The 72,089-nt window shown below is 34.4% G+C and overlaps 1 protein-coding gene, 1 non-coding gene and 2 pseudogenes across 2 annotated transcripts; 2 read left to right on the plus strand and 2 right to left on the minus strand.

Annotated features, from left to right (window-relative positions):
- The first annotated feature begins 1,412 nt into the window (after positions 1-1,412).
- On the plus strand, positions 1,413-2,228 carry LOC120170199. The gene has a single exon (XM_039178181.1). It carries the CDS (start codon positions 1,413-1,415, stop codon positions 2,226-2,228), a length of 816 nt encoding a protein of 271 aa, XP_039034112.1.
- Positions 2,229-3,644: 1,416 nt separating this feature from the next.
- Positions 3,645-16,695, minus strand: LOC120170200 (annotated as a pseudogene).
- A 12,281-nt stretch (positions 16,696-28,976) lies between these two features.
- Positions 28,977-31,856, plus strand: LOC120170235 (annotated as a pseudogene).
- A 284-nt stretch (positions 31,857-32,140) lies between these two features.
- Positions 32,141-32,358, minus strand: LOC120170259. Its single transcript, XR_005520753.1, has one exon. It is a non-coding gene; the product is annotated as a small nucleolar RNA U3 (small nucleolar RNA).
- Between the last annotated feature and the right edge of the window lie 39,731 nt (positions 32,359-72,089).

Here is a 72,089-nt window from a genome sequence, read left to right on the forward strand (position 1 = left end):
TTTCAAAAACTATATACTATATATATAGTTTCAAAATGTTTTCAAAAATTATATACTATATATATGTTTTCAAAATGTTTTCAAAAACTCTATACTATATATATGTTTTTAAAATATTTTCAAAAATTATATATTAAATAATTTTCAAAAAAAAAATTATGTACATTATTAAATAAAATTCCGGGCGAAAATGAGTGACTACACATTGCATTACTTATCTTCATAGTGAATCGTCTATTATGGTCGTTGAATTGGAGCTTTTCATTTCATTGTGAGATTTCAAAAGGAATATGGGATTCATATGTGTAAAGAATTTTTTTTAATCTAACTAGCATTGAAATCTTAGTAGAACATCTCAGTTTTGATACCTCTGAGAGAGTCTCCAATCGAGTTTGAGTTTCTTCTTTCATCAGTTTTTTTTTCTTTGTGAATGCCTCTGAACATTGTTGAGCATCTGAATTTTGTTTACATGGTTGAGAAACCCTCGTTTCTATATAAAAATCTTTCTATATTGGGATCTGATAAATCCAAAAAGAGTTATTTATATCTGGGTCCGAATATAAATTTTAATTTGACAAAAATTCATATTCATATTTAAATTTAATATTTTATGATTTTGTACAACATATTCTATACTTCTAGTATATATACTTACCGGAAAAATGAGATTTATATTTAATATTTTTATTTATGGAAGATAAACTGTTAAGTTTGTACCTTCTTTCTCATGTGCCTTATTTTTTTTACTGCCATACATTCAGCATATATGATAATAAGCTAACTCTTCTTCATGTTTGTATAAAAATTTGTTGGATGTAGAGCAAAGAATCGTGGTGGTCCTCGAGACATGAACCACATAATTATTTTATTTATCCAATTTGTTAGATGTAGATCGAATTCTTTTGCACACCCCATTTCTTATATATAAGTTGGGATTTGCATTCAATCAGTAATTCCTAACAAAGAGTTTACCAGCCGATGTAATTAAGGATCCTGTAGATATCCGTTTTTATCCGGATCTACAAAAATATTATATTATATTATTATTATTATTATTCATTTATATATTATAATTTTGCAGGCCCCATTTCCGTTGACATTTTCTCACGAACAAACTAACCACTCTACACACACCAGAACCATTAATATAACCAACATTAATGTAATTTTTAGCACAACAGCCTCGATTTCTCCATCCAAACACCTGCAAATTTAACTCATACCAGGGGTTCTTTTTGGATTACAGACCTGAAAGATAGCATTTGGGCATATAAATAGATCCGTGGCCGACAAACAAATCTCCGGCCAAGCATATTTACACCAGAAACCCACTTTTAAAGTTGTCGACCCAAATAATTGCTCCACGCTCCAGCACCTGTTATTAAACACCGTCTCATTCCGGCAGATCCAAAATGACCAATCATTCTGGGAGACATGCCCTCTTCCATGAACCAGAAACTCAAGCTTTAGTTTTTATTTTTTGTAATAGTTTTTTTGAAGAAGGTTTCGACTTTCTTTTTGGCTGGGGAAAAGCTTCAAAGTGTAAAAAGCTTATCAAACGTGTTCAGTGTCACTGGAAGCTGCTGAAGAACAAGAGGTTGACGATCGTGAAACAGCTGCGGGAGGATCTTGCTCAGCTCATCAAACTTGGCTATGAAAAAACTGCTTTTAATCGGGCTGAGCAGCTTGTTAAAGATGAGAATATAATGGCGGTCTATGATCTGTTGGATCACTTCTGTGAATTTATTTACGTTGAATTATCATATATTCGCAGACACAAGGACTGTCCTAATGATATCAATGAAGCAGTTTCGAGCCTTATATTCGCTTCTGCAAGATGTGCAGAACTTCCCGAGCTTCCGGTGATTCGGAAGCTCTTCGGGGAGCGTTACAATCATCGGTTTGCCAAGGCGGCATTTGAATTACTTCTTGGGAATCTGGTGAACCGTGGGATACAAGAGAAGCTGTCCGTAAAATCAGTTTTGTATGATGTGAAGAACAGATCGATCGATGAAATAGTCCGAGATTACTGCCTACAGCCTGAAATTTTGGCACTCGCATACTTCCCCGAATTGCAACGCCGGATAACAGATGTTATGTCAGCTTATGATCCATCTTATCGCGCCTTGCATATACCAAGTGAAAATGGAGCAGTTGAAGATGATGACGATGAAAAGCCTGATGCTGAACTAGGTTCTGCTAGCAAGAAAAGAAGAGTACTAAATTAAACACCAAAACCCAAACCAAGGAATCGGAGGTATTTGCTTCGTGTTCCTTCTCCAGCCTTGGCCTCCACTCCACTCTTTCTGACCAGCTACGAGAAAGAAACGGGTTCTGGAAAAACAATAGCATATTTGGCTCCTATAGTTCATCACTTACAGGGTTACAGTCCCCGAATTGAGCGCTCTCACGGTACTTTTGGTATGTTTTATGCTTTTAATGGGAATTAGTCTATTATTTTTTAGAATGAATAATTTAAAATATTTCCGTTCTGTTTGTTTAAGCATGAATAAAATAAATTTTGATATGTTTGTGACAGCGTTGGTCCTTGTACCAACGAGAGAGTTATTTAATATTTTTTTATTTTGTTTTATTTTATTTATTTTTTATTTTTTCTCTTTGATTTATTTAACATTTATTTATTATTTATTATCTAACATTTTCGATTTTTTAAAATAAATTTCAACCAATCAAAGATAAGTAATTTGAATAGAATTTTTTAAGATTTAAATTTTAATTTTCGCTATTAAGACAACCGACAAATTAATTGATACCGAAAGGGTAGTATAAGGGTGCTAATCATTCCTTGACTATAGTTGACTCTCGAATCCGACATATTTCTGGTAAAACGCAGATCATGTAAGATGGTGTCCGATTAACTAATTTTTTTTTATAAAATAAATGATCGATGACGGCTCCAACCTATTTATTCACATCGAAGCCCAATTTGAGACCCACCTGAAAGACAGTTCCGACAGATCCAAACGAATTGATCGAGATAAAATCAAGAGAGCTATCTCCATTTTAATTTCTTATTTGATGAACTCAATGAATCATTTATATTAAGTTCTTGAATGTTATTGAACATATATGAAATTTAGATCTATTTACTAATGCAATTACTCTTTCTATTCGGTAACAAATCTTCGATTTTATGTGCTTGAGTTTATTGCCTTCTAAATATTGAGATATATTGGAAATAGTAACTATGGTATCAAGAAGGTTGTGGGTGCATCGTTAAGGGTTACCCGCAAGATTGCAACGAGAGTTGAGAGTTCATTATAAGAGATCGAGTGCTTATAGATCTAGAACCTCTTACGTCAGATATAGAGGCGGAACACAAGCTGTATTAGTGGGGCCATGACCCCAAATTTTTAAAAATTCATATTAAACTTTAAAATTCTTTAATATTATTAGTTAAACTCCTCTTATAATATTTAAATTTTTTCATTAAGTATCATCATTTTTTAAAAAATAATTAGACCCTAATTATTTTGGAAAAAATGCAAACTAAACCCTTCAAAATTTTTGAAAATTTTAATTTAAAACTCTTAATTTTTTAATGTTGATCAGATAGTAGAAATTATACAGAGATATTAATACTTCAAGTTATCTAACAAATGTACTTACACAGAACACCCAAACCAATGTGGAAAGACTATTGAATGCATTAAACTTTTGTGTGCAGGATGTAATTCCTAGCTCGAGCCGAACAAAACAGACCCACAACACTGAAATACAAACTAACAAATGTACTTACACAGAACACCCAAACCAATATCGGTCCTTCTACTTCTTCAAATGTGTTTCCAGCCACTACAGGGGGACTTTCTCTTTCACATCCTTCAGCAGATACTCCATACACAAGTCTGGGTTTCGGCAAATGCTCCCGGGAATCTCCGGTATCCCTGGTTACCAGGAACTGATCCTGAAAAATCATTATATGACAAATTCAAGAGTTTCAAGTCTTTCAGGGTTGAGTTGTTTCCAGGGATTTGGCCAGATAAGGAATTATGTGACAAATCCAAGGCCCTTAAGTTTCACATTTTCTCCAAACTTGGAAGTTCTCCGTCGAGATAGTTATGAGATAAGTTTAGATATTCCAGTCCTACTTCAAAGAGAACATCTGGAATCTCACCCCGTAACAAAATATCTGACAAGTCAATTCCAAACGTTGAGGACACTTTGAAGTTGAAGCTTAATACATTAGTCTCGGTGACCATGGCGGAAACTTTAATCTCGACATTTCTGATTGAAGTAAACGGCTCATTAGGTCCTCTGTCGCTGTTTCCATTGTTATTGTGGAAGCTAATATTAAAGTTACCATCTGGTATGAAACCAGAGAATTTGTTCCTGGAGAAATCAATCATCTGGATTGCTTCAAATGTGAATAGCCAGCTGGGTAGATTCCCACTGAATTTGTTATGAGCTAGGGAAAGATACTTCAGGTTCAACTATTTGGTTATCGCATCATTCAACGTTCCGGAGAAGTTGTTGGAGCTCAAATCGACGATCTCTAGTGATTTTAACCCTGCCAAGGTCAGTGGGATTTCACCAGAAATCTTGTTGTGGCTTACATCCAATATCTTCAAGCTATCCAGTGCATCGAGCTCGGGTTGAATTTCACCAGAAAGATTGTTGTTGTTCAGTATCAATGCAAGTAACTGAAAGCACCCAACAATATCTAATGGAATCAAACTCGACAAGGAGTTGTGCAACAAATCAATCACTTGGAGATGTGTCAAATTTCCAATCCTAGCGGGAATTTCCCCCGTGAGGAGATTATGAGAAAGAAACAATGCTTGCAAGCTCTTCAGCTCAGTGATCTTCAATGGGATCCTACCGGAAAACTTGCTGTGAGAGAGGTCCAGAAGAAGAAGGCCTGATTTTTCTGTTGCCGCTGCAATTTTCCCCGGTAGAGGGCCTGACAAATCATTGAAACTCAAATCCAATACAAGCAACTTTTCAGTAAACACAAGTCTCGGAGATAAACCATAACTCAGGTGATTAAACGAGAGATTAAGATGTGCCAATGCTTCCAGTGAGCCAATACAAGTAGGTATCCCTCCAACAAGAGAATTATTAGCCATTGACAGAACAGTAAGACTCTTTGTAGCAGCAGAAAAACAAGGCAAAGTACCAAAGAACTTATTCGAAGCAAGACTAAGATACTCCAACGATTGAAAAAACTCATGAACATTGCCTGATAAATTATTGTCTCCGAGATCCAAATGCCTCAAAGACTTCAAATGAAATAACCGGTCAGGTACCTTCCCATGAAACGAATTTGAACTCAAATCAAGTTTCTCCAAATTGCTCGAGAAGTTACCAATCCACCGTGGCAAAACGCCACGGAGTCCTCGGTTTCCACTCAACACAAGTTCCCTCAATTGCCCAAGTCTCATGATATCATCAGGTACAACTCCACCAAAGCTATTGCCACTAAGATCAAGAATCTTAAGACTACCCAATGAACCAAAACATGTCGGGATTGTGCCATTGAAATTATTATCAGACAATTTCAAATACTCAAGAAATGACAGTTCACACAAACTAGGGTGCAATCTACCAGACAAGTTCATATTAGTCAGGTTCACAGAAACAACATGACCAGTCCGCTTTTCGCAAGAAATACCGGTCCAACCAGTGCAGTTTGACCCAAACCAGGTGGCTAAGCTCTGTTCAGGGTTTGAACCGATGACCTAAACAATAACAGTGTGAGGCTTTGTCGTCAGGGTCAAGATCAAAACACTGAGATGGGTTAAAGGAACAGAGAGAGAAATATTAGCAAAAGCAAGAGTGGCAGTGCAGGTAATTTCGAGGATGCCCGGGGTTGAAAATCAGGGAAATCCGGTTCGAGTTCCATGAGTGAATCAAACTCAAAACAGAGACTAAAATGGCGAAATATGTACAGATTGAAGCCAAAATACAAAACCCATTTCTTATTATGCCTAAATGTTTGAAGCCATAAACAAAAAACTCAAAAGAGTAATGAACAGCACAGTAAATAGGGACGAAATCTTGAACCCTAGCTGTTTGTTTCTCGGGAAATTTAAGAAGCCAGAAACTGGTGAGAAAGAATGAGAGATGAATGAGAGATGAATGAGAGATACTTACTAGAGAAAGTGGAGAACTTTAGCAGATAAGCGGAGTGAGCACAGAGAGAAGCGAGAGAGGAATAATTTAGTAATTAGGCAAACATTCTCTTGCTTTATTCTTTTTAAAGCAAAGTCCACTTCTCATTATTACATCTTTATTCTTTTTGAGTAAACTACATGTTTAGTAATGTAACTATCACTTTATTTTTGTTTTGGTCATCAAAATATTTTTTTTTAAACTTATACCTAACGTTTAGTTTTGGTTTTATTTTTGTCACATACTCTTAAAAATTAACGATTTTTCTGATGTATCACCATAAGGTAATACCACGTCATCATTGAAAAAAAAAAACATCACTCTAGTAGTTCTGTTAATTTCGTAAAGGTAGATAACCAAAATGATATCAAAACCTAACGTTAGGTATGATTTTGAGAAAAAATAATTAGTGACCAAAGTGAAATAAAAGCGATAGTTAAAATACTAAACTTACAATTTACCCTTCCTTTTAAGTAAAGTCCACTTCTTTATTTCTTGTTATTACATTTCTGATAAATTTCTTATTATTACATCTTTATTCTTTTACAGGAATCCAGTGCATTTATGGACTCAATTTTGGCTAATAAACTAGAATCCAATTACATTTAAATATATGGAAAATTTTGCAGCAGCACAATAAAATATACTATTAAGGCGATACACTCAAATATATCAGTAAATAACTTATTATTATTAAGTAAATATTAAAAAGTATAATAATTTATCACAAACAGTATTTAAAAAATTATTATTATTTGTAGAAGTTTCAGGTTCGAACATTAGAAATTGTAGGATAATTAAACGTTTATTGCCAAATAACTAAGAGTCTTTAGAACATATATTATCACTTGTAAACACCCTCAATTAATGAAAAAAAAAGTATAATAGTTTATCTAAAATGAATCATTTTTTAAAATTTAATTTTAATTCTAATATAATTATAATTAAATTATGATTTTTTTAAAAAATAATAATTAATTTAAGAAGTTTAATTGGTTTATAATTAAATTTTTTAACTTATATAAGTTTAGGGTTCATGACATATTAACCCATCAAACACCATCATCGGTTGTCGATGCCACTGTGTCTCGGCGAAAATAGTTTTCTACAATATTCACTGTTGCTGGGGAGTTATATCAAGAGGAAAATCGGTCTTGTTCATCACCAAACGTCACCAAGATCGTCGTAACCTAGCAATCGACCGTCGCGAACAAAAATCGTTATCGTTTGTGTCGCCTGTCTCAACCATACCGACCACGATAATCAGTTCTCGTTCGTCCCCAGTCTCCGTGTGTAAGTCCATCGTCATTTATCTCTCCAATCGTCTTTTACCGATTTTTCTGTTTTAATTTTTAGTTAGGGAGATTAAGTCATCTGTTGTTCTTATAAAAGTATGAGATGAAGTAGGATCAAGTCTTTGAAATAGACATTTATTTCCAGTCATGTGATCAGAAGTTTCAAAATCATTTACCTTTACATGTTGGTTGAAGAGGGTTTGGATACACTAGTGGCTTTCAAAGGTCCAAACATCTTGGGAAGATCTTCTATATATTGTTTTGTGAAATTGCTTGTCTCTACAGTAGTGACTAGGTGGGATTATGATATGTGATTTATTTAGTTATTATTTCGACTTTAAATTGCTCCTTAATTGTTAGTTTTTGTGGTTGATTTGTTCGTTTTAATTCATTTTTGGTGCATGACAATAGATTCTGAAAATTGCACTAAAAGGACAGAATTATGCAATTTTTTATTTTCGAAATCAAGGCTGGATTAGTGGGCATGACTCCGGGCATGACGCATCTGACAAGGTGATGAGTCAACACCTTCTACAAAGTACAGTCAGCGCTTCTAGAAGGACGAATGGATCAGCCGCATGATTCTGCAATTCGAATTTGAGTTAAACTCATGTTTTTAGGATATTAGTTTAAATATTATATTATGTTATATTTTATCTTATCTTTGTTTTTAGTAATTTAGTTTAAATAGTTTTAAGTATTTTTCATTAGGATTTATCTCTTTATTTTAAGAATTATATTTTCCTTATTTTAGGATTTTAAAGGCTATAAATACCATATCAGGGTAAGCCTAGAAACACATTCATAAATCATTATTCTTCTTTCTATAGTTTTTAATAAAAGGTATTCTTTTTTTCAAAGTTCTTTGTTTTATTTTTATTTTCAAAAATGCTAAGTATGACTTTGGTCATGCTTAGCTAATTTTCTTTTAAGCCGAAGGCTAAAGCGATAGCTCAATTCCAAATGTGAGAATTGTAAGGTACTTAAATCGCTTCAGATTTCTCTTTCAGTTTTCTGGGCTTATTTTCAAATCAAAACAATTTTCAAAACCAAAATGTCAACGTTGGTCTGGATGTTGTTATGGTTAATGTGGGAGGAAGGATTAGCTTATTGAAGCACATTCGACTTTCTGGGAACACACTTAGCAAAATTGTTTGCTAAGAGGAAACTGAGATCGAAACCAGTTATTATTGAAACAACATAATCTGAGTCGACAACTTTTCGAGCCTCAATGTTTTTATATCTACAACGTTGTTGTTGCTTAGATCAATTCACAAACCGATATTAAAGATTGCACTTGGGTATTCGGTATACAAAACATAGTCACCAGGATTTGTCATTGTAGACAAGTGACTAGCATGAATCCTGAAGTATAGATCTATTTCGAGGATCCGAGGAAACTGAGTCAAAGTTGAAAGCATGAGGCTACCTTTTACAATAAGTTTTCTTTTCAAAACTCCAATTATTATTTTTTTCTACTTTGTCTTTATCTTATCTTCAAACAGTTTTAATCAACTCAAAACCCCTTATTTATATTATTATTATATCATCTTTTATTTTTATGTTTTATATTTTTAACCTTAAATTTCATCCATATCCAAACTCTACTGTTCAAAAACAAGAAGATAACTGAATCAGAAACTGTAGAGTCTCTGTGGGATCGACCCTTACTTTCCACTTGCTATATTTTCTTTATATTTCTTTTTGGATTAAGGAATTATTTTGACACGAAAACGACTCGTGTTAAATTGATGTCGTTACCAGGGACTAGCGGCAAGTACTGATTTATTTTTTCTTCATTTTTGATATATGACCAGAAGAAACCTGGGAGAATTAGTAGATCTTGACCCGAAGATCGAAGCACGAGTTCAAAGTATCCATGTACAAACGCTTTGAGAAAAAAGAAAAAGACAAGAAGAACAATAGTAGATTTCAAAAACGAAATCAAATCCCTAGACAGACTCTGAAACAGACGCATATAACGAAGATCAAATCCTGATGGTAGTAGAAGAAGAACAAATGATATGAGAGCTAGCCACAGCTCTTGTCACTCAGACGCCATTATGCATCACTTTTCCTAAAGTCGGGACTCCATTTCAGTTACGAGGCTTATTCATCTTCTTCCCACTTTCCACGGTCTTCCCAATGAAAATTTGCACAAACACTTATTGGAATTCCACATGGTTTGCACTAGCATGAAACCACAGGGAGTTACCGAAGATGAAATTAAATTAAGAGATTTCCCTTTCTCTTTAGTCGGCTTGGCTAAAGATTGGTTATTTTATTTACCTCCAAATTCAGTTAATTCATAAGCTGGCATGAGTCGAATTTTTCTTGACAGGTTATTCCCAGTGGTTAAAGCAATCAAGTTACAAAGGATCATTCTCTCCACTCAGCAAAAGAGCGAAAAAACTCTTTATGACTATTGGGAACGATTTAAAAAGCTTTACGTAAGTTGTTCGCACACGATTAAGTGAGCAAACGTTACTTCAATACTTTTATGAAGTCTTTTACCTATGGAAATGAAAATGGTAGATTCCGCTAGCGGAGAGCATTAGTCAACATTACCCCTTTTCTTGACAGGTTATTCCCAGTGGTTAAAGCAATCAAGTTACAAAGGATCATTCTCTCCACTCAGCAAAAGAGCGAAAAAACTCTTTATGACTATTGGGAACGATTTAAAAAGCTTTACGTAAGTTGTTCGCAACACGGATTAAGTGAGCAAACGTTACTTCAATACTTTTATGAAGGTCTTTTACCTATGGAAATGAAAATGGTAGATTCCGCTAGCGGAGGAGCATTAGTCAACATTACCCCAACAACATCGATAGAGTTGATTTCAACCATGGCCGCCAACTCTCAACAGTTTTCAAGTGAACCCAGCCGATGGGTTCAAGAGATAAGTGCCTTTTTCCATTGAAAATAAATTAGATAAATTAACAAAAGTAGTTAATTCACTTATTGCATGAAAATTGGGGTAACAATAGCATGTGGGATATGCACGAAGCTGGGCCATCCGAAAGACTGTTACCCAATGATACAAGAAGGAGGCAATATAGAAATCAATGTCGTAGGAAACTTTCCAGGTCCTCCACAGAGACCATACAACCCATATAGTAATACTTATAATACGGGATAGCGAGACCACCCAAATTTCAGCTATGCGCTGAATCAAAGGCCAGCTTATCAACCAAGACCTCCTCATCAACAAAAAACACAAAAGCCATCATTGGAGGAAATCATAGAAAATTTAGCAATTTCACAAGAAAAGCTGGTTACATCCCAGGAAAAGCTGGTTGCATCTGAGCAAAAATTCCAAAGCTGAACTGAAACACATTTTCAAGAGTTGGATAAACAAGTGAGCTGAGTGGCTCAAACTGTGGGGAAATTGGAACACAAGGAAGACTACCTTCTCAAACAAAGTTAAATCTGAGAGAGAATGTTAGTGCCATCACACTCCGAAGTGGAACAGTCATCTCACCCGAAGTTCCAGAAGAAAAAGTCACACATTTTGAAGAAAAAGAAGAAACACCACCTCCATGAATATAAAGTACATCTGTATCACTTCCTCCTTCTTCTTCTCATGAAATCGCACCACCCTTCCCATCAAGATTGATAAATCGTGATAAAAGAGCTTAAGAAAGGGAGATCTTAAAGGTGTTCCAAAAAATTCAAGTTAACATATCTCTTATTGAAGTAATTCGACAAGTACCGAGGTATGCTTGATTTTTAAAGGAGCTTTGCACTACAAAGTGGAAATTAATGGGGCACCAAAAGGTAAATTTGGGAGAACATGTTTCCGTAATTTTTCAACAAAAGTTCCCACCAAAGACGAAGGACCAAGGTATGTTTGACATACCTTGTAAAATAGGTAATTTTAAAATTAAACGGGAAAATATGTGACTTAGGAGCTTCAATCAACATTATGTCATTTTTCTATTTATAAAATGATTACTAACGAGCCTTTGAAGGAAACGGGAGTAACCATACAATTGGTTGATCGATCCATGATCTATCCTGTGGGAGTGATGGAAAATGTCTTAGTGAAGGTCAATGTATTATTTTTTCCTGCAGATTTCTATGTCATTGATATGGAACATGATAGGTCGGATACTTATTCCGAAGTACTTTTAGGTCGACCCTTCCTAAGCACTGCACATACAAAGATCGATATTAGAAGTGATATACTAACAATGGAATTTGATGGTGAGATCGTTGAATTTGATGTTTACAAAGCAATGAAATACCCGGATCGAGTTGAAAGAATTAATTTTGTTGATATTTTAGACCCTTTAATTGATGAATATATTGAATATAATCTTTCCATGAATCTTGAACTATGCCACAATGAGGAAAAAACGAGTTTGAAAATATTTTTTAATCAATTCTGATTTTTTTACCTTCCTCTAAAACTAAAATTTTACCTTCTGTTTTGCAGGCACCTGAGGTAGAATTAAAGCAGTGACTGGAACACTTGAAATATTCCTTTTTATGCGAAAAATGGAACCTTACCAGTGATCATCTCAAATAAATTATCTGAAGAAGAAGAGGAAACTTTGGTAACGATGTTGCGTACGCACAAAAAAGCCATAGGATGTACCATTGCCGACATTGAAGGATTAAGTCCCTCAACTTGTATGCACAAGATCAAAATTGAAGAAGAAGCAAAGCCATCACGAGAAAGACAACGCCGATTAAATCCACCAATGATGGAAGTAGTAAAGAAGGAAATTTAAAAGTTCCTCCATGCTGACGTAATCTATCTGATATCGGATAGTAATTGGGTAAGTCTGATTCATGTGGTTCCCAAGAAATGGGAGTCACAGTGGTCGAAAATCAAGAAGGGGAATTAGTGCCAATAAGAGTTAAAAATGGATGTCGAGTCTGCATTGATTATAGGAGGTTGAACTCTCTTACTCGAAAAGATCATTTTTCTCTTCCCTTTATAGACCAAATGATTGAAAGATTAGATTGAAAAACTCATTACTTTTTCCTTGATGGTTTTTCAGGTTTTTTCCAAATCTCAGTAGCGCTAGAAGATCAGTAAAAAATGACTTTTACTTGTCCCTTCGGTATATTTGCATATACACGAATTCCCTTTGGTCTTTGTAATGTATCGACCACTTTCCAAATATGCATGTTGAGTATATTTTCCGACTATGTGGAGAATGGCATCGAAGTCTTTATGGATGACTTCATAGTTTATGGTAATTCTTTTAGTGAAAGTCTTGATAATTTAAATAATGTACTTAAAAGATGCTTAGAATATAACCTTGTTTTAAACTATGAAAAATACCATTTTATGGTTGATAAAGGGTTAATTTTAGGTCATATTGTTTCCTCAAAAGAGATTGCGGTTGATAAAACTAAAACATATATTATACACTCAGTTCCTTACCTCACAACTGCAAGGGATAATCATTATTTTCTTGGCCATGTAGGATTTTTCTATAAGTTTATTAAAGACTTTTCAAAGATAGCACAACCTTTATGAAATCTTCTCTAAAAGGATCAAGACTTTGATTTTGACTCAAAATATAGGGAGTCTTTCGATTCATTAAATGAAAAGCTTATTTCATCCCCAATTGTTCAGCCACCATATTGGAGTTACCCCTTTGAACTTATGTGTGACACATTGGATACTAGCGTTGGAGTCGTTCTCAGCCAAAAAATACCCAAAAAGCCACATGTCCTTGTCTATGCATCCAGAACTTTAGACTCGGCTCAGAGAAATTATTCCACAACGGAAAAGAATTATTTACTATAATTTTTTCTTTAAAAAGTTTAGACCATATTTGGTTGGCACTAAAATTATTGTTTATTCTGATCTTGCAACTTTAAGATATTTGATGAGCAAAAAAGAGGCAAAATTGAGACTTATCCGATTGATCCTGTTTTTTACAAGAGTTTAACTTAGAAATCAAGGAAAAGAATGGGTGAGAAATTCTGGTAGCGGATCAGTTGAGTCGAATTCCCCTTTCCATAACTGATCCACAACTTCGAGAAGAATTTCCTGAAGAAAATCTAATGGTGGCACAAAGCATAACTCCATGGTTCACGAATATGGTTAATTATTTGGCCACAGGTAAGTTAACATTAGATTTGTCGAGAACTGAAATCAATAGAATTAAATGAGAATCCCGATATTATATTTGGGATAATACTTATTTATTGAAGCACTGCTCGGGTTAGGTAATTCGACGATGTGTTGCCGAAAATGAGGTACATTCAATTTTACAATTTTGTCACTCTTACTCTTGTGGTGGTCATTTTGGGCCAAAATGTACAACTCATAAAATTCTTGAATGTGGTTTCTTTTGGCCTAACATCTTTTGAGAGTCTTATCTATTTTGTAAAACTTGTGAAAGATGTCAATGTACAAGTAATTTAAGCCGTAGAAATGAGATGTCGCTTAATCCGATACAAATTTATGAGATTTTTTTATGTTTGGGGAATCGATTACATAGGTCCTTTTGTTTCTTCATATGGAAATACTTATATAATTTTGGTTGTTGATTATGTTTCCAAATGGGTGGAAGCTAAAGCTACCCATAATAATGATGCTAAAGCTACAATTACTTTTTTTTTGAAAAAAATCTATTTTTTCCAGGTTTGGCATGCCACTGGCTATAATAAGCGATAGAGGAACTTACTTCATTAACCCAATAATTGAATAGTTGATGAAGAAAATTTGGAATAACTCAAAGAATTACTACCACTTACTATCCACAAACAAATGGAAAGCCAGAAGTATCGAATCGAGAAATAAAAACAATTCTTAAAAAAATTGTTAAAACATACCGTAAGGATTGAAGTCTAAAATTAACCAATGCACTGTGGGTATACCGAACCACTTATAAAGGTCCCATTGGTATCTCTCCATACCAACTAGTTTTCGGTAAGCTGTGTCACTTGTTGGTTGAATTGGAGTACAATGCATATTAGGTAGTTAAACAGTGTAATATAGATATGGACGCGATTGGTGAGACTCATAAATTACATGTTCAATAACTTGAGGAAATCTGGAGAAACGCCTTTGATAGTACTCGGATATTTAAAGAAAAACAAAAGAATTCAACGATAGTAGAATTTCTTTTAAAACTTTTTCTATCGGTCAAAAGGTTTTACTATTAAACTTTAAATTTAAACTTTTTATAGGAAAACTCATATCAAAATGGTTCAGACCATTTATAAGTGACGTAAGTATTCCCTCATGGTTCTGTTGAAGTTGAAGCTAACTCAGGAGTTCGATTTAAAGTTAATGGTCAATGGTTGAAGCTGTATTATGAAAATGCTTTGGTTGGTCTAATTAAAGAAATCGAGTTAAAGGAACCCAAATACTGAAAAAAGGGTCATCGAACTAACGTCGTTAAACAAAGGTGCTTGATAGGAGGCAACCCATTTTATTTCATTTTCATTTTATTATTTTTTAAAATACTTTATTTCATTCCATTTTATTTTATTTTATCAGATGCTTAATTTTATTTTATTTTTCTTTGAACATATTTAAAATTCAATCGAATACACAACCTTGGAGCAATGTTTAACGTGTGGAGGCAGCACCATAATTCAATAATAAGCGGTGCAGGTTAGCAAAACCCCCCACATAGCGCACGATAGAAACTCCCACAACCAATTTTATTCTATTCTGCCCCAACTTAAAATTTTGGGGCCTATTTTTTTGGTGGGTCCCGCCTTACACCAATCTTATTCCTTTTAAACTTCCCATGGACCCATCTATCACTCATTTTCAAATACATTTCCCCCTTTTTGTTCTTTACTCACGTGAATCAACAAAAAGCCAAACCCCCATACATTTTTTACCCAGGCGCACAACACCACCTCTTTCTTGCCATATAATTTCTTTTTGCTTAATCGGCCGATTCACTCTAACCCATCACCACACCGCCGAACGCCGCTTTCCTTACGTAGGTTATTATCACTCGTTCACGTTTTCCTTGCACCACCAATAAACCAGGGTAGTAATTTTGTTCCCTCTCTTGTGCTTTAATATTCATATTGGGACAATATGTTTTAAGTGAGGGGGTAGAATTTGCTATCAAATTATTTACTTGCTTATTTGATTGTTTGGAATTGAGTAGTTCTGATATTGATGTGTTGGAATCTTTAGTTGTCATTCTTGAAATTTACTTTATACTCTTGTTTCTTTTTAGATTGTGACCATGTTTTGATTTAATTTAATTTGCATGATGGTGATTTGTATGCTGGTGATTTTCAACTAAATATTGATATTTCATGCATTTGTTCATGGAGATGAACTTGACTCATTACATATAAGCCTTTTCTTGTGAGATTCAAGCCTATCGAGCATACATTTTCTTTCTTGCTCATTGTTTGACTTGAGTGTACCAGACTAGTTATGATATTCTAGAACTTGTAATCTCAATGAATATCGAGACTACATGATGGGCATAATGTTTTAATGTGATAGGGACACATAAGATTAAACCCATTTTTTCCAAAAAGCCTACCCATTTATATCCACTGGTGAACCACTTTTTGAGTCTTTATCATTTTCTTTGTTTTACACCTCATAATTAAACCCGAATCCTTTATTTTAATTTCTCATCTCTTTTCACACCCTTGTCGAGACTTGAGATTTTGTATCATTCTTGTCCCATGAAAAAAAAGAGAAAAATATGAAAGGAAATGAAGAAAAAAAACAATTTTGTAAAAAAAATGTACATTGTTCAGTGTTTCGAATAGAAAAAAAAACAAAAGAAAAAATACTTTGTTCGAGTGAAAAGAAAAATAAGAAGGAAAAATCGATTGTTTCAAATAACCAAATAAAAACATTCAAGTACCAAGTACCAAATAAAGCATCAAAGGTCCAAACAACATAAATATATCAAATTCTTATGTATGAAATGATATGGACTATTTATGATGATAAAGAAGGAGGGAAAGAAAATCTGTCAAGCTGATGTTAAATCGCTAAAACCTCCTTTATCATACGAGCCTCTATAGCATCCTGACAAGTCACAAGCTCATCAAAACATGCATCAACGTGTTCTCGGAGAGATCCAACAGGATGAAGCATCATCTCCTCAAAATCTGGAAAGAAAGTCACAGGAGGTGTTGGGTCTACATGAGCTTCTCTCTCGTGCTCATGTTCATTATCATTATCATGAGCATCATCCATATCATCTCCATCATGATCATCGTCATCCTCATGCTCTTCATGGAAATTACGAATCCAACGTATGCATCCCTTGAGCTTGTCAATGTAGTCGATCTTTGCCATAGTGCCGATGCCAATGGTCCTCTCATCGAAAGGGAAAGTGTCGGGCTCATAAGAAGTGTTAACATCAAGAAGCTCAAATAAATGGCTAAGGTGGATCACATATAAAAGGTTCGGTCAAGCCTTGAATTTGATCACGCTCACGATGTCTTGAAAGATCATGCTAGCGAGGTGGAGCTTGTGACCTTGTTTAATGCAACACATCCACCAATAGTTGCTATCTCGTACGATAAATAACTTCATACCATGAGCATAAATGCAATGGGTGACAATAATATGAAGCAAACGATAATAAAGGGAGAAAAAATGGCTCTATTATTTCGAAGACACATATTTGGTTGGAAAGGGCCTTTTTTATTATCATCATCGGTAAGAGGAAGATCAAAAGATTAGGCGATAAAGTCGGGGGTGATTGTGATGGTTTAACCCATAAGGTGAGAAACAATGGTCTAATAAAAGGTGTCATCATGAGAAGCGGATGACACACAAGCGTTTGAATAAAAAGCTCGAACCAAAGAGGGATATATTGGACCATGAAAGTTTAGAAAATAAAAAAGTTTCATTTCCTTCAATTTTTGCTCACAAGGAAATCTCAAATTGTTTAAAATTGAAAATCAATTTTTCGAGTTTCTTTAATCAGCTGATATGAAAAAAATAAGTCATATCGTTCACGGGCTTTTGGAATTTTTGAAACACTGACCAATCCAAGAAGCAACTTGAGGGTTGCTTGAGGATTGTCCTTTTGGTGCCATGGTTTTTCGTTTTGCCATTTTGAAAGATTTTTTTTAAGAAAAATGAGTTTAGACCAAAGTGGATATTTGAAGGATGCTAAAAGATATTTTTTGAAAGAATTAAAAAACAAATTTGAGGATAAAAATAAGGTATGGTCGAATGGTATTGGGAGGAGGTTTTTGATTGGAGAATTTTATCAAACACCTTGTGGGTGAAAGATAAAAGTTTGGGTTTTTGAAAATTTTTGATAATGAATAATGCTCCCTGCAACAAAACAACAATATTTTCAATGAAAATTAATTCTCTAACCACCTAATTCAACCCAATTTTTTTTTGAATTTAAAAAATTGAAAATGATAGGGTTTTGAAAAATTCTTACTCAAATATGATGATTCTTCAAAAAATAAAGAATGATGCGTTGAAAGGACATATGAGGGAAGAATCATGCACAAAACTTGGTTGAAATCAATTCAATTTGAAGGATTTTGATGAAAAATTGATTTGAGAGTGTTTTGGAAGATTTGGTTCGAAATATTATATAAAAAGGTTGATATGCGCCTAAATAGAGGCCTAAAGTGATCAATCCAAAGCAAAAATAGATCGATCCTTTTTGCAAAGGGATCAATCCTTTTTTTGAAGTATGCAAGGGATCGATCCTTTACACAAAGGGATCGATCATTTTTTTGGAAAATTGTGCTTTTACTCCAAGGACCAAATTGGATGACACTTGACTCAAATATGATGCAACCTAAGTCATATTATTGATTAAAAATTAATTCTAATGACTATTAAGATACTAAATGTGCATGAAAGTTAACTATAAATATCAAATTATGCAAAAATTTTATTATTGATCAATTTAGATCATAATTTGTACAAATAAGGTCCAAATCAAGTCACAAAATCATACAATGGCTCTAAAGATCCTAAAAATGCATATTTTCAATTTTTCTACATTTAAACATCATATTCTCAAAAAGCAACACATATGATCATTATAAAGCATGGAGAACATGATTTCACAACAAAAGTCAAATATTGCAAATTTAAGGCCAAAAATATCAACATAAGAATATTAGGCCATAAACGTGCAATTCGTGCAATAATAAATCCCCTTAACTAATTGCAATTAAGCATTATAGTGGGGACACTCAATCATGTATATTAACATATAAAATCACATAGAAGCACAAAATTGCATGAAATTGAAATATTTTACCACTCGAATCAAATTTTATTTGTTAAGTCTCCCATTCTTCAAGTGTATTTCCTTAGTGTGTCTAAAGCCTCCAAATAGCTTGATATTGTTCACCATTGCTCCAACACACCTACAAGAGATACTTACTTGCCCCAAATTACTTTGGGTCTATGATTGTTAGTTTCAATGCTTCTAGTTCCCTTGGGAACCCATACTTGTCTTATTTTATAGGATTTTCTTTTCTTTATAGGATAAGTATTTGAATTATGACCATGATATTGACAATGTGAACATTTTTCTGTTATTGACTTTGATGAATTGTTTAAAATGACTTATTTTTCTTAATTAAGCTTTCAAGCTTAATTTTTAAATCAAAGTTTTCATTTTCAAAATATTCAATTTTGGTTTTTGAAAACTCCAAATCTTTTCTTATATTTTTTATTTTCAAAATTCAATTTTTCTTTTAAAAGAAAATCATTTTCATTTTTGAATTTAGAAATTAATTTCTTATATTTGGAATTCATGGTCTCAAATTCCAAATACAATTCATCATAAGCAAATTGTAACTCATTAAAAGAATAAGAATTTAATTCACTAGAGTGAGAAGTTACCCTTGAATCTTCTTGAATGGCCATGAGGCAAAGGTTGACTACTTCATCATCAGTGATGTCCTCATCACTCCAAGTAGCAACAAAAGCCTTCTTCTTTGGCTTGCTTGATCACTTTTTCTTCAAATGGGGACAATCATATTTCATATGCCCGATCTTTAGCAATTGTATCATATGATGAGATCTTTTTTTTTCTTTTTGAAGACATAAATTTCTTGAATTTCATGAAAAGCTTGGTTATCTCTTCATCTTCATCCAACTCTTCACTAGAGTTTTCTTCATCTTCATTGGTGGACTTAAAAACAATGCCTACCTCCTCATTCTTGTTCTTCTTTCCTTCATATTCTTCTTCTTGTTCTTCCTCCTTTACCATCAACTCATGAGTGAGAAGAGAACCAATAAGCTCATCAAGAGTGAGAGACTTTAGGTTCTTAGCTTCGATAATCGTCGTCTTCTTCGATTGCCAAGAATTTGGAAGAGTGTAAATCATCTTCATTACAAGTTTCTCATTAGGGGATGGATTCTCCAAATCCCTTGAGATCGTTAACAATAATGAAAAATGTATTCGTCATAGCTTTGATGTCTTTATTCGGTTTCATCTTGAAATTCTCATAGTTATGGTTGAGAAGACCAATTTTGGTTTCCCTCACTTCATCAGTTCCTTCATAAGTGACTTGGAGCTTGTCCCATATCTCCTTGGAATTTAAACAAGAGGAGACTCTTCTATATTCATCCGGGCCTAATAGAGTTCCAAGCTCCTAGATCGTTGGCTGAATAAAGAGCATCATCCTATTCTTCAAATAGACATAATTTACACCATTGAAATAAGGTGGCTTATTAACCGGTTGAGGGTCTTCAATATAGTAGGAGTCAGAGGTTGAATCCATATTTTAAGGTTGATGTAAAAATTGCAAGAACTTTTCAAGGATCGTCTCAAGAGGTTGTTAGACCTTTGAATGAGTCAAGCTCTGATACCAATTGTTAACTTTATCGATCAACCAAAATACACCAAGACGAGGGTGAATTGGCTTGGTGGAAGCAATCGAAAAAAAAAATTACACAACGATTTAGAGTGGTTCGACTTCTCAACCAAGTCTATATTCACTACCTTAGCTTCCTCACTAAATATTTCTTAAATCCACTAAATTTGCTTTCCTTTAAGGAAAATGTGTAACCTTACAAACACTTTAAGGTGTATACCCCAAAACCTTAAATATACACTCTCCTAAAGAGTTGTTACAAATCTAGCAAACAAAAAAAAACCTCACAAGACAAATATGTTCGCAAATAATAAGCTCTCACCCAAATCAGACTTGAGCAAAATTAAACAATAAAGCTGACAAGTGTGTTATAATGAAAAGATTAAGAATCTAAGCAAAAAGGACTTCTTTGATGTTGGTATATTTGTTCAATATGATTTTGGTTGACCTTGGGATGCTTTGACCTTCAATTTATACAATCTCGATCAATTATAGTCATTTGGAGCCGTTGGAGATCTGATAGGTATGAATCATAAATATACCTCGTTAAAATTCTTGTGTTCTTTCGTTATCTTTGCCCGATTCATCAACAATTGGTATCAGATGTCAGGAACAAAATTCGAAGTTGCGAAATTCGATGGTCAGAGTAACTTCGGATTATGGCAAACGAGGGTGAAGGATCTGTTGGCGCAGCAGGGGATCCTGAAGGCTTTGCGACCTACAAAGCCGGCGTCGATGGAGGAGGATGATTGGGAAGAATTACAACAGCGAGCGGTAGGAACCATGCGATTATACTTGGCGAACGAGGTTATATATCACGTCATGCATCTTTCGTCTCCAGACGAAATTTGGAGGAAGTTGGAAAGTCAGTTTATATCCAAATCCTTAACGACAAAATTGTATCTAAATCAGCGGCTGTATGGGCTGAAGATGCAGAACGATCATGATTTGGTGCAACACATGAATGTCTTCAATCAAATCGTTTCTGATTTGGCTCGGCTTGATGTGAAAATTGAGGATGAAGACAGAGCGATGATTCTGTTGTGTTCGTTGCCTCCCTCTTGCGAACACATGGTGACTACTCTTACATATGGGAAAGAGACTATCAATGTTGAGGAGATTACTGCAGCCTTGTTGGCTCACAACCAGCGGAAGAAAAATGCAGGGGAAAACTCTCAAGCCGATAGCTTATACGTCAAGGGTAATCGAGAATGTGGACGGAAGCCAGAAAAGGCAGGGTCTGGAAAGAGGAATTCCAGATCCAAATCTAGGGATAAGAAGGCAATTCACTGTTACAAGTGCAAGGAGGCGGGACATATGAAGCGAGACTGTTCGAAGCTGAAAAAGCAAACTGATGAGAAGCGTGATGTTTCATCCAAGTCTGTGAACATGGTCGAGGATGAAAATTCTGATTGCAGTGAGGGTGATATGCTTTCTATTTCAACGACTCAATTGACGGATGCGTGGATTCTTGATTCTGGATGTTCTTATCACATCATGCCAAATAGGGAATGGTTTTCGACATACAGGTCGGTTAATTCTGGTTCTGTTTATTTTGGTGATGATCGATGTTACAATATTGTTGGTATTGGTGATGTCAGAATTAAGATGTATGACGGCTCTGTTCAGACGTTGAGTGCTGTTCGGCATATCCCAGATTTAAAGAAGAATTTGATTTCTTTGGGCACTTTGCACAAGAATGGTTTTATCCCTAAGACTGATGAGGATAGGGAGACCATTCGGATTGTTAAAGGAGCTTTGACAGTGATGAAAGGAAAGATGACGACAGAGAATATTTACAGGTTGTTAGGGAGTACCGTTATATGTGGAGTTCATTCTGTTGAGTCCTGTGATTATACTTCAAAACTGTGGCATATGCATCTTGCTCATCTTAGTGAACGTGGTATGGCAGAATTACACAAAAGAAATTTGTTCCATGGTGTCAAAAGTTGTAAACGTGATTTTTGCAAGTATTGTGTTCTTGGTAAACAGACTAAAGTCTGTTTCAAGACTGCGAAGCACACAACTCAAGGGATTCTTGATTATGTGCACTCTGATGTATAGGGGCCTTCCACGACATCGTCTCTGGGTGGATCTAGGTATTATGTTACTTTTATTGACGATTTTTCATGGAAAGTTTGGGTGTATTTTTTGAAACAGAATTCATACGTTTTTGAGAAGTTCAAGTTGTGGAAAGGTGAGGTAGAAAACCAAGCAGGATGAAAAATCAAGTGTTTGCAGTCTGACAATGGTACGGAGTACACTGATTCATAGTGCTTACACTTCTGTAAGGAGCACGGGATTAAGAGACATTTTACAATACGCAAGACACCACAACAGAATGGTGTTACGGAATAGATGAACAGGTCATTGAATGAAAGAGCCAAATGTTTGCGGTTGAATGCGGGTCTTCCCAAACACTTCTGGGACGAGGCTGTAAACATGGTGTGTTATCTTATCAACATATCGCCAAGGGCATAATTGGCTGGGAAAGTTGCAGAAGAGGTATGGATTGGTCATAATGTTAGTTTTGATAACTTATGGATTTTTGGTTGTCCTGCTTATGTGCATGTACCTGCTGATGAGAGATCCAAACTTGATGCAAAATCGAAGGAGTGCATTTTTCTGGGTTACAAGAAAGGTGTCAAAGGATTCAAGTTATGGGATCCAGTTGCGAAGAAAATTGTGATCAGTAGAGATGTTGTTTTTGATGAACAATCCATGTTGTAGCAGAAGAAAGACATGACAGTGGTAGATTTCGAGCAGTTTACAGTTGAGAAAACAAATATTTCTCAACCGACTTCTGGTGGTTCTGCTACGGATGATTTGCAGGATTATAGTCTCGCTAGAGACAGGGTGAGACAGACGAATATAAAGCCCCCGAGCAGATTGGGTTTTGAAGACTTGGTCTCTTTTGCACTTACTGTTAGCAGTGATGATCCGGTTACTTTTCATGATGCCGTTACTAGTCAGGAAAACGAAAAGTGGATGGCTTCCATTGTTGAGGAGATGAAGTCTTTGAATCACAATCGTACATGGGAGTTAGTTCCCCTTCCTGAGGGTAAGAAGTCGATTGGTTGTAAATGGGTGTATAAGAAGAAACCAGCAGTAACAGAAAAAGAGGGGGAGAAGTTCAAGGCTCGCTTGGTAGCAAAGGGTTTTTCACAGAAGAAAGGAGTTGATTATGATGAAATATTTTCTCCTGTGGTTAGGCACACTTCAATCCGAGCAATACTTGCATTGGTGGCTAGTTGGGATTTTCATTTAGAGCAGATGGATATTAAAACTGGTTTTTTGCTTGGTGATTTAGAGGAGCAGATCTACATGCGACAGCCTGAAGGTTTCACTCAACTTGGAAACGAGCATTTAGTTTACAGATTGAAGAAATCTTTGTACGGGTTGAAACAGTCTCCGAGACAGTGGTATAAACGGTTTGACTCCTATATAATCAAGATTGGCTATAACTGATGTGAGTATGATTGTTGTGTCTATGTTAAGAGCCTTGATGATGGTCTTTTTATTTTTCTATTATTGTATGTTGATGATATGTTGATTACTGCGAAGAACATGGATGATGTTATTAGTTTGAAAACCTTATTGAGTCAGGAATTTGATTTGAAAGATTTAGGTGCTGCAAAGAAAATTCTTGGAATGGAAATTTGCAGGGACAGAGACTCAAGGAAACTGTGGCTATCTCAACGGGGTTATGTTGAGAAAATGCTAGAAAGGTTTGCGATGAGCAGTGCAAAACCAGTTAGCACTCCATTGGTGAATCACTTTAAGCTCTCATCAGAACAGTGTCCGAAGACAGATAAGGAAGCTGAAGATACGACAAAGGTTCCATATTCTAATGTTGTTGGTTGTTTTATGTATGCAATGGTATGTACTCGTCCTGATTTAGCTCATGATGTTAGTCAAGTTTGTAAGTACATGTCTAAACCTGGTAAGCAACATTAGAAAGCAGTCAAGTGGATTTTTCGGTACTTAAAGGGTATTGTGGGACATGGAATTGTTTTTTGTAGTCAGCGGGATAATCCTTTGGTTGTAGGATATATGGATTCAGACTATGCAGGTGACTTGGTTAATAGAAGATCCACGATAGGGTATGTGTTTACTCTTAGTGGAGGGCCTATTTGTTGGAAGTCTTCTGTTCAATCTGTTGTGGCACTATCTACAACTGAAGCTGAATACATGGCAGCGACTGAAGCTGCAAAAGAAGCTTTATGGCTTACTGGTTTAGTGAAGGAGTTGGGTGTGTTAAACAAAGTGGAGTTCAGTTGCTTTGTGATAATCAAAGTGCTATTCACATGGCTAAGAATCAGGTGTATCGTGCTAGAACTAAACATATTGATGTAAGGTTCCACAAGATCAGAGAGTTGGTTGCATCTGGAGAGGTTTTGTTTCAGAAGGTACATACTGATGAGAATGCCGCTGATATGTTCACCAAGCCAGTTACGACAGACAAGTTAAAGCATTTCTTGGACTTGTTGAATGTTTCGAGTTGTTAAAGAAGTAAGGTAACCCAACCCACATTGAAGTTTCCAAGGGGCAGGATATTCGCCAAGGTAGAGATTTGATAGGTATGGCTTATAAATATACCAGTAAAGAGGACAGGGGATGGAGCGGAGTGAGCGAAGCGAACGCAGCGAACATCAACTGTCCTTACAAAGTTAATTATGTAATTATGTACCAGGTTTTTTATTATAAATAGAGATGTAACCTAAACCTATGAGATATTGAATAAAACTTCTAGCGCCGCTTAGGCACCGAGGACGTAAGCACATTGCCAAACCTCGTTAAAATTCTTGTGTTCTTTCGTTATATTTGCCTGATTCTTCAACAAGATCATTATAGTCGTTACCTACAACAAAAAGTAACATTTAATGCACAAGGGATCAATCCTTTTGTGAAAGGGATCGATCACTTTTCAAATAATTCGACCTTTGCAAGAAAGGGATCGATCCTTTTACAAGGGGATCGATCCTTTGAGCCAAAAAAGCTTGAAAACACAATTTTAAAGCTCGAGAATGATCAAGTATATTTTTGAAAAGGTTCAACTAAGTTGGAAAACATTTAAAACATATTTTTCAAGTTAATTTGGACTTTTGAATTATTTTTGATAAATTTTTGACAAATTCAATTAAGCCTAAAATCAATTTTACAATTTAATGTTATATCAAAATACAGGGAACATCACATATCTTCTGCTTTCTTCTCTTTTTAACAATGGAAAACATTTCCCTTAGGGCTAGAATGGGTTTAATACTTAGAATCATATCTTTAACCTATTCTAAATCTCGATCGAGTCCAAATAAGAACTGAAGCACCCTTATTTGTTGTGTATTCTTATTGTGAAGAGCAACATCAGTCACACATTATCAATTACTTTCTTGAAACAGATCTACCTACTACTAGTACTTTAATAAAGTATATGATAGTGAATGACAACCATATCTTCTTGTTCAAGAGTATTTATCTTACTTTCAATTACAAACAACTTAGTAGTATTATCAGCATTGAAAAAAGTTTTTTTAACTACTTTTTAGATCTCCATAAGTGCGAAATATAGAAGAAAATTCTCACCAATCTTAGGAAGCATGGAGTTAATTAGTCATGAGATAATTATATGGTTTTCACTTAACCATGTTCTATAGTGTGCATCCTTTGGGTCAGGGATAACCTTCTCTTTATTGAGATAATCTTCCTTGCTCTTTCCAGTGATGTAGTGCTTGACAGATTCAGATCATTGAACACAATTGTTTCCATTCAATTTCCAGTTTGTTATTGATATGAGAGAGACATTAACAAAGTTAAGAAGTGAGGAAGAGGAAGAACTAGCCTGTGATATTAGTTGGTTTGTGTCAAAGGTATTTACAAATGTGGTGTCGATCATTGTTTGAGAAGAATTGCGATAATGACTGTAGAAAAAGGGCATTAGATCGAAGAAAAACCTAATCTGATACCATATGATTGATAATTCTATTAAGTTTTATTGCTTGAATCAAATTTGAATACAATAAATCTTTTAAAGACTTGGTACAAGGTATTTAGTTTAAATAAGGACTCCTACATATGTACAAACTCTTATCTGCTAAGAGGATATAGTTTTAGCTTAATCTAATTTACTAGCATATCTATACAAGAGTTATATTAGGATTAAACTACTCATTTACACGTGAATAGCTTACACTTGCACACTTGCACAACACTTTACACACGCAACATCAGACCTTATGCATCTTTTATATAAAAATGTTAAAATTCACAAACAAGTGGACAGATTGACGAAGTGGTTGAGATGCGACCAAGTTCCCCCCGACCCAAGTTTAATCCCCCAACTGCCAAACTTTTTTTCATTTGTTTTCCACACCAATTAGGTGGTGACATGAATGGAAAATTTATAATATTAAAATAAGAAAATACCCTCCAATTAAATTATGACATGTTTTACCATTTGTTTTGACATTAAATTTATTAAATTAAATTAAAATTATGATTAAATTAATAAAATATGTAAATATTGAGAGATAAATTTTTTTAATTATCACGTCAACTCTTCCGTTAAATGTTAACGATTGATGGCTTGATTGATATCACTTAAATAATTAAATGATTTGATTAGAAAAATATAGGGAAAAAATAAAGATCTTCACATGGCGTTCATTGACCTTGAGAAGACGTATGATAGCGTTTCCCGCGATACGATCTGGAAGACCTTGGAAACGAGACGGATCCCAACTGCTTATATCTGAGCGATTCGTGATATGTATTGTAGATCTACTACATACGTCAGGACTACAGTTGGCGACACCGAGGCATTCCCGGTGGAAATCGGACTCCACTAGGGGTCGGCTCTTAGCCCTTACATCTTCACCTTGATTATGGATGACATCTATTGTGCGACACCAGATGGTGTTCCATGGTGTATGCTTTTCGCTAACGACATTGTCCTAGTTGCTGAAACAAGAACTGAGCTAAATAGTAGACTGGCTACCTGAAGACTGCTTTGGAAGAAAAAGGTCTAAGGATCAATATTGCAATGAAAGAGTATTTATGTTCAAACTTCAGTGGGAACCAAACGATGAAGATGTAGAGGTATGCGTAGAAAGACACGTCCTCCCCTCAAAGGATTGTTTCAAGTACCTAGGGTCTATGATACATAAAGATGGGGTGTGGATGATGACGTTACACGCCCTATAAAGGAGGGATGGCTAAAGTGGAGGGTTGTTACCGGAGTTTTTGTGTGACAAGAAGGTTCCTCTAAAACTTAAGGGAAAATTTTATAGAATGGCAATAAGACCAGCGCTGCTGTATGGATAAAAATGTTGGGTAATCAAGAAGGATCACGTAAGGAGGATGGAGGCCGCATAAATGAGAATGCTTCGATGGGCATGTGATAGGACTCTGTGGGACATGACACCAAACTCTGCTATTAGGATGTCCTTGGGGGTGGTGCCTGTATCCAAAAAATTGAGGGAGGAAAGACTACAGTGGTTTGGGCATGTCCTTAGCAGTCAGGAGGGTAGAGTCGATTACAGTCGACGGTGCCAGAAGGAGAGGACGACAAAGGCGGAAGTGGGAACACTGCTTGAGATCTTATTTGAAGGATTTAGCCCTTGCCGAGGACATGACCTCTGATAGGAAAGTATGGAGACTTAAGACCAGGGTAGCCGAGTAGTGCGGGTCACATCCATAGGGTGTATCATCTCTGTCTTCTTTTAATGCCTTTGTAGAAATTTCCATGACTTCTACTTTTTATACATTTCTGTCATTGAAATTTATGAAGGCTTAGAACTAGGGTAGCGGAGAAGTGTTGCCTTAGTTTAGGTTTTAACCCATTTGACTTTATTCCTTCTCGTTGCTTGCTATCATTGACTTCCGTGTATCATTCTCTTCATGTTTCCTCTTTTTAATTTTAGTCGGGTCTTACGTTTCTGTCTATATGCAGAGCTTTTTACGCAGGGATTTATTTATAGGGATTACTTCCCATTACAGACGCACATATGTAGACTGCATATGAAGATTGTTCAACTATGTATTTATTTATTTATACATGCATTGCATTTTATCTTTATTTTTAATTTTCTGACTGCCAGAGGTCTTCCACGGAAGCTGCTCTCAACCTAGCGTTGAGGGCAGCCTACTACCCTACCTCCCCTTACCCCATTGCATATAGGAATGGGGTTTTGTTGTTGTTGATGATTAGAAAAATTAAAATATCCGTCCATAGTCAAGTGTACTTCACCCTAAAATTAACTTGGTTTAAAAAAATGTTTTAGTTTTGTCAAACTTGCAACATCCCAAAAGCCCCACCTGGCTTGGCCACCCCACCACCTTCCCGGCTCTCTCAAATAATTAACATATTTTTTTATGTCCTTGTCTCAATCTCATCCACCATGTTAAAATCCATGTCAAATTTTGTTTCAATTATTTCGACTCTTTCCTTATTCCTCTATGGCACCAAATCTTTACTTCCTTCTGATCCTTTATACATTACCCATTGCCAGCGGCATTCACCTCCGTTCCCTTTTATGATTCTACCTCCTCACTTTCCTTTTTTCACCGAATAAAACCCAGATTTTCTTTAATATCTAAGTCGAATATAAGAAGAAAATCTGTGGCAATAAAAGGAAAACCCTTTTTGACAGCTTTTATCTTGTAAATGGAACTTCTACAGATTTTATAGAAAACCCATTATCTTCTAGTGAACAGTTGCCTTTTGTTGTTGTTGTAATATTCTGTTTGGTTGATCAGAGGATTGAAGGAATGGCATCTGTGTTTGTGTACTATGTGGTGGGTGATCTGACGGTGGGGAAGCCAGAATTGATTGAATTCTGTGAAACAGAGCGGTGGAATCAGTAATAAGGGCAATAGAAGAGTCAACTTAGTGTGGGATACCAGTTTGGAGAAGAAGATCTAACGTGGGAATGATGGAGAACAATGAGATGAGACAACAAAGATTTTTTTGGTATTTTAACTTCACTTGATATTGTCTCCTTTTTAGCTAAATCTCAGTGCTTGGAAGATCAGGAAAAAGCTATGAAAACTAAAGTTTCCGATGTTGTTGTCCCTAATAATGCTCTCTTAAAAGTTATTGATCCTGCCACCAGGTAACTTCATTGCTTTATTACTTATTTTGGTTCCAACTTAGACGGACGCAAGAATTTATGTCATGGGCGCGAATTCAGAAATTATATTAAAAATTTAGGTGTACGAGGTGCAAAATTAAATAATCGATAAAACATACAAATAAAATACATAAAATATAAGAAAATTTAAAATTTTTAAAGGATACGACCGCAGCCCAAGTACCTTCTCGGTCCATCCCTAGTTCCAACCTTTTAACTTTAGAAACTTTAGAAGCAGCCATGCAACTTGTTCTAGGAACATTTCATTTTAGACATTCTACTCTTATAACTTATATTTTTTTGGTCATTACTATAAAGGCCAATATTGAATAGATGATTGCAGATTGCAGTAGCATGCCTTGTTTACCATATGTATTTACTGTGTTTTCTATGTCAAATTTTCGGTTCTATTGGTCCTTATTATTAAAGCCAATATTGTCGCTAGTAAATTGATGAGTATTTGGTTGGTTCATTAGGAAAATCAGATTTTATTCCTGTTTATAGTAGGCTATTCGATTGTGTGCGAGTGAATTAGGGTATAAATCAACATAGCGTTCGATGAATTATTCGTGAACCGTTTGTATAACATTCGTTTAGTAAGCCAAATAAATGAGTATGAACAAAATTTGTATACTCATTTACAGTGGCAGATCCAGAGATATTTCTTAGGGTGGGCACACATATGTTAATAACACAATTTTTGAATGAGGTGAGAACAATTAAAATTTTAGGGTGGGCACCATTAATAAAATAGGTAAATAATAGAAGAAAATTTGGATTTCAGGGCAGACAAGTGCCCACCCTTAGATACATGTGGATTCACCATTAATAAAATTTTTACTGTTCATTTAGTAAATGAAGAACACTAACATAGGTGTGTTTGGTTCGTTTATGTTCACGAATAATCTTGTTTATTGACTCGTTTATCAATTCATTTATAAGTTCATTTATCTACTTGTTTATAATCTTGTTTACTCTGGGTTCTTTTCCTTTTATTTTTTACATTTTAAATATTGGTGAAGATAGATAATAAATTAAACATAATGTGAACTTTGGAGTTTAAACTGTGAACCCTAAGAAAGTTAAGGACTATTGGTATAATTTCACCATTTTTTGCCTTGCAAATAAAGGGTAAAAAGAGAGTATTAGTTGTCAAACATTAAACGAATGTTAAATGAACATACATACGAACGCTAAATGAATATGTTTGTGAACGTTAAACGAACGAACATGAACACCTACAAAAATAAATTAATGAGCACAATACTAAAAATTTAAACACAACACAACACAAACCGAACATGAACATCTTCAAAAATAAATAAATGAACATGAATCATAGCGTTGATTGTTCAAGCTCGGTTCATTTACACCCTAGAGTGAACATCCTTGTTATGCTTGTTGTTACAGGTGTTCACAAGAAATGTTCATAGTAACGATATATTAGCAACAGTTTCTGGAAACAGAAACTCCAAATTGTTTCCCCACTAAGAATAGAATATATAGTGATTCTAGTTGTCTTAAAAAAGTCATTATATATGTTCATTTATCTTGGTTACATCCCACTGCTCTTATTATTCTGTGAAGGCATTGTTAATTCTTTGTTGGACTAGGTTGATAGATGCACTGGAGATGATGAAGCAGGGTGTGAGGCGACTTCTTGTTCCGATGAGCAAGGTTTGGAGAGGCGTGAGCGAGAGATTCTCAATTCTTTATAACGGGAAGTGGCTCTAGAACATTGAAAATGGTAGCAGCAAGAGCCTCATTGTCAATGCCAACACCCGCTCTTCGTCCACCTTGACCTCCGCCTACATGCGTGACAAGTTTTGCTGTCTGTCAAGAGAAGACATGATCCGTTTCCTAATCGGTTGCCTTGGTGCTCTAGCTCCGCTCCCCCTCGCCTCTATTTCTTCACTCGGAGCCATTAACCTAAACTACAGCTTTATTGAAGTCTCCCACCCAGTATGTCCCTAACATCTTGGTGATGATCCTATTGCAGTTGATGTTGTTGAGATTACACCAGATGGTCAACATAGAATATTAGGAGAAATATCGGTTTCAGAACTATGGAAATGTGATTACTTAGCTTCAGGATGGGCTTTAGCCAACCTCTCGGCCAGACGATTCGTTATGGGGATTGAGGATAATGTAAGTTCACCGTTGTTTCCTGACATTTTTGTTGATTCACCAGCCCAAGTTGGATCGGTGAAGCCAATGAAGTTAAGTAGTAGAAGCATTGAGTTGAACCCAGTGAGCTCAGGTTTCAGTGTTGGGAGGAGCATTTATAGGGGCAGAAATGCACCTTTGACACGTAATGCCACGAGCTCGTTTGCTGCCGTGATGGCTCAAATGTTATCTCACAGGGCAACACGTGTGGGTGACCGAAGACGAAAATGAGGATGTTTTAGTTGGGGTGGTCGGTTATGCAGATATTTTGGTTGCAGTTACCAAACAGCCGGCGACATTATTTCCGACAACTCGATCAGTCAAGGAGCTTGGCTCGGAAATTCGAAGCTGAATCCCCATCTTGCCGACCTTTTTACCATTGCCTATATCACTTGTGTGCATTTGCCCGTATTTATACATGATTGTTGCATGGTGCAATCCACTTTTCATGGAAAGATATCACTCATAGCAGTTAATTACAGTAGCAAACATATACTATTAATTAAATACAGAAACATGAAGAATCTGTACAAATCTCACCTGTTTTTTCTGCAGAAAGGGTTAGTTTTGAGTCTATTTAATCCATGGCATCAACAGCTGCTTTCAGGATAAAAATAACAAAATAAATATTTGTTTAGTCTGTCAGACAACTGTGTAATCATCCCAGCCAGGTTCAAGCTGACTGAGAACGATCCCCTGCAGCCAAAGCAACCTCTGAAGAGGAAGGCAGGCCATTAGTCACATTCTGATCACACAGTCTCGGTTCATCAACCAGACTAGAAATCCTGTCTCCTTAGAACTCAAGGACACAGAGGTACGAGCCTATAGAACAGATCCTGTTCAAGTAAGGTTGTGTCGACTTGAACTCGAATTTGACTCGAGATCTTAACGAGTTGAGTCTAGCAAAAACTTGACTCGATAAGTTCGCGAGCAACTCATTAATTTATTTTACAATTTTTTAGTGATTATCTTAAAAAATTATTTCATTTAAAAAATTAATAATTTACTAATAGATAATAAAAAAGATGATAAATTACTAATTTATTAGTTTTTTAATAAATAACAAAAAATACTAAATTATTAATTAATAATAATTATTTTATTACACCCAAAATCAAACTTTAATTATTATTTTAATGTCTCTGTGGATTGTTGCTTTAAAGTTTAGATTTTGAAGTTTCTTCATACTCTCTTTTGATATTTTTTTGATTAAATTTATTAATTTATGTTTATATTAGCTTTATATAGAATTAGTAAATTTTACCTATAGTTAAAAAGATAAAGTAAAAAATTTAGTGAGTTTAACGAGCAACGAGGCGAGCAATGAGTAATGAGATTAACGAGCAATGAGATTAACGAGTAATGAGCTTAACGAGCAGCGAGTGTTTTTAACGATCACGAGCCGAGCAAAAATTTAATGAGCTCAACGAGCAATGAGTCGATTCGAACAACAAAATTTTTTAACAAACACGAGTTGAGCATTATCCAACTTGCGATCGACTCGCTCGATAATCACCCTAATTCTTTCACTTGCATTAAAAAGTTAAAGTAAATAAACTACACGGTCATTAATATTTTAATAAATTCATGTTTATATTACTGAAATTTGAAATATACATTATATTAACTAATATTATTGGTTTATAATAAAATGATTATTAAATTATTAAATTCTGTTATATTAATATTGTGATATATTAATAAAAATAATTAATATTTCAGATAATACCTGGAGTATAATGTTATTTTTCTTTAAAAAATATATTCATTTTTCTTATTTTTTTCTTATTCTCTCAAACTATTCTCACCTTCACCAATGATGACAAATAAACTCGTCTGTCTTTATAATATAAAAAATCAATCCAGAGTAATTGTACATTTTATGCTCTAAAATAAAGAAATTGAGCTACAATTACCAGTGTTTTGCATTATAATTTGACATCTCCATCAACCATAACCCATCTAATTTAAGCAATTGATTTTAGACACCTAAATACTGGTGAAACAGGTATTGAAATTGACAAGCAACTACTGAATTAAACTAATCACATATTTATGTTCTATTATCCCACCTTTTGTTGACACCCAAGTACTGTTCCAAAAGGAACATAAAAAATTATGAAACTCCTAAGTTATATGTACGTAGAAATAGAGATTTATTTTACAATTGAGGCCGCGCTTTTAATTGTATTATATTTATCGTGATTGCGGTCATAACGAGTAATACTATAATAATTGTAAATATCACAATCATATAATAATGATTTTGGATGACACCATAACCACTATATAATAGCTTCTATTTAAATCTCTGCGTGGAAGTAAGACTATCAACTTCCCATTTCCAAGATATATGTGGAAGTCTTATCAATTTTAGCATTCTTTTCGGTGGTAAATGTAGAAATATGTCGTAACATCCCTTAAGCTCGCAATGAGCAGGAGTGTTAGACTTAAAAAAATTTCAAATTAGACTTAAAATTTTTAATTTGAAAAAGGTGGTTAGATTCGGGTTTCAAAACAATTTTGTTTCGAGTCGAATATCAAAAAACATCTTTTTTATATAAAGTTTTTTTAAAAAATCATTTAAAAGAAAAAAATGATCCATGTTTTACCAAAAATTTATTTTTAAGAATTTGGGAGTCAATTACGAGTGGAGAAGGGTAATCACCTCGCAATGCCCAAAATTGGTACCTAAGGGATTCTAAACATTGAAAATTGTAAAGTCGGACATACATTTAAATTATTATCCTTTTGTTCATTCGAATTTATTTTGAATTGAGTGAAATTTGTTAAAAATGATTTGATTTAGAAAATGACTCGATTCACTCGAATTTATTTTAAAAATGATGTCCTTTTAATTTGAAAGATTAATGAAGATTGACATCCTCCTTAGTTAGGATACTATCTTGTCCACCTTCCAAATTAAAAGACATTGCCTCCAATTTTATGTCAAGGCATTGAAGTCGATAGAGCCAAGGTGGAAGTAATTGAAAATCTACCTCCACCCACCAACGTGAAAGGCATATGCAGTTTCCTTGGATATGCAGGCTTCTACAGGCGGTTAATAAAAGGTTTTTCTCAAATCTCAAATACTTTGTGTCTTTTGCTTCAACAAAATCAACCATTTGCATTTAATGATGATTGTTTAAATGCTTTTACAGATTTGAAGAAAAAACTTTCATCAGCACCAATTGTTATTCCATCAGACTGGAATGAACCTTTCGAGCTCATGTGCGATGCTAGTGATTATGCAGTTGGAGCAGTGCTAGGGTAATGAAAAAGTAAAATCTTTCATGTTATCTACTATGTTATCCGTACTCTTAATGATGCACAAGTAAACTATACCACAACTGAAAAAGAATTTCTTGTAGTAGTATTTGCATTCAATAAGTTTAGGCCATATCTAATAGGAACTAAAGTAATTGTGCATACGGATCACTCTGCCATTAAATATTTGATCAATAAGAAAGATGCAAAGCCTAGGCTAATCAGATGAATATTATTACTACAATAGTTTGATTTAAGGTCAAGGATAGAAAGGGTACGAAAAACCAAGTAGCAGATCACTTGTCTAGACTAGAAAACAAAATTAGTTGTCATGACATGAAAGATATCCAAGTGGATTTCTCAGATGAGAAAATTTTATTTGTCACGGTTGTGCCGTGGTATGCTGACATAGTCAACTTTCTTGTTAGTGGTATTGTACCTCTAGATTTATCTAGCCAAGGCCGAAAAAAGTTTAAACATGATGTGCGACACTATTACTGGGATGAATCGTTCCTATTCAAGCAATGTGGAGACCAAATAATCAGAAGATGTGTCCCAGAAGAAGAACACAAAGAAATTCTACTTCATTGCCACTCATCAACGTATGGAGGACATTTTGGTGGAATGAGAACAAAGGCGAAGGTTCTTCAATCCTATTTCTATTGGCCAACCTTGTTCAAAGATGCACACAAATTCTACAAGTCATGTGATAGGTGCCAACAAATAGGGAACATATCAAAGAGACATGAGATTTCATGGAAAAACATTCTGGAGGTTTAACTTTTCGACGTGTGGTGGATAGATTTCATGAGACCCTTTCCCACATCTTTTGGTGATCTATACATTCTCTTGGCAGTAGACTATGTGTCAAAGTGGGTGTAAGCCATCGCAACACCTAAAAATGATTCCAAGATCGCGCTAAAATTCTTATACAAGAACATATTCACACGTTTTCGAATACCGCGAGCTATCATCAGTGATAAAGGCACACACTTTGACAATAAATTAATTGTCAAGGCGCTGAAAAGATATGAAGTGCGACATCGGATAGCCATGGCATATCACCCCCAGACTAATGGGCAGGCCGAAGTCTCTAATCGGGAAATCAAACAAATCCTTAAGAAAGTGGTCAACCCAAGCCAAAACGACTGGTCGCCAAAGCTAGATGAAGCATTATGGGCCTATCGTACAACATTTAAGACACCGCTAGGAAAATCCCCATTCAAACTCGTCTACGGTAAAGAGTGCCACCTGCTTGTGGAACTTGAACATAAAGCTTATTGGACTATCAAGAAATTGAACATGAATGCTTAGCTTGCTGGAGAAAGAAGACTCTTGGAACTAAACGAAATGGATGAATTCAGAGCTACGAAAATGCCCACCTATACAAAGAAAAAACAAAACGATGGCATGATAGAAAATTTTTCCAAGGCAATTTTATTTTGGACAACAAGTGTTGCTCTATAATTCACGACTTAAATTATTTTTAGGCAAGCTAAAATCAAGATGGTCAGGACTGTTCATCGTACACCAAGTCCATAGTAACAGAGCAATAGAAATCAAGAACCAAGATGATAGATCTATTTTCAAGGTGAATGGCCAGAGACTAAAGGAATACAAAGGAGCACCAGTCATGCGCAATAAACTGACATCAACATCACACGATGCCCAAGAGTTTGCTTTACTTACTTAAACAATTTTCGTTGTCTCGACAACGAAAATCTGAATCCTGTACATAAATAAATTAAGTTATTTTATGCACTAATTATCTGTTTCACTTTATTTTTGTTCTTTATGTTTATTATTAGCATGCAAGGAACATATGGCAGCCTGGGGTGAGAACTTACGTATGAGAGGAATAGAAACCTTAAAGTAAGAAGGTTTTGGCGGCAACTGTAAAAAGGGAAAGTTATTATTTCCCCACTTTATGTCAAATCAAATATTGAGATATTAATGCCATATCTTTTTCCCTCGTGTTTTGACCAATTTGCCCCGATTAAACCACCCATTATCTTTCCAGAAAAACTAACTTACACTTTATTTTCCTTCAATATTTCTCCTTCTTTGCAGCCACGACAAACCCTGTAACAGCAACTATCATGGAAAGATCACAGAAAAATCCAGCCCCAACAGCAGGATTTGAGCGTTTCCAGATGGCTGAAGCTGAGGCATGGTTGAAGAACCTCAAAAAATGTCAAGTACACTTATAGGATGGTTTTGTTTTTCCATAGGAAAAAAAAGAACTATTCGGACCAGAAGTGATGGATGTGGATAGAAAACATAAATAAGAGAAATTTACTTGGCATCCTAAAGTCGTAGAGCCGACAATGGTTCGAGAATTTTACGACCATCTTAAAGACCCATCCCAACACACTGTCCATGTGAGGAGAAAACTCATTCGATTTTCCCTATCAACACTTAACTGATATTTTAACTTGAGAAAAGTGTAGGATCAACAAAAGAAGTTCGTGGCTGAGGCGGACCAAGAAACTTACAGTGGAGTACTTGAAGACCTATGTTTCACTGATAAACAAATGGGTAGATCGCCGGGCCCTTAAACTGGTGGTAAAGTTGTGGAATCACTTCCTCAAGGGAAAGCTAATGCGAACATGCCACAACATGACAGTTCTAGTTAAAATATTGATACTATTACATTCGATAATCTATGGGCGAGCGATCAATGTTGGAGAAATTATCTTCGAGAAAATCCACGACTGTGCAAAAAGAAACCGAGGTAATCTTTATTTCCTAACTTGATAACTGCTATGTGCAGGAATAAGAAAGTCCCCGAGGAACCATTCGTGGACTTCATGAAGTCAAATGAGGGAATAACTAAGAAGAAATTGCCAGAGCTCATGAGCTTCGATCACAATGCCCCACATGAGGGTCTGGAAAAAGGAGCCAAATCTATTGTCGCAGCTAGAATGGCAACAATAGTCTCATATACGTGAGAAACTCGTGAGAAGATCAAGTGTCTAGATAAGGCAAGGGATGCACAGCTCAATGCCTTTTTCAAGGAGCTGCTCCCAATCACCAATGAAGACTTGCCGCCCTTCCCCGATGTTATACTGAAACACAGTGTTGGCGGTAGTACATTCAATGCCTCGACACAAAATGTTCCCCCAAAAGTACTTACAGACGTTCCTCCACAGGCCACTCATGTCTCGCCCATACCGGAAGAAGGCCACGGTGACACAGATGAATTCCTCAACTCCTCCTTCTCTACTTCCGAAAGCACTCAGGAGATTCCACCCGAATTCTTTGTCGATGAAGATTTCACTGCAGTCCCTACTCAACCAATACCTGAGCAAGCACCAGAATAATCCCCCGTCCGTCATGCAACGCCATATCCTGAACCAGATCAAATCCAGACTCTAGTAGTTCCTGCACAACCCACTCAAGCTGAAGAACAACAAACACCAGCACGAGCCTCGAGCACAAAGTGATGCATTAAGCGAACGGAGGTAGTGTACTTCAGCCATCTCCATAGTAGATTGCAACAGAAGACATGGGATCAGAGAGTCTCCCTCCTCCAAAACAACGCAAAACAAGTGCGTCCAATCAAGCTACCCCACCACAGTAAGATCGCATTTTTATTTTTATTTTTATTTTTATTTTTTTCTTTTCTTTTATTCATTTGCATTTATTTACATGTAGTTTAATTTTTCATGCATTGAGGATAATGCATCCCTCAAGTTTGGGGGAGGTATTGGATCACAATTTCTTGAAAAATAATTGATAATAATTGGTTAAAAAATTTAGTTGTCATAATGTAAGTAGGTTAAGTTTATTGTTTGGAATGGACTAGGGATGCCCGATGATGAAAGCACAATATAACTACCTAGGCCATAATTATCTTTAAGACTGTCGAAAGAAGAGAACCAACCTTAAACTTGATTCTTTCAAAAATTATAAACACGATTATAGGTTATCTCTGCTTAAGGTGATTAGTAAATTTTTAGGAAAGAACTCTTTCCTTGCTGAGACATCAAAGAATTTTAAGTTTAAGGTTGAACTCCTTAGTGTTTGAAACTTGAAGAATAAAAGGTACACTCCTCTATGTAACGACATAACTAGAAAACTCCATAAAAATTAAGGGTTACCGAGGCATATGAGTGAATGAAAGTAGTCACAAGATGACTCTACCTGACTAGCTTGGGGGTAAATGGTATGCTCCCTTTCACCTAGAGTGTGGGAGGGTAGGTGTGATGAGATGACTCCCAAAAAAAAGGTTGATAAGAAAATAAGAGTGGAAACTGAGCCTAACAAATAATTTGATGCCTTGATAAAACAAAATCACTTAAGTGAAGTTTTCTAATTAGATTAATGCATAGATTGATTACAATCACGCACACACACTAGCAAGGAATCCTGACTAGGGAAGGTACTTGATTGATATGACAGTCAAACATGTAGAGGCCAAACTTTTGCTAAGGGCTGAAATTTTAAACCACATGATTTTCTTATTACTACTTTGCCATGACAATCTTAATTTTTTTCTAGCTATTGTCCATTGCTTGAGGACAAGCAATAGCTTAAGTTTGGGGGTGTGATAACTCCATAAAAAGACTCTATTTCTAGTCTTTTTACTTAAGTTATTGCTCGTCTAAACAAAATATTCACAACATATTAGTTACATTTAGTTGCATTTAGGTTATATTTGCATGTGGTGGATAAGTTTTGCTTAGGCAAAATTTATTTGGTTTGAATGATGCTGTCGAGGAGAAAGGGCTTGTGTGGACTGTGTATGTACAGGAATTTAACTAAGGAATAACATTTTAGTCGCGACAAAGTATTTCACAAGGGCCAATGGAAGAGAAAAGATAAAGATAGTGAGGAAAAGATTTATCTCACCAAGGCAAGGTTTATCTTGCAAGTCTGAAGCGAATATGACGAATTGCTTATGTCACATTCTAGTTGTACGACTACCCTCACGTGTAAGAAAGCCTTCAAGATTCTGACAACAGCCAACCACTTTTCCTTTTATAGCATGGACAAGAAAATAACGAGTATTTAGGGAATCTTCACTTGTGCGAAACCCTAGGAGATATCCTTCTATAAATACCCAACCATAGCCGTAAAAAAGAAGAGGTAAGGAAGTGCTTCCCCACCGTTTTCAAACCGACCGTCTTTGGTGTCCTCCATAGATAGGCTATAGCAGATCAACAGTCAGGCCTCGAGAGTGGCTGACTGCCAGGGTAGGGGTGGTGTTGATCAGAGATGTCACGACAGAGCCCCTAGTTTTGGGAGTTGTTCTTCATTTATTCTTAATTTTTGTACTTTGCTTGGGGTTTTATTAAAACGATGATACTTTGGTTGACATTTTGACAACACCATGAACTGGTTTACCTGGTGTTAGTCTTTGTTTTATTGAAACAATTATTTTCTGTTTTATGAATGATGAATTATGATTTTGCTCATGTATATTTTCTTCATTGTTTAAATATTTTGCCTTGACACTGTAAGAGATTCGAGAGATTACCTAGGGTCTAGGTGAAACACGTCTTGACAATGTAAGAGCTTCGAGAGATTGTCTTTTGTCTAGATATTGATTCTTAGATTCGAGAGAATTAAGATAGATCTACGTGAATAATGAAATGGATCCGGGATGGTGATGTTCTAACTTGTCTACCTTAGAGATAAGGAGAGGGTTTCAATCAACTAAAAGGGATAGATGCTAGAATAGGATAGACAACAATTATAGTTTATGCTGAGAGGTATTTCTACAACAGCAGTCTAACAAACCAAGGGTTGTAGTTAACGCTGAGTAGTATTTCCATAACAACCGTCTAAGAATACTCAGTAATCTTGTTGGGCAACTTAAGCATATTATAACAAATCATTCTAGACTAATTATAATTGATTGTCATAACAAAAGATTAACATAATTGTGTTGTAAAAAGTCTGAATATGTGAGGTTGTTTTGAATAGATTTTAATCAACGTTTGCCTTTACCTTGTTTATTTTAATTTGATAGTTTGCATATTTATTTTGCCTCGACTAAACTTGTTTACAACCATACATTATAGTATTTTTCTTTCTTTATTTTATTACTAATAGTTTTATAAAACTTCAGGAATTAGCTAGTGACAACTAGTTCTGGTTATGGTGAAACTTAAAAGAGCCGACCAATCAGTGAGGAGATGATAACTCACTTACCCTTTATTACTTGATTCGACTGTGTATGCTTGCATAGAATCGCTTGCCTTAGCATATATATTTCCAAGCGATTAGGCATCTATCTGAATATTAACAGTACTAGCTGGCATGTATATTATGTGGTTATATTACTTAGAGATAAATATGTTTGAGTCTGGTATATAATGGATAGTACTTAATATTACTATATATGAATAATGGTTTACTAATTAGTATTTTAGTGAAAGTGGTTTTATATAGTTATCGAAATAAAATATTTTATGATTATTGATAATAAATGAAAAATTTTAGAAAGAAACAAAATTTCACAAATTTCAAAAAAATATTGTTTTATAAGAAACATGTAACATTCATGACTCGTATTCTGTAATGTATATAGGAAATATGTATTACATTTATTGGTATCAAAGTTGCAAATTTAACCAATTCTAGGCATAAACCGAGTCCATTTTAAATTGAAAAGTGTATAAATGCCTCTAGAACATCAATATTACTGATCTGATTATTGCTATTTGATTGATGATGCTCCTTACTAATATAATTTGAATATATGTCTATTTAGTTGTCTGAAGCTAAGAGGAAAGATAAGGAAGTGGAAAATATTAATAAGAAGATCGGGATTTTAGTTGACCCAAACTGGCTAGAGAAGACTATAGTATTTCGCCCTAGAAAGGTTAACGTTATATAATATTTTCTTCCATTTTGTGGAAAGACTACCCCACCTTTTAATAAATAAGAAGTTGTGACGTGGTCACAACTTACTCATGAGAAAAAAAGGATAATATTTTAGAGAAGTCTGTCCATATGTCTCAATAAGATGAAGATGACATAGAGATTGTTGAATATAAAGATAGATCGAAAATCATTGCATGTACATTTTATCTTTTTGATAAATCCGTATTGTTTTAAATGATCCTTATTCTAGACACTCGTACATAAGCACTAAGCTAATTAAAGAAAGAGGGATCTAGTTAAAGCCCATCTTTAGTGATATAGTAGCGACTAACCTTTTGTGCTAGAGTGCTAGGGTGAGTCATATTTGTAGAGGATGTTTGTTAGTGATATAAGGAATTGAGTTTTCAAAAAAACTAATGAAGCTACCTTTTGAGGAATTTAAGATAATCCTGGGAATGGATTGGTTATTTTGCCACTATGCTATTGTGAACTCACTTAAAGTGATTGATCTTGAAAGACTAGAAAGGTTTCAAAATCATAAGTGATGAGAAAAAAAGGGGTAAATGTAAGTTTATTAATTGATGTGATTTTAGCCCCATATAGAATGGCTCCTACTGAAATTATGTAATTAAAGGCAAAATTACAGGAATTGTTAGATCGAAGTTTTATAAGACTGAGTGTGTCACCTTAGAGTACACCAGTGTTGTTTGATTTGTGAAATAGAAGGATGAGTGTATACGATTATGCATATATTATCATCAATTGAATAAGTTGACAGTGAAGAATAAATTATGGATTTTAGTTGTCTGGAGTTACTTTTCTTGACTATGTAGTTTTAGTTGAGGGGATTAGAGTGGATCCCAAGAAAGTACAAACTATTGAGGAATGGAAAATTCTGAAGAATGTCCTTAAAGTATGGAGTATATCAATTATAGGACTGATAAGTGTCAAGAAAGCTTTCAGACACTAAAGAAGATTTTAACAAGAGCCCCAGTGCTTGTACAACCCGAATAAGGAAATGACTATGTTATCTATTGAGGTGCATCTCATAATGGTTTGGGATGCGTATTAATACAAAAAGAAAAAAGTGATGGCTTATGTTTTGAGGAAACATAAGACACGAAAAGAGTTGAACTTGAGACAAAGAAGATGAATTGAACTTTTTAAGTATTATTGATGTGATCACAACGACACAAATAGATCCTGAAGTCATGCATGAAGGACCTATCACTCGTGCAAAGGCAAAACAATTCAGGGAAGTACTTTCTCATAAGTACCTTAATGTTTTTAAATCTTTTAATGAGAAAGAACCATTAGATAATAGGTTGTTTAATATGTTACATATTGAATATTAAATAACCTATAGTTCACATTCTTATATTATACACATTATATAAGTTTATATACTTAAATTATTTCCTTATGCTATGTATATAGACATATTCGACCAATACTTGGGAAATACATTGGAGCTAAATGGAGCATTTAACAGCAAGGAAACTCACATGGGGACGTTTAGGAAAGCATAAGGATCAATTTGTGAAAAGTTGTCCGGAGGCCCCTGAGCTCATATCTGGATTGAGCTGAAGATTTGAGCTACAAGGTGGCTTCATTTCAGCTGGGAAACTGCACCATCATCATCACCACTTAGGACACTTCAAATATGTCATAAGTCAAAAATTTTGAAATCGTACCTTTTCGTGAATAGTTGCCACCTCAAGAGGTACCTTTTCAAAAGGAGCTACCATAACGTTCACCATGCTACAAGTCACTTATGACCAGCTCACCTCCAGTTCATTAACACCCAAAGTAGCTCAAACATAAACGGTTACCTTTTCCAAACATTATGACATTTCATGAATGAGGCTGCCCATTCAAATAAGAGCACGTTGGTGAATAATTTGCATCCATTGGAGGCTTAAATCATCAAGGGACATGAGATAGAGCTCCATGCCTATTCAGTCACAACACATGCCATGCACATGAGAGCCTTTTGTGCCAAACATGAGGAGACACATCATCTTTCAGCCAATGGGAGAATAATGGTGCCAAGATGAACAAGCATGTCCATTCAGCCAAGGGAGATGTATTCCCATCCTTAGCCGAATCATCAAGCCCCTCCATAAAGGGTTAGCCGAACCAACACCAAGCTAAGGGATTTCACTTTTCATCTTGAATCATTATGTACTTCCATAAAGACATGTACCTAGTTGAATCCCTATGTAATCATTTGGTCAAGCCCCATCATTTTCTATAAATTGAGAGGCTTGCCTTCATTTGTACTCATCTCATCTCATATATTAAAAGTACTCTTGTGGGTTAATTTCTCTTCAAATTTCTTTGTGAACTATAACGATTAAACAAGTATAATTCATATATTTGTGGCATCATTCATTCCATCCTGATTCCAAAATTCCTAGACTGATATCTAGTAGGTTGAAGACACTATCACCACCCTCAAGCAAGTTTGTGAAGATTAGGATTGTGCTCCTTAGCATTGTTTCATCTTTGGTGAGTTTGAGATACAACATCACCACCATTTCCATTTCATCATCAACCATCATCAACTTCCTTCATCAAGACCATACCAACTTCATTCTTCTGCAGCCAACTCCTTTCTATCTTTATTTCATTTCTTTCTATTTCCATTTTTTATTATTATCCATTTCTTAATTCCACCATTAATATCATTTCTTTCTTATTTTCATTGCAGACCAAACTTATAATTCAAGGACATCAATACTTGTTAATTTTAGATCGGGACACAATAAGGCTATCTACTCTCTTCCATAAAAGCGTGTAGATCAGCTTACATCAAGCGGTAATTAGAGCATAGTTGGATTGACAACAAAAGTGTCATTGGCGTGCAAAGTAAAACAAAAAGACTCCTTCAACAAAATTGGAGTACAAAAACAAAAGAAAAGAAAAAAAGAAGAAAAATTTAAAAAAAAGAAAAGAAAAAGAAGAAAAGTAAAAAAAAAAGCAAGCCAAGGAAAGTTCTCTACCATTGCATAGTACATCAAAGAGGCCATCTACACTAAGAGAAGATAACCTTATTGTTTCTTGAGAACGGTTGCAGTAAGTGTTGTTTCTTGAATTGTAAGTCACCTCTTCTTTTTCTGTCCCTTCATTTTCCTTGTCTTCAACCATTTTTTTCTTTTAAATACCTTAAAATCTTTCCTTTCCATTTCTTCTATTCTTTCTACCCTAACTTTATTTACAACCGACGTACACAAGTAGATAATTAACTTGTTCTAATCTTGAGTAAATTCTTCAAAGGACTTAGCAAGAGAAATTGAGTGGAAAAAGGCAATTGAGAGAGTGAGATCAGAAGGGGAATTTTTAAAAGCCAAAAATATATTCCCGAGAGTAAACACGAGTGCTGAGTGGAGTGATCTTATTATTTCTTTGGAGTGAACTTGTGAGACTTTGTGAGTGTGCTGGTAAGGTTTATTTTTGTTTTATTTATCTACTAACAATGTCTCAAGTTTCAGGACAAATTTTGGTAGTGAAAATGTAATACCCATAAAATTTAGTCGATAACAAAAATGAAAATTTGGAAAGTTTGTTGGTCAAAGTAGAAAATTGGGAAAAAGTTTAGGGAATTAAGTGGTGATTTTCCCAAAAAGAATTTTATTTCATAAATGGATTTATTTAGTGACCAAAGTATAAATTTTGAAAAGTTTAGGGACCAAAATGTAATTTTAAAAAGTTACATATGGGTCACGAAAATAAGTAAATAAAAATATTATTTTCACATTTTTAAAATATTAGAAAATAATATTTAATGGTTTAATTCCGTGTTTAATTTGAATTGTTTGATTAAAGTGACTGAATTGTAATTTTTGGAAATTACAAGGGCAAAACGGTAAAGTGGATTACTAATTTATTCATCTTTGACTTTTGAAAGATGACAAGGCTGATATTTATCTGATTTTGAAGATGATAAGAATATGTATCTTGGTTTTATGGTAATTATGAAGTTATATTAAGGGTAAATTAGTATTTTCCAAGTTAATGAATTAAATATTATTTTAAAAGATGATAAGCATGATATCAATCTAAAATATCATGCTAAATGTTCATCTTCTCCAGCACAAGAACGTGAGATAGCTTCAAGGTAAGAAAAATATTTTATTTTCAATTTTTGAGCTAATTCCTTTGGAATTGGAGTTTTGCCGTGAGATAGGAAAGTGATCTAAGCGAAAAACGCTATCATTTGGTACCAATATTGCTTTCTAATCTTGTTGTATTTCAAAGATCCCAAATCTAAGGGTTTGTGTTCATATAAGGGATCATGAAATTGATGATGAATCTTGATGTTTTTGAGGTTGTAGATTCATATTCAAGCTTGTATGATGATTAGAACATGTTCAATCTTCCTAGAATTAATTATTTGAAATTCAGCCAAATCATAAGTTGGAGAAATTTTTGTTTTGATGAGAGTTAAATAGGGATTTTATTTTAGAGATGTTATAAGGTTGATTGAAAGTTGATTTCATGCTTGAATCGAATCAAAATCGAGCAAAATATGAAAAACCTAGTTTTGGAAATTTAAATGAGTGTTATATGTGAAAAATGACTATTTTGGAAGTTTGAAAAGATTTATGATTTAAGTACAACACTTGTATAGTTGGGGTACTTAAATGTAATTATGTCTTATTAAAGCATTTGAATGATAGTAATTTCAATGCTGGAATTTTGGTATTAAGAATCTAAGTGATAAAATGGTGAATGACCATTTTGTGTAAATTGGAAAAGTTGGTTCCAATGTTAAAAGGAATTATTAAGTGTTTAATATCTGGTAGAAATGGAGTTGTTATGGGATATGTTTATGTTAGTACAATACTAACATATGTATTATTATGAATTTGGGAATTATACATATCATGATTGATTTGCGATTGAAGCAAGTCAAGTGGGTTTATTGTGGATAATAGTGAGGCACAAATATTTGGAAAATGATAAAGTGTCAAGGTGAGTGCAATACATGCACGACATTATACTTGGATGTTTTATACATCATTAGGAAGACTTGCGATAAGTCGACCTTGTTTATATCAGCATGATATATGCCATTTTTATAACTTTGACATGACATTGAAATGTCACGGTATGAAATCAAAATGCATTGATTATAAAAACTGTAATATTTTACTATGAATGTTTTCAGGTATGAACTGCCCATTGTTAAATTATGATAATATACTTTGCCATGGATGGATCAAATAAAATAGACTATATGCCCTAGTAAGTCATTGAGGAACAGGGTATAGTTGGCATGCCATAGAGTATAGCAGCTGTAGGTTTATAGTACACTTCGGTGTATATGGGGGCCACGACCTTATGTGTCATACACTTCGGTGTATATGGTGGGCACGACCTTATATGTAATACACTTCGGTGTATATGGTGGGCACAACCTTATGTGTAATACACTTCGGTGTATATGGTGGGCACGACCTTATGTGTAGCACTACGGTGCAAATATTACTCGGATACCCAGGGTCCTCAGGGTTGTATATTGGGCTATAGGCTATGGTTTATGGTTTATTGCTTAATAAATCTTAGGTGTATATGGTGGGCACGACCTTATGTGTAGCACTACGGTGCAAATATTACTCGAATACCCAGGGTCCTCAGGGTTGTATATTGAGCTATAGGCTATGGTTTATGGTTTATTTCTTAATAAATGGTAAGCATGCAAATAAGCTTATAAGCTTATGGAATAATGACAAGTATATTGGTAAAATAAGCTTAAGAGCTTATGGATTAAATGGTAAGTATATTGGTAAAATAAGCTTATGAGCTTATGGATTAAATGGTAAGTATATTGGTAAATTAAGATTACGAGCTTATGGAATAATAATAAGCATTTTGGTAAAATAAGCTTATGAGCTTATGGTATTAAATGGTAAGTATATTGGTAAAATAAGCTTACGAGCTTATGGAATTAAATGGTAAGTATATTGGTAAAATAAGCTTACGAGCTTATGAAATTAAATGGTAAGTATATTGGTAAAATAAGCTTATGAGCTTATAGAATTAAATGGTAAATATATTGGTAAAATAAGCTTACGAGCTTATGGGATTAAATGGTATGTATTTTGGTAAAATAAGCTTACGAGCTTATGGGATAAATGGTAAGAGATTTATTTTGATCATGAAAAAATATTAGATATGTTTGGAACATGATCTAATGGCATTTGTTTTTGACTTTGAAAATCATGCATGAATTGTATTGCACTGTTTATTGTTTTAATTGCCTCACTAAGTTTATACTTAGCGTGTGATGATTTTCACGCGTAGATAAAAAACCAGTAGTGGAATAAAGAGTTCAAAGTGACATCAAGCATCGGGGAGTATATTTCAATATCAGTAAAACATCATATGATGTAAGGTTGACTTTGTTAATGGAATGTAATTAATAATGCTTACTTTATTTTGTTGAATAAAGTTAGAAACAAAAATAGAAATTTTATAGTGATGAAAGGTTAATTTTTATGAGTTTTATATGTATTTTTCAGAATTTATTGTAGCAGTGCATCGATACACATTTTAAGTTCAAAATTTTGGTGCATCGATACACTGTTCACGTACTGTAGAAGTGCATCGATACACTGTTCACGGGCATCGTTCATTGTTACTATTCACTATTCACTATTCATAAAAAATTTCTTTTGTTTTAAATTTGTTATAATGAAACACAATTCATATGATATAATATTTATATAATATCATTTACCATTTTAAGAAAATAAATCTCACATCAATTTTGAAATGGAAAGTAGTTTTCGAAATTTGGATAACATCTATAATCTGTATAGGTATAATTATACGGGTTATGGGCGTTACAAAAAAGAGCCTTGAATATTCATTTCATGGAGGATAACCAAAGAGAGAACATTTTTCACACTAGATGTCATGTAACAACAAAGTTTGTTTCATGATTATCGATGGGGGAAGTTCTACCAATGTTGCAAGCACGTTAATGGTGGCTAAACTGGGACTCAAGACCATTAAACATCCTACACCATACAAGCTACATTGGCTAAATGATGGGGGAGAAGTTAAAGTCACCAAACAAGTCAACATTTCCTTTTCAATTGGGAAATACCAAGACCAAGTCCTTTGTGATGTCATTCCAATTAATGCGTTCCATATGCTCCTAGGGAGACCTTGGTAATTTGATAAAAAGGCTATCCATGATGGTTTCACCAACCGGTACTCTTTCTATCACAATAAGAAGAACTTTATTTTGACTCATCTTTCACCAAATCAAGTGTCTGAAGATCAAGACGGTTTAAAGAAAAGCATTGAAGCTTTTAAATCTATCAAGGAGGAGGAACCAACGAAGATGAACATATATGCTGGAGGAAAAGACATTAGGAAACATTTGTTATCGTACAAAGCTCTAATTGTACTTAGGTACAATGAAAGCTTAATTTTGACTAACATTCCAGAATGCTTGCCTTCTTATATTTCATCTTTATTGTAGGAATTTGAAGAATTATTTCCAGAAGATATTCCTTGTGGCTTGCCACCTATTAGAGGGATCGAGCATCAAATTGACTTCATACCGGGTGCATCCATTCCAAACCGACCAGAATATAGAAGTAACCTAGAAGAAACTAAGGAACTTCAAAAACAAGTTGAAGAATTGATGGATAAGGGATACATATAAGAGAGTTTAAGCCCATGTGTTGTTCTGGTGTTACTTGTGCCCAAAAAGGATGCTTCATGGAGAATGTGTGTAGACTGTCGTGCTATCAATCAAATTGCCATCAAGTACTGACATCCTATACCAAGACTTGATGACATGTTGGATGAATTGAATGGAGCCACTATGTTCTCTAAAATTGATTTAAAGAGTGGATATCATCAAATTAGAATGCGAGAAGGAGATGAGTGGAAGACCGCATTCAAAACAAATCAAGGATTATATGAATGGTTGGTGTTGCCTTTCGGTTTAACCAATGCTCTAATCACCTTCATGAGGTTAATGAATCATGTACTCCGGCCATTCATCAGTAAGTTTTGTGTGGGTTATTTTGATGATATTCTGATTTATAGTTATGACTTGGAATCCCATGTGCAACACTTGAGGTACGTTCTTGACACCCTTCAAAAGGAAAAACTTTATGCAAATATAAAGAAATGTGCCTTTTGCACTAACAGTTTAACATTCTTAGGCTTTATTGTAAGTTCATAAGGACTTGTAGTTGATCCTGAAAAGATCAAAGCCATTCAAGAGTGGCCTACGCCTACTTCAATCAGTCAAGTACGATGTTTTCATGGTCTTGCAAGTTTTTATAGAAGGTTTGTGCCTAATTTTAGTTCTATTGCCGCCCCCTTAACAGGGATCATTAAAAAGAATTTTATCTTTTCATGGGGCAAAGAACAAGAAGATGCCTTCAACAAAATGAAGGAATGTTTAATCAAGGCACCTTTACTTGCATTACCTAATTTTGATAAGACTTTTGAAGTGGAATGTGATGCTTCTGGAATCGGAATTGGGGCTGTTTTGACTCAAGAATGATGACCCATTGCATATTTTAGTGAAAAGTTGAATGGTGCCTTGCCAAACTATCCAACTTATGACAAAGAGATGTATTCTCTCGTAAGGGCACTTGATATTTGGCAGCATTATCTCCTACCAAAGGAATTCATTATATACACTGACCATGAAGCCTTGAAGCATATCAAAGGCCAACACAAGTTAAACAAGAGACATGCCAAATGGGTGGAGTTTTTGGAGTCATTTCCTTAAGTTATTCATTACAAGAAATGTAAAGAAAGCATTGTAGCCGATGCTCTCTCTAGAAGGTATATACTCCTTAATGTTCTTGATTCAAATTTAATTGGTTTTTCATATATTAAGGATTGTTATGCTACTGAACATGACTTTGAAGAGAAGTATAAGTCTTGTGAGAAAGGTGCATATGAAAAGTTTTATAGGCACGAAGGATATCTATTCAAAGAATGACGTCTATGCATTCCTCAAGGGTCTCTTCGAGAAGTGCTTGTTCGAGAAGCACATGAAGAAGGTCTCATGGGTTATTTTGGAGTAAGCAAAACATTGGATATTTTAAAACAACACCTCTTTTGGCCTAAAATGAAGAGAGACGTTGAAAGGGTATGTGAAAGATGTGTCACTTGCAAAGGGAAAAATCAAAGGTTATGCCTCATGGACTTTACATGCCTTTACCTATTCCTCAAGCACCTTGGGTTGACATATCAATTGACTTTGTGATGGGATTACCAAGGACAAAGAATGGACGAGATTCAATATATGTTGTAGTATATCGTTTTTTCAATATGGCACATTTCATACCATGCCACAAGATAGACGATGCAACGCATGTGGCCAACTTGTTCTTTAAAGAAATTATGAGATTACATGGCGTTCCAAGAACTATAGTCTCCGATAGAGATGTCAAATTTTTTAGCTATTTCTGGAGGACATTATGGAGTAAGATTGGAATAAAGCTGCTATTCTCCACAATATGTCACCCTCAAACGGATGGGCAAACCAAAGTGGTGAATCGAGTATTATCAACATTGTTGAGATCTATCATAAAAAAGAACATCAAAGCTTGGGAGGAATGCTTACTACACGTTGAGTTTGTATACAATTGGGCAATCCATTCAATGACCAAGATGTCACCATTTGAGGTAGTGTATGGATTTAACCCCTTGACACCTCTAGATCTCTTCCTCTGCCTCAAGAACACATGGTCAACAAAGATGGCAAGAACAAAGCTGAGTTCGTTAAGAAACTTCATTAGCAAGTTTGAGACAATATAGAAAAATGGACAAGGCAATATGAATAGTAAGCGAATAAGGGACGTAAGCAACTAAAATTGGAGGAAGATGATTGGGTATGGGTGCATTTCAGAAAAGAAAGTTTTCTTTCCCAAAGGAAATCTAAGTTGTTACCAAGAGGAGATGGACCATTCCAAATCATCAAAAAGATCAATGATAATGCCTACAAATTAGATTTACCTGGTGAATACAATGTAAGTGCAACTTTTAATATTCCAGATCTCTATCCATTTGAAGACAATGACGATTTGAGGACAAATCGTTCAAAAGAAGGGGAGGATGATGTGATCACAACGACACAAATGGATCTTGAAGTTATGCCTGAAGGACCTATCACTCGTGCAAAGACAAAACAATTCAGGGAAGTACTTTCTCATAAGTGCCTTAATGTTTTTAAATCTTTTGATGAGAAAGAACCATTAGATAATAGGTTGTTTAATATGTTACATATTGAATATTAAATAACATATAGTTCATATTCTTGTATTATACACATTATATAAGTTTATATACTTAAATTATTTCCTTATGCTATGTATGTAGGCATATTCTGCCAACACTTAGGAGATACACTGGAGCTAAATGGAGCATTTAACAACAAGGAAACTCACATGGGGAAGTTTAGGAAAGCATAAGGGTCAATTGGTGAAAAGTTATTTGTAGGCCCGTGAGCTCATAGCTGGATTGAGTTGAAGATTTGAGCTACAAGATGACTTTATTTCAGTTGGGGAGCTGCACCATCATCATCACCACTTAGGACACTTCAAATATGTCCTAAGTCAAAAATTTTGAAATCGTACCTTTTCGCGAATAGTTGCCACCTCAAGAGGCACACTTCAAATAACGTTCACCATGCTATAAGTCACTTATGGCCAACTCACCTCCAGCTTATTCACACCCAAAGTAGCTCAAACATGAAGGGTTACATTTTCCAAACATTATGACCTTTCATGAATGATGCTGCCCATGAAGATGCCCATTCAATTATGAGTACGTTGGTGAAGAATTTACATCCATTGGAGGCTTAAATCATTAAGGGACATGAGATAGAGCTCCATGCCTATTCGGCCACAACACATGCCATGCACATGAGAGCCTTTGGCACCAAACATGAGGAGACACATCACCATTTGACCAAATGGAGAATAATGGCGCCAAGATGAACAAGCATGTCCATTCGGGGAGATGTATTCCCATCCTTAGCTGAATCATCAAGCTCCTCCATGAAGGGTTAGCCGAACAAACACCAAGCCAAGGGATTTCTCTTTTCATCTTGAATCATTATGTACTTCCATAAAGACATGTACCTAGCTGAATCCCTATGTAATCATTCGGCCAAGCCCTCTCATTTCCTATAAATTGAGAGGCTTGCCTTCATTTGTACTCATCTCATCTCATATATTAAAATTACTCTTGTGAGTTAATTTCTCTTCAAAGTTCTTTGTGAACTTTATCGATTAAACAAGTATAATTCATATACTTGTGGTGTCATTCCTTCCATCCTGATTCTAAAATTCCTATATTGATATCTAGTGGGTTAAAGACACTATCACCACCCCTCAAGCAAGTTTGTGAAGATTGGGATTGTGCTCCTTAGCAATGTTTCATATTTGGCGAGTTTGAGATACAACATCATGACCATTGTCGTTTCATCATCAACCATCATCAACTTCCTTCATCAAGACCATACCAGCTTCATTCTTCCGCAGCCAACACATTTCTATAATTATTTCATTTCTTTCTATTTCCATTATTTTTATTATTATCCATTTTTTTAATTCCACCATTAATATTATTTCCTTCTTATTTTCATTGCAGACCAAACTTATAATTCAAGGACATCAGTACTTGTCAATCCTAGATCGGGACACAATAAGGCTATCTACTCTCTTCCATCAAAGCGTGTAGATCAACATACATCAATTATGATATGATCATTGATTTCCATTCAGAAAAAGTTAACGTAGTAATTGATGCTATAAGTGAAAAGACATTTTCTGTTCTAAAAGATTTGGATGCTCGACTATCATTAAAAGAAAATGGTGTGCTAATTGCAAAGTTGAGAATAAATCCTACTTTATTGGAGTGAATAAACGATCTTCAAAGAAAGGTTGGAAAATGTATGTCAAGTAACGAACAAGTAGAAAAAGTGAAACCAAAGACTTTGAAGTTAAGTTTAATGGATATTTGTTCCATCGAGAAAAAATTTGTATTTCTAACCGATGTGGAATTAAAGGAAGATCTCCTCTCTGATGCGTATTATAGTCCTATATGATGGATATTAGTGGAAACAAGATGTATCATGACTTGAAGAGTCAATATTGTTGGACAAGCATGAAAAGGGCTATAGTTGAGTTTGTTTCGAAATGTTTGGCATGTCAATAAGTGAAAGTAGAATATCAAGTGACATCTGAATTATTGCAACCTATTCCTATTCCTCAGTAGAAATGAGAAAGAGTTATAGTGGATTTCGTAATGGGTTTACCTTTCGCACGTAATAAAAAGAATTTAGTTTGGATGACTATGGATAGATTGACTGAATCGGTACACTTCATTCCAGTTAGAGTTGATTACTCTATGGATAAGTATGCATAATTGCATATTATAGAGATTGTTAGTTTACATGGACTACCTATCTCGGTCGTATCTAAAGGATATCCAAGGTATACTTCAAGATTCTGGAAATATTTGCATAAGGCTTTGGGAACTCGACTTAACTGTAGCACTATTTTCCATCCTCATACAGATAAACAATCAGAGCAAACTATTCAAATTTGAAAGAATGTTAAGGGCGTGTATAATTGAATTCAAAGGACTATGAGAAAAGGATTTATCTTTAATAGAGTATGCTTATTTAATAGTTATCAGTCAAGTATTAAGATGGCTCCTTATGAAGTCGCATATAGAAGACAAAGTGAAGATTATACAAGATAATATTAAGATTTTGGTCGACGGACAGAAATCTTATTCAGATTTAAAGAGGAAAGAAATTGAGTATCAAGTCAGTGATAAAGTATTTCTCAAGGTATCACATTGGAAAAAGATTCTATAATTTGTATGAAAAGAAAAGCTAAGCTTGAGATTTATTATCCAAATGAAATTGAGAAAGAGTTGATTTCGTGGCCTATTGGCTAGCGTATCTCTGAAAATAGATAAGATTCATAGTGTGTTTTATGTATCGATGCTTTTAAGGTATTGTTCGGATCCTTCTCATGTTATTACACCAGAGAAAATTCAGATGCAATCGAATCTAATTACTAGGAGGAACTAATAAAGATACTATAAAATGGAACTAACAAACTAAGGAATAAAATAATAGCGCTTGTTAAAGTTATTTGGGGATTATAAGCTCGAGGAAGCCACGTGCTAAAGAGAAAAAAGGGATATGAAAAAGCAATATCCTTATTTTTTGCATTAGGTACATAATGAAAATTTGAGGATGAAATTTTTAAGGGGGAGAATTGCAATATCCCAAATTTTTGACTAGTGACTAAAATAAAAATTTTGAAAGTTTAGTAGCCAAAGTATAAATTTAGGAAAAATTTAAGGACTAATTTATAATTTTCAAAATTTATGCAATCCAGTCCCAAAAATGAATAGTTTACCCCTAAGAATGACGTTTGTGGTTTCAAATTTTTTTATGGATTTTGTATTAAAAGCTATAAAGAGAAAAAGTCAGGGGAATTTGGATAATCAGATCTAGTCAGAGTTTTGAGATATTTTGAAGGATAATAAGGCAAGGTCAATAATTTCATTTTCATGTCTTAATTTGGAAGGATTTAATATGGATCATTGGATTTAAGATTATTTTTCATGTTAAATATGAATCATTGGATTTAAGTGACTAGATTATAATTTTTAGAAAATTACAAGGTCAAAATTGGAAGATGAGAAATTGTTTGTTCATGTTTGACTATGATGATGTAAGGAATCATGAAAGTGTGGTAATTTAGTAATTATCATGAAATTTAAGGGTAAAATTGTAAGGATATTGAAATTTTAAGGGTAAATTGGTAATTTAACATTAATAATTTTTTAATTCTTTTATTTAATAAAGAAAGATGAAGAAATTTCAAGAATTTTGCTTCATCTTCACCCTTGGTGATGTGAACTCCATGCTAATGTAATAAAACTTTTCTTTTTGATTTCTAAGCTTGAATAATTGATTTTTAGGTTAAGACATGAAGTAGAGAATTAATCTACATGAAATTCTCTATCATTTGGTACCATTTGCATGTTTTCCATGCTTAAAACCCTATGTTCTTAAATTGGATGGATGAATGGCAAGTTAGGTTTAGAAGTTTTATGGATAGATTTTGATGTAGTTGATTCATTTCCATGCTTATATGATGATTAAAAATCATTGGAAATGGTTATACAATTTTCGGTCAAGTTAGGGTTTGATGAAATTAAGTAGTTTGAATTAAAATTGATGTGAAATTGGTTTGAATTATATGAAATTGATTTTAGGAGCTTGAATTCATGATTGAATCAAAGTGAAAAACATGCTAAAAAACCCTATATCATTTGGCCATAGCGAAGAAATTAAAGATGCAAAACAATGAAAACTGTTTATATTTTTTTAATCTAGTAGTAAGTTTGAAAAATCGCCAGAATTATATAAAAACGATTAGGAGGTTATTTTTATACAGTTTTCTTTGTATGTTAATCTAGTTTTGTTTAAAATAATCAGGGATTGATTTATTGTGTATGTTAAAAGATATGAATTTTTTATCGATGATAGGTCAGAAAACAGGGCAGCAGATTCTGCTCAAAACAGATTCTGGAAATTAGATTATAAAATTCACTATAAATTGTACAAGTAGAATTATAATGATTTTTTATATGGTTAGATTCATATTTGAATCTAGTTTCAAACAGGAAAAATGGATTTAAATTCCAGCATGTAGATTAATATAGAATAATGATTCTTTAAGGGTAGTGCAAGCTGTCAGAATTTAGAAATTATAGAAATGGAGTGGAAATTGATTGAAGTTGATGTACTATGTTTGAATAAAATTTCAGATGGCTTGACCGTGTTATTAGATTCTTGAATTTTAAGTTAAATGGTGAGTGACTATTTTGAATAAATTGGATATGCTAGATGAATTCTAAAAGAATTCATTTTAATGGTTAGATTGTGAATTTTGAAATGATTATGAAAGTTATTGGTTGATATGAGTATTATGAGAATTGAAGTTGTATTTTGAAGTGTTAAGGTCGATATGGATTATATGCAATGGATTTAGTATCGATTAAGTATCAAAAGGATTTTTAGAAATTTTATGGTAATGTGTGCCAATGTTCATGTTAGTAATATACTAACATGTAGTTTGAAATTGTATGTGATTTGTAAATGATGTACATGTAGATCGTGATCAAAATCGAGATCAAAGAAAGCTTAAAGATAAAGAAAAAGTCAAGAGTGAAGTTTGAGTCACTAAGTAAGGAAAAGCTCTCAATTTAATTTGGTCATCAAATATTGCTTGTGGTTTCATGCTTGTGCAAATCATGTGGAATTCCGTGAGATGCTTGTGCGGACTTTCACGGGAAGTCCGTGAAAAATAGGAAGAAGGTGGATGAGTCCCGTTTTAAGTTGGAATGGAGTTTTACCTTGAGGGAAAGTGATGCAAAGAGGTTGTTGAATGGCCGGTGTTGTGGCTAACTGGTGAATTATTTGATATTCCATTGGTTTTGGCATAAAATCGGTGTTTGATCTAGTATCGGTTATCAGTTCCGCGTTGGTTTTAGTGGTAGATGATGATTCGGGATTGGATTCTGGATCTGATTGTTCTTATTGTTGTTGTCGTCTTCTTTTCACTAGAAGCTTTTGTTAATGAATTCACCTAGCTCTGTTTTGATTTCTGGGTCAAAATCTACTAGTGCTCATGGATTCCTCTTGGTCATAAATCAAAAACAAACTTTATCAGTAACTGTTGTCGAAGTCCCTGGCAATGGTGTCAATTTAACAGGCATCATTTTACTATCAAATTATTATACTTAATCTCAAATGGAAGAAATAAAATGGTAGTATAGAGAAGAATGATCGATCCACAGGGACCTTGGAGTTGCTGATATAAAAGGCTTTTGATACTGCTTCCCCTTGGTTGACAAGATCAAAAGCAAGTTACGACTTTGGTCTAAGAGGAAATTGATTTATGGAGGTAGGTTACAACTGATTAAGGCAGTTTAGTTTAGTATTTTAAGTTTTTGGTGCAGACAATTGATTCTGTCTAAGATAGTAGTTCGTCAGGTTGAACAACTTTATATGCAGTTTTTTTGAAGGGTGATGACTTTCCAGCTAGGGGAGCTAGGGTGAATTGGCAGCTAGTTTATTGGTTGAAGTCTGAGGGGGTTTAGATCTGAGGAGTTTAGTTTGTTGGATTAGGGTTTGTTATTTTATTTTGATTAACAATATCTTGGCAGATGATGGTTCCCTTTGGGTGGCATGGGTGAAGGAGTATGTCTTGTTGTTTTATTTTGATTAACGATATCTTGGCAGGTGATGGTTCCCTTTGGGTGGCATGGGTGAAGGAGTATGTCTTGAAGGGGGATGATTTATAGGTTGTGAGCTGCAATCATCATCAAAGTTGGATGTTGAGCAAGTTTTTTAAGCATAAGAATGAGGTTGCTAGTTTATTTGCTAATGAGGTGGATTGGGATGAGGTGAAAGGCCATTGGATTTGGGATATGATTAGGGATAAGAATGAGAAAGTTTAATGGGAAAACCTTATTTGGTTCCCTCTTGTAATACCCCAAATATCAGGTCGGTGATCATAATGAAATGATTTAAAAATTTAGAGGATTAAATTGAATAAGTGGTAAAGTATAAGAAATGATTTAATTAAGATCAACTAGTAAGAATGGAAGAATGAAAGGGAATTTTGGTCCTTTAGTCGGGAATGGATTTAAAATTCATTTTTATTAGGGATTTAAGAGAGAAAAGGGGAAAATTTAAAAAGGCTAGCTATTTTTCTTCTTCTCCTTCTTCTTCCCTATGACCGTGCTCTCCCCATAGCCAAAGGTAAGGCCTCATTTAGTTAGTTTTTCCTTTAGTTTTTGGTTTGGTCTTGAAACTTTAAGTGTTGTGGAAGCTTAAGAAAGGGGTGATTAAAACTAAAAGATGGATGATTCATTTGAGATTGACGAAAATGGGTTTTTGAATGATATATTAAAATATAAGTTTTTATTAAGGTTTACAAGTATATTTGGCTTGTTAAATAAGTAAATAAGATATTCAAAGCATTGGATGTGATTAAAAACATGTATGAAAAATAGTATGATTCTTTGTTTGGGATGTTATTTGGAGAATTTAGATGTTATTTGAAGCTAAAAGGAGAAAAGTTAGTTAGGTTAAGTGATGTTAAGTTTAAGCGTATTGTTTGAGGTAAAAGTAAGAGATTTAAATGAAACTTGGGTAAAAATTGAGCTTAAAATTGAAAAACCTAGGTAAGGGTATCAGTACTAGAAGAACATTACCGATACTATAGGTTTAAAATTGAAGAAATAGGATGAACAATATCGATACTGATGTAATTAGTATCGATACTATTGTGGGTATCGATACTAAGAGGAAGGTATCGATACCATGGATTCCAGAATGCAGAAATGGTATCGCTCCTGAAAGGGAGTATCAATACCAGAATAGAGAAGTATCGATACCATGGTAGGGGTACCGATACTATTGAGCCTGAAATGTTTTAGATAGGATAAATTTTAATAGAAGCTGAATATAATAATACTTTTAAGTATTATTAAAGTATAAATGTTAGAGAGTATACTAACATTTGTATGGTATGTGTAATAATGGATGCTTGTGTAGATCATAACCAAGCTCTAGAGTCAAGCAAGAAAAAGGACAAGGATAAAGTTGTCGAATAGTTAGACATCATTGCAACATACTAGTGAGGCATACCAGGTGAGTGCATTTATTATGTACATTAAGAGTTACAGTTGCATTTGGTTAAATGCATATGATGCATTGTTATGTCAGTACTATGTGTACTATCGACACTACGTGTGCAACCCACAGAATTCATAAAAAGTTTATGAACGACTGTATCGGCACTAAGTGTGTAACCCATATAATTCATAATATGTTTATGAAAGACTGTATCAACACTAAGTATGCAACCCATAGAATTCATAATATGTTTATGAATGACCGTATCGACACTAAGTGTGCAACCCACATAATCCATAATATGTTTATGAACCACCGTATCGACACTAAGTGTACAATCCATAAAATTCATAATATGTTTATGAACGACCGTATCCACACTAAGTGTGCAACCCACAGAATTCATAATATGTTTATGAACGACCGTATCCACACTAAGTGTGCAACCCACGGAATTCATAATATGTTTATGAATGATTGGATCGGCACTAAGTGTGCAACCCACATAATTCATAATATGTTTATGAACGAAACGTATTTGCCTTAAGTGTGCAACCCACATAATTCATAATATGTTTATGAACGACCGTATCGTCACTACGTGTGCTCCCCAAAGAACTTATAATGATTTGAAAACAATAAATTTGAATTTGATAGTTATGATATATTGATATTTTGATTTCACCTCTTTAGTGTTATTGTCTCACTAAGTAAATACTTAACATGTACTTATTTTATGCGTATGTTTTAGCTAGCAGAGTAAGGAGTGCATCTGATATTGTCTTTCAAGGGTTGCCTCATAGGTAGCTGTACAAAAACCATGTCCTCTTTTGATGTTGTTAGTTGGCATATAATAGATCTAATATAATGCTCTGAAACTTATTTTGAACTATGATGATGCAAAAATTTTAAAGATGCTCAAACCTTTAAGATCTATTTACATAGTAAGTAAATGAATGTTTTAGTTTATTAAATCGAAAAGTTTTATGATTGGAAACAAATTTTATACTAGTTTTTCAAAAGTGGACAGTTTCTTAACTAATGTGACATCTATGACATGTGTACGAAAACATATATGAAAAATTGCGTGTTACATTTATTGGTATCATATCTACATGTTTAGCCAATTCTCGACCGAAATCGAGTGTATTTTAATGTAAAAATATTTACATGCTACTAAGATGTCAAGGTTACTGATAGGGTGTAGTTAGAATATAATCGACGTCTCTCCTTACTAACTTAAGTATTATCCTTATGTATTTTATATTAGATGTTGAATTCTATGAATTTGAGAAGAGCGACTGGTCAAGAAATTAGAGAAGGTTCGGGTAGCGAGAGCTATGAAGCTAATAGTGAGCATCCGTTCCCATCTGAAAATGCTAGTGCGCCTACACATCAAGGTATGCCTGTGCTAGAGTTTGGAGCCTTTATGTAAGCTCTCAATGCCATTTTGACTCGGTTCTAACCTCTTCTGCCTCCCCCTACTCCTCCAGCACCACAGATGTTAATCCCAAAAGAGTTAAGAAGTTTGGGAGCTTCTGAGTTCCGGGGAGAAAAGGATGAAGGTTTGATGGATGTTGATTTATGGCTAAATGATGTTATGGTGATGTTGGAAAGTATTCAACGATCAGATTCTAAAAAACTGGGCGGAGATGTATCTTTACTTCGAGGATCAACTCGAGTGTAGTGGTCAAATACTACGATGTATGCATCACTTGAACAAGTGACCTGGTAATTCTTTCAAGATGAGCTTAAGAATAAGTACATCGGGGAACAGTTTATGATGTCAATGTTGTTGAAGTTTCTTAATTTGAAATAAGGAGATCAATTAGTACATAAGTATGAGGCTAAATACAACAAGCTTAGTTGTTTTGCTACTGAGGTAGTTCTTAATGATAAAGCCCGACGTGATTGATTCATTGAGGGTTTAAGGCCTAAGTTTAAAAAGATGATGTTGGATTTAAATTTGACTAGTTTGTAAGAAGTCATTAACCGAGCTAAGGTTATTAAAAGAGTTGAAGAGGACACTCTAGTAGCGGAGCAGAGTATGAAGATGGGAAAAAGAGTTGGAATGTCTTCAACTTCCCATCATGCTAAGAGTGGAAAGGGCTCAAGTTCCCGATATACGGATAGACTTAGTTCTGCTGCAACTTCTTAGAAAACTAAATAATCACAATCTTTAGCTGCTAACTCGGGTAGAACATATGGAGAAAAAACTAATCCATGATATACATGTGGCAAATTTCATCGGGGAGTGTGTAGATTGCTCTCTGGCGCTTGTTTTCATTGTGGAGAAACTGATCACTATGCCTGAAATTATCCACAGAGATACAGAGATAGATCAGTGCAAACTGACAGATCAGTAGCAGCATATAGTAGAAATAGAGGAATAGGAAGATCTAGCGGTCAATCTGAGTCGAACCAGTGACAAGAGAATCAAGGAGTGGCCTAAATTTATAATATCAAGACTAATGAAGATCGGGATGACCTGGATATTTTAACAGGTACATTCTATCTTTTTGATGAACATGTATTTGTTTTGATTGACCCTGGTTCTACACACTCTTATATTAGTACAAAGTTGATTAAAGCTAGAGGAATTCTTTTAGAACCAATCTTTAGTAAGATGATAACTGTAAACCCCATGAGCCATAGTACGAGAGTAACTCGGGTATGTAGGAAATGCCCGATAAAGATTCAAGGGGTTGTGTTCTCGACAAACTTGATGGAGTTGCCCTTTGATGAGTTTGAAATCATTTTGGGGATGTATTGGTTGTCTCCACATCATGAATAGGTTGATTGTCGCAAGAAGCGATTATTCTTGAAGGATGTGTAAGGCTCTGAAATAGTAGTGGTCGGTGAAAAAGTGAAATCACCATCCAATTTGATATCAGCCATGACTGTAAAGAAAATGATGCCAAAGGGATGCAAAGCTTTTCTAGCTAATGTGATAGGCAATCGAGTATAGGAAGTGAGATTAAATGACATCCCAATGGTTAAGGAGTTTCCAGAGGTTTTTTTCAAAAGAATTACTTGGTTTACCTCTAGATCGTGAGGTGTAATTGAGGATTGAGGTTTACCCGAGTATCGAACCTTTTTCTATGGCTCCAACGGAGTTAAGAGAATTAAAAGCCCAATTACAAGAGCTATTTGATAAGGGATTTATTAGACCCAGTGTTTCTCCTTAGGGAGTACCTATGCTATTTGTGAAAAATAAGGATGTGTCTATGCGGTTATGCATCGACTATAGTCAGTTAAACAAAGTAACGATAAAAAATAAGTATTCTCTTCCGAGGATTGATGATCTATTCGATCAATTGAAAGGTGCATCAGTGTTTTCTAGGATATACCTGAGGTCGGGTACCACCAATTAAAAATAAAAGAGGATGATATTTCAAAGACAGCTTTTCGGACTTGGTATGGACACTACGAATTTAGAGTAATGCCATTTGGATTGACTAACGCTCCTATAGTATTTATGGACTTGATGAACCGAGTATTCCAACCTTACTTGAATAAATTCTTGGTGGTATTTATGTAATACCCCAAAAATTTAGATAATGACCAAAGTGAAAGTTTTGAAAATTTGATGGACAAAATAGAAAATTGGGAAAACACTTAGGGAATTAAGTGATAATTTCCTAAAAAGAATTTTATTCCATAAATTGATGGTTTAATGTTGAGAGTGGGGTTTTATAGAAATCATATTTTTGGATTTGGAATTTTTAGTAAAGAAAAACTAGAAAAGGTTAAAGCCGGTAAGGAAATCGGTATTTCAGATCGAATTGGAATTTTACAAAAATTGGAAGGATGTTATAAATTGGTTGGAAATATTATTTTAATATTTTAGATCATATAAATGGTATGGATATATACAATTTTTTAGATTTAATCGAAACAGTGGAATTTAGTGACTATAATGCAATTTTTGTATATTCAAGGGGAATTTTGGAAAAGAAAGTCAAATTAATTCATATTTGACTTTGTAATATGATGAGGATCAGATGGCTTGGTTTTACGGTGAATATGGAGATTCATTAATGGCAAGAATGGAAATTCCTATTGGATTGAATAAAAAAATGCCATTATAATATATATTGCCATATGATAGATTTATTTATCATTAAATATCAATCATGGAAGAGCATTTCCAGCTTCTTCTTCCTCCAAGGACTGGCACTTTCAAGCAAGAAAGGTAAACATTTTTAATTTGAATTTTGAAGCTATTTCTTGAGAATTAGACTCGGTGTGGTTAGGAAAAATGTTCTACGTTCAATTCTCTACATTTTGACATGAATATTTCTATGATTTATGTTCAAGTTCATCTTGAGTTGATGAAGGGGATGTTGATTTCTTTTTTTTTAGGTGTTATGAAGAGTTAAGTGATTTTAAAGAATTGGTTGTAAGAATTGATGAAGAACCTAAGAATGAAGTTAAAGAAAACAGTTTGGATTTTGAATCTGGCAGTAGGTTCAAAAATTCACCATAAATTATATAAAAATAATTTCAAGGTTATTTTTATATATTATGTTCATTTATTGATCTAGTTCTGTTTAAAATAAATGGGGATCAATTTCAAGGTGTATACAAAAATATATGAATTTTTAACCAATGAAAGGTCAGAAAAATCGGACAGCATATTCTGCAAAACAGATTCTGTTGATCGAATTTGAAAATTCACCATAAATTGTACAGAATGAATTAGAAGGATTTATTTATATGGATAGATTATTATTCGAGTATAGTTTTCAATGGAAGAAACGGAATTAAATTCCAGTATGTATATCAATACAGAATATTGATTTTTTAAAGGTAGTGCGAGTTGTCTGAATTCTGGAAAATTGATGGGTTGTTGTGTAAGTGTTATATAATTGATGTACTATTCTGGAAATGTTGTTTGGGAATTGAAATGAGTGTTAGATGTGAAATATGACTATTTTGGAAGTTTCAAAAGATTAGTGATTTAAGTACAACATTTGTATAGTTGGGGTACTTAAATGTAATTATGCTTTTCTAAAAGTATTTGAATGGTAATAATTTTAATGCTGAATTTTTTGGTATTAAGAATCTAAGTGATAAAATGATGAAGGACCATTTTGAGTAAATTGGAAAAGTGGGATCCAATGTTAAAAGGAATTAATAAGTATTGAAATATTTGGTGGAAATGAGTTTCGTATATTATCGAATTATTTTGGGATATGTTTATGTTAGTACAATACTAACATATGTATTGTTATAAATTTGTGATTTATATAGATCATGATTGATTTGCAAATGAAGCAAGTTAAGTACAAAAAGGGTTTATTATGGACAATAGTGAGGCACATATTTTGGAAATTATAAAGTGTCAAGGTGAGCGCAATATATGCATGAAATTATACATGGATGTTTTATACATCATCAGGAAGACTTGAGATAAGTCGACCTTGTTTATATCAACATGATATTATGTCATATTTTTTTTTTATTAAATTTACATGGCATTCATATGTCACAACATGAAATTATAATGCATTGATTATAGAAAATGTGATAATTTGCCATGAATGTTATTTCGGGTATGAACTGCCCAATGTTAAATATTGATAATATACTTTGCCATGGATGGATCGAATAAAATATTGAACCTTTAAGATCTATTTACATAGTGTAAGTAAATGAATGTTTTAGTTTATTAAATTAAAAAGTTTTATGATTGGAAACAAATTTTATAATGGTTTTTCAAAAGTGGAAAGTTTTATAAGTGATGTGACATTTATGACTTGTGTACAAAAATATATACGGGAAATTGGGTGTTACACCTCTGCACATCCCTAAAATGTCCATTGTTGCTTGGATGGTTATTTTGAACATGTTTCCCACTAAAGACAGGCTTATTCGTATGGGAATGGAATTGAATGGGCTTTGTGGAGAGGGGCTGAAAAGTATAGATAACTTTTGTTCTTTTACCTGTGGAGTTTGGATCAGAATTATACAGGTGTGTTGATTGCCTTCAGGTTGTTATGCTGGTGAGGCTTTGTCTTGGGCAACTGATAATTTCAAAGGGAAGTCTTTAATTGTTTGCATTTTAAAATTGCAAGGCTCCTGTATAAATAAACTTGACAAGGTGAATTTGTAGCTTTGTCTTAAACGGGAGATTTATTCATATTCTCCTTGCTGATTGGGTTGATAGGTGTAGACACTTAATTTCGTCCACTTCCATTCAATTTACATTAATATGCTATATATATAATATATTTACAAATTATATTATATAATATGTATATTTACACTTAATTTATTTTACATATTTCAGGCCTAAACATTCGGCCCAACGTCATTACAAATGGTGGCCCAAAAACCTGACTAGAGCAACTCAGCAGTCCAGACCCGAACCGCGACCCGTTGGATCGACCCATAACTCGAGCGCTTGTTTTTTAAGCAAAAAGGAAAAACCCCATTTTGGGTTCCTCGCTATTTTTTCAATGTTCAATTTGAACCCCAAATTCAATTTTGATCCCAATTTGCTTTTAAATTCGACCTTCTATTTTGGTTTTCTTTCAATTTGGTCTCTTATGCATATACATATTTCTTTTTTCTTTTTGCAATTAAATTTTTTCTTTTCTTTATTTATTTTATTTAACATAATATATTTATCCATATATATATATATATTATTTCTTTCTTTCTTATTTCTGTTTTCATTATTATTATTATTATTATTTTCATATATATATATATTATTTATTATTTATATTTCTTTTATATTTATTTTTTTTCTTTATTTATTTTTATTTTATTCTTGTTTTTATTTATTTACTTATTATATGTATATTATTATTTTCTTTATTTTCTATATTTTTATATCTTTATCTTTATTTTTAGTTTTTACCTTTTTTATTTTCTTTATCTTTGGTGATATGCTATTTACTTATATTTGTTTTGTTTCTTTATTTTTTTTATTTTTTTTATTTTTTTTATTATATTATATTATTATTATGTTCTTTATTTTATTTATTTTATTACCTTTTTTATCATTATTTTATTTTTTATTTTTTATTTTTATCTCATTTTATTTATTTATTTATCTTTTATTTTATTTATTTTATTTACTTTTATTACCTTTATTCCTCTAACACGTTTCTCGACTTAAGGGTACACTTTCAAATCAATCAGAGATAAGTAATTTGTATCGTATGTTTTACCTTTTTATTTTAAACTTTCAATTTTCTTAATTAAAGACAACTGGAAATTAATTAGTACCGAAAGGGCAGTTCGAGGGTGCTAATCATTCATTGACTGTAACCAACTCCCAAATCCGACATATCTTTGGTAAGATGCAGATCAAGTAAGAAATTGAGGTATCCGATCAACCTATTTGCATTAAATAAATGATCGGTGGCGGCTCTAACCCACTCATTCAAGTCGAGGCCCAATTCCGGGCATAACCGAAAGACGACTCTGACAGCTTGGCGACTCTGTTGGGGATAGGTAAGTGAGTCAGGCTAAAGGTTAATTTTCAGTTTTTTTTTAATGAAAAGGGTAAGTTTAAATTTTAAGGTAACTTGTCGATCCTTATTTCTTACTTTTGATTATATTTTCAAATAAATAGTTGTACTGACAATTTCTTTTAATGGTTTTAGTTTATCAAACTCTTTTTCCACCTAAGGCTCTAAACCCAAGCTCCAAACCCATTTTTTAAGTGGAAGTGAAAGTGATGCCTTCGTGAGAATTTATTCTTCGCACAGGCCTAACAAGTAAACTTCGGAATTCATACACCTTATGTCTTCGTGTGAATTTATTCACCGTGCGAGCATAAGGGAATGTATCCTCTCGAGTTTAACTTAGTCCACATATGCTTGTAATGGGCTTAGGGCTAAAGGTCTAGCAAGCCCAAGGGGGCACCAGCAAGGAGAACTCGGGTACCTTTTTAGGACCTAAACCAAGAGACTACAGGGAATTAAAGCCTACCCGAAAGCCTCAGTTCAAACCCTAGGATGTTTTGAGATTATTTCCCTTTATTTTCTGTTCAAAACATGTGAACTAGAAATTTATGCGGTTAAGACTTGTTCGAAATCAACTTACGGGATAGAGATCATGTCCGGGTAGGAATAATAAGTATGTGGGGTAGGAATTTTATTTTCATTATTGTTTTGATTATTATCCTTGCCTCACTAACTCTTTTCATTTTTGTTTTATTTCTATTTTCATTATTTGCATCATTCAAAAGAGGTGCTGATCCACCAAAAACGTGTTTGTTAAACATAAATAATCTGTATTAATGAACAAAGGGGTTATAATACAAGAGATAAAAGCACATAGGTCCGACTATGGTCAGAAAACACTCATGTCAAGAAAATGTGGTGCCCACGATCAGAGAGTACACCACTTTATTGCATGGTGAAGGACTCAGAATGGACTGAGATTCACGCCGAGCTCATCGAAAGTTAACTTTTGAGTTGGCAACAGTTACAGAGGCAGACGAAAAAGGTTACTGACCTGGGGAGTCCCTTCAAAGACAACAAGAAACAGATGGCAAGGCGATAACTGAAATTAGAGGCCATTGTTGACGCATTCAAGAAACAAGCAGATGAACTTTGGATAGTTCATATCAATGGAGGGCTCCAATGGTGTCTCCATTAGGGAACATACTCATTAGAGAGTGAAAACCAGAGATCCAACCATTTGAGACTTCTTGGGACAAGTACAAAAAGTAGCTTAGAGAGGCCGGAATGGTTCGACAAGGTATTCAACCAGTAACAGAAGAAGGCTGAAAACAAATCAACCTATCAGAAGCTGTTCAGAGTCTAGAAGAATATACCTTTAAAAAAAATTTATCTCTTAAGAAATAACACTTTTGTCCCCAATAAGGATTATTTATAATAACATAAACATTTTTGGATCAACGCCTCAAACATTTCATGCATCATGTATTCTTGCATATTTCACATTATTTTCTCTTTTCCTTTTTTTAATTACATCCACGTTAACTAACAAGGGATGTCTCATAAAAAGGGAACAAAAACTAGACACACCGAGCTCGTTGAAAGCAAAGGAGAAACATTGAAGGCAAATTGAAGTTACCTAAAGCGTGTCTACAAGAAGATTCAGAGCAATGAATGAGATACTAACGCGTGTTGGTAAGATTGAGAAAATTCAAGATCAACTTGTAAAAACCCAACAGGAGATGATCGATCAAGCAAGAAGATTTCAAGATGAATCAAGAGAACAAATTACCAAGTTAATGAACATGGTAAATATTGTGATCCATGGAGAGAAGCCTCTAGTGGATCCCATTTTAGATGGGACTATGAATGCTGATGCCAAAACTGAAATGGCAGCAGCCAGAGGACCTGTTAAGGAGCCAGATATTTCAGGCCAGCCCCAAAAATAAAATATGGTTGTAGAAGGTTCCATTGGGCCAACAATGAAAGAATAGCTAACGAGGGATTAAATTTCCTTTGTGAGAGATACATTACACTCAAAGAAGAGGGTCGTAGAAGATGACCAAATGCTGACCAAGAAAACTAAGAAGGATCAACCTCTCATTATTAGAGGTTTTAACCCTTTACAATCATCAAGTAAGGACACTCAAGTTCTATCTATAAAGTCATTGCCAAGTAGTCTCTCGTCATAGGGACTATATGAGAAGAAAAAGAAAATGCAAGGCTTTTAGTTCCCTCCCTTCCATTTTCACTTGAAAAACTACATTAAAAAATGCTCACAATCGGATTGGCTACACCGGGATATGTTCAGCCACGGTGGCCCCCGAATGAAAAGTGGACCTATAAGGAGATTCCTTAGATAAACCAAGATGGAACCCCAGTTTGTTCAGTTAAGGTTCCTAGCAACCCTAAGGATCCTTTAGAACAAGCAATTCAGGGGTGCAAGGTAGAAGAGAAAGGGATGAAGGTCCAAAACTTAGAAGTCGTCGATTCAACAGAGAATACCTGTGAAGAACATAAGAGGCAAAAGGATGAAAAAGGAAATTTAAGCAGAAGGGCCTCCATGAATGTAATCCGAGACTGGCCCGTAGGTTTGAGAATGGATGGGGCATATGTAGCCAAGAAGACACCTCAAACTGCTTCAACAGAGAATTCTTGTGAAAAACATAAGGCGCAAGAAGATCGGAAAGGAAATCCAAGCAAAAAGGCTTCAATGAATGTAGTCCGAGACTGGCCCGTGGGTTTAAGAATCAATGGGACAGATACAACTTTGAAGACACCTCAAATAACTATATCAGATTTCCTGAAGGCAAGAGGGGTTTTGGCAGATTAGAAGGCCTGACGAATATTACGCCAATCACAACTACAATATGCGTTCGCGATCCAACCAAAACTATCACCACCAAGGAAAATCATTTTGGACCTACATTTGGGCCCAATTTCCACCCATGAAAGGAAAATCTGATAAATCACAATGAAGTAGGATCTTCCCAAAAAGCTGCTCGAGAAGAAACATAAAATTGTGCGTCTGAGGGTACATCAAAAGGAGCCCCGGCAAGTGAAAATATTGAGAAATGGGGAGAAAGTGCAGATGAAGGCCCTAATCTAACTAGTGAGGCATCCTGATGAGGCCTTATTACATTTTGCGGCATCATGTTTGAATTTGTTTTCAAACTTTCTCATATTTGGAACTTATTTTTGAACTTTCCTTTTATGGATATTTGAATGAATTTATGCCGAACATTGAACCAAATTTACAACTTGAATTTTTCTTGAATATCAATTGAATTGAAAACTCTGTAAATTATCGGAGTTACATATCATTGATAAAATGACAAGATCAAATAACGACACTTGGTTTTACCCCAAAAAGATACACTCGAACACTATACCCTTTCTTGCAGGAACCGATATAGCCTTCTCCTCTTCATAAGGAAATAAACAAGATGCTTGGTATTAGGTGTGCATAAGAGTAGACAACATGGGGGCATCTTTTGTGTATGACATTATTACATTTTTGTTGAGGGCGTTCGATGATGATAATGATCTTCACATATGGAATAGTTGAGTAGGTGATTCTAGTTTAGGTAAGTCGCTTGGAAATTAAACTCTAAAGATGAGATTCCTTGACTTTCAACAACACCTAGACTATAACAGGTTCTTCTTGACAAACTTAAGAAATTAGATCTGTATACCCAGATTATGATATTATATACAATAAAGCTTGTGCTGTCCTTCTAAAGCAATTGGTTAAACGCTCCAGTTTTATGGATAAGATTCAGCAAGCCTTATAAAGGTGATTATAATATACAATATATGTATATATATTAGTTTTTTAAAAACCATAACATATGTAATTTATATAATATAATACATAAAAACATTATTGACACATAACCTTACATAAGCACACAATACATGTAAAAGAAAAACAATGCATTAAAAATTATTAATCTAAGGTGTACATGTACATATTAATAAAAACAAGGACCAGAATTAAATGAAAGAAAAATAAAGTCCTTGAAGTAAAAGGAACAAAGTTTCATTTGATTTATAAAGTTATAACCTTACAAACTGAGGGACCTCTTACGAAATTAACCCATGATCTAAAAGCATGAAATCCCACCTTATGCGGCTGTGTTTCCACGCATGTATATAACCATAATATAGGTTATTCTCTCTCTTGAGAACATATGAGCAGCCGACCATAAATGAGAAGAAATGAGAGATATTTTCTCTCTATCAGCCCCTTCCTTAAGGTCGCCGCAAAAATTCAGTCCGATCGTTGTGAATCGACGACGGAGAAGAGAACACGAACCAAACAGACATTTCTTTAACATTGAACACCATTTTCGAGACATAAAACCCCTACAACGCCTCTCTAGTCCTAGATTTTAGAGTTAAAATGGTTACCTTCGATCTACCAAGCGGTCGATGATGGTGGCTCTCGAAAGGTAGCGCCTTTTACTTTTACCTTTTGTTTTTGGGTTCTTGACTTGCTCCTAATGGTTACTCCCTTCCCCTTTTGGATTTTTTCGTTGTATGATATATAATGGGTTTTCCATGTTTTTTTTCGCTTTTTTGGGGTCAGGGGGGCAAACGGCCGGAGACAAAGCCCTGTCTTTGACAGTGGTGACATGCACAAAGGACCGGGTAAATTTCTTTTACCCCGAGGCATCACGGGTCTTCTTTGGTGACCAGAGTAGAATCCGACGGCGGTGATGACGGCGGATGCTCATAGTGAACTGTTCGTGCATGCATCTCAGATAATCTGGGTCGTTGGATCAGATTCGATCCAACGGCTAGGGGATTGCGACGGCTGAAGCTTAGTTAGAGACCCTAGCGTTTCATTGGGTCCTCACGCGGGCCTTTTCTTTGTTGGGCTACTTCAAACTGTTTTGTAGTTGGGTCTCCCTATTGTAAACATTGGGCTGTAATGATATTGTACCTACATACATAATAAAATACTAGTATTAGTTTTTTTATATTTATTTATAATATTTAATAATTATATAATTATATCAAAACTTATATAGATTTAAATATTAGGACTTAATTAATACTTTTTATGTCATAATTAATAACAAAAGATTAAATCTACTAATATTTTATTTAATCTAATCTAGTACCAAACAAAATCATATCATAATAAACAAAAGTTAATGCTTGAGAGAAAATAGGTGTTTACGATTGTATTGTCTTTCTTTGTCTATTCTCGTGTAACGAGAATATGGCAAATATAAAAGGTCATGAGTTTTTGTCCAATCTCATTTTCACATGGGAAATTATGTTTTCTCACGAGACATGGAATTTGTATTTCAAGAAAAAATAA

This window comes from Hibiscus syriacus, unplaced genomic scaffold (genome assembly GCF_006381635.1).
Source record: "Hibiscus syriacus cultivar Baekdansim isolate YM2019G1 unplaced genomic scaffold, ASM638163v2 tig00111774_pilon, whole genome shotgun sequence".
NCBI lineage: Eukaryota > Viridiplantae > Streptophyta > Magnoliopsida > Malvales > Malvaceae > Hibiscus > Hibiscus syriacus.

What these genes read in the sequence shown, in the direction of transcription:
- LOC120170199 (XM_039178181.1), top strand. Translation starts at nt 1,413, where the DNA reads ATGACCAATCATTCTGGGAGACATGCCCTCTTCCATGAACCAGAAACT.